The sequence below is a fragment of the Gossypium raimondii genome, chromosome 9 (assembly GCF_025698545.1).
Source record: "Gossypium raimondii isolate GPD5lz chromosome 9, ASM2569854v1, whole genome shotgun sequence".
Classification (NCBI taxonomy): domain Eukaryota; kingdom Viridiplantae; phylum Streptophyta; class Magnoliopsida; order Malvales; family Malvaceae; genus Gossypium; species Gossypium raimondii.
In genome coordinates this window covers 47,967,932-48,031,835 of record NC_068573.1, presented here as the reverse complement: position 1 = coordinate 48,031,835, position 63,904 = coordinate 47,967,932, and the positions used below count along the sequence as shown (strand labels likewise).

At 30.0% G+C, this 63,904-nt stretch overlaps 9 protein-coding genes across 11 annotated transcripts; 5 read left to right on the top strand and 4 right to left on the bottom strand.

The window, feature by feature from the left end:
* The first annotated feature begins 7,264 nt into the window (after positions 1-7,264).
* On the top strand, positions 7,265-10,938 carry LOC105800586 (uncharacterized). Its single transcript, XM_012631793.2, has 5 exons — positions 7,265-7,420; positions 7,785-10,088; positions 10,202-10,317; positions 10,423-10,535; positions 10,657-10,938. Exons 2-5 carry the CDS (start codon positions 7,798-7,800, stop codon positions 10,762-10,764), a joined length of 2,628 nt encoding a protein of 875 aa, XP_012487247.1. The 5' UTR covers positions 7,265-7,420; positions 7,785-7,797; the 3' UTR covers positions 10,765-10,938.
* Positions 10,939-11,109: 171 nt separating this feature from the next.
* LOC105800587 (GPN-loop GTPase QQT2) lies at positions 11,110-14,083 on the bottom strand. 2 transcript variants are annotated; one of them, XM_012631794.2, is made up of 7 exons: positions 13,920-14,083; positions 13,658-13,744; positions 13,403-13,517; positions 13,037-13,263; positions 12,114-12,404; positions 11,668-11,873; positions 11,110-11,586 (listed from the first exon to the last, which is right to left on the bottom strand). In XM_012631794.2, the coding sequence occupies exons 2-7, from the start codon at positions 13,742-13,744 to the stop codon at positions 11,304-11,306; spliced, it is 1,209 nt and encodes a 402-aa protein (XP_012487248.1). In that variant the 5' UTR covers positions 13,920-14,083; the 3' UTR covers positions 11,110-11,303. The 2 variants fall into 2 exon arrangements, with proteins under 2 accessions (XP_012487248.1, XP_052477434.1); XM_052621474.1 differs by having other exon boundaries at positions 13,890-14,008.
* Positions 14,084-17,981: 3,898 nt separating this feature from the next.
* LOC105800585 (calmodulin calcium-dependent NAD kinase) lies at positions 17,982-22,914 on the top strand. Of its 2 annotated transcripts, none has more exons than XM_012631791.2 (9): positions 17,982-18,135; positions 18,210-18,403; positions 18,482-18,718; positions 18,845-18,906; positions 20,297-20,518; positions 21,335-21,464; positions 21,563-21,885; positions 21,965-22,109; positions 22,466-22,914. In XM_012631791.2, the coding sequence occupies exons 1-9, from the start codon at positions 18,126-18,128 to the stop codon at positions 22,727-22,729; spliced, it is 1,587 nt and encodes a 528-aa protein (XP_012487245.1). In that variant the 5' UTR covers positions 17,982-18,125; the 3' UTR covers positions 22,730-22,914. The 2 variants fall into 2 exon arrangements, with proteins under 2 accessions (XP_012487245.1, XP_012487246.1); XM_012631792.2 differs by having other exon boundaries at positions 18,210-18,407; positions 18,495-18,718.
* A 900-nt stretch (positions 22,915-23,814) lies between these two features.
* On the top strand, positions 23,815-25,556 carry LOC105800583 (40S ribosomal protein S15-4). The gene is made up of 4 exons (XM_012631790.2): positions 23,815-23,971; positions 24,070-24,218; positions 24,330-24,387; positions 25,156-25,556. The coding sequence occupies exons 1-4, from the start codon at positions 23,969-23,971 to the stop codon at positions 25,402-25,404; spliced, it is 459 nt and encodes a 152-aa protein (XP_012487244.1). The 5' UTR covers positions 23,815-23,968; the 3' UTR covers positions 25,405-25,556.
* A 962-nt stretch (positions 25,557-26,518) lies between these two features.
* On the bottom strand, positions 26,519-29,143 carry LOC105797991 (transcription factor bHLH92). The gene is made up of 3 exons (XM_012627852.2): positions 28,818-29,143; positions 28,191-28,454; positions 26,519-26,922 (listed from the first exon to the last, which is right to left on the bottom strand). The coding sequence occupies exons 1-3, from the start codon at positions 29,118-29,120 to the stop codon at positions 26,827-26,829; spliced, it is 663 nt and encodes a 220-aa protein (XP_012483306.1). The 5' UTR covers positions 29,121-29,143; the 3' UTR covers positions 26,519-26,826.
* A 4,335-nt stretch (positions 29,144-33,478) lies between these two features.
* LOC105800582 (DNA-directed RNA polymerase V subunit 7) lies at positions 33,479-35,501 on the top strand. The gene is made up of 2 exons (XM_012631789.2): positions 33,479-33,690; positions 34,745-35,501. The coding sequence occupies exon 2, from the start codon at positions 34,747-34,749 to the stop codon at positions 35,296-35,298; it is 552 nt and encodes a 183-aa protein (XP_012487243.1). The 5' UTR covers positions 33,479-33,690; positions 34,745-34,746; the 3' UTR covers positions 35,299-35,501.
* Positions 35,502-37,637: 2,136 nt separating this feature from the next.
* LOC105800581 (PRA1 family protein D) lies at positions 37,638-38,584 on the top strand. The gene has a single exon (XM_012631788.2). It carries the CDS (start codon positions 37,734-37,736, stop codon positions 38,283-38,285), a length of 552 nt encoding a protein of 183 aa, XP_012487242.1. The 5' UTR covers positions 37,638-37,733; the 3' UTR covers positions 38,286-38,584.
* A 1,567-nt stretch (positions 38,585-40,151) lies between these two features.
* LOC105800580 (uncharacterized) lies at positions 40,152-43,447 on the bottom strand. Its single transcript, XM_012631787.2, has 2 exons — positions 42,549-43,447; positions 40,152-42,064 (listed from the first exon to the last, which is right to left on the bottom strand). Exons 1-2 carry the CDS (start codon positions 43,203-43,205, stop codon positions 40,406-40,408), a joined length of 2,316 nt encoding a protein of 771 aa, XP_012487241.1. The 5' UTR covers positions 43,206-43,447; the 3' UTR covers positions 40,152-40,405.
* Positions 43,448-46,007: 2,560 nt separating this feature from the next.
* On the bottom strand, positions 46,008-47,740 carry LOC105800579 (auxin-responsive protein IAA14). Its single transcript, XM_012631786.2, has 5 exons — positions 47,287-47,740; positions 46,991-47,208; positions 46,759-46,894; positions 46,470-46,531; positions 46,008-46,380 (listed from the first exon to the last, which is right to left on the bottom strand). Exons 1-5 carry the CDS (start codon positions 47,580-47,582, stop codon positions 46,343-46,345), a joined length of 750 nt encoding a protein of 249 aa, XP_012487240.1. The 5' UTR covers positions 47,583-47,740; the 3' UTR covers positions 46,008-46,342.
* Positions 47,741-63,904: the final 16,164 nt, after the last annotated feature.

Here is a 63,904-nt window from a genome sequence, read left to right as displayed (position 1 = left end):
CTTTTTTCTTTTTCTTTTTTCAATTTTAGAAAACAAAACAAACTTTATTTGTTTTGTTTTTTCCACAGCTAAAGCTTTTAAGAGGCCAACCTGTATTTTCTTTCTATTTAAGCTTGGAATCACACTATTTATGGCATTTTCCCTCATTCATACACCTCCTTCCTCTGGTGGGATGCAAAAATAATAAATAATAATAATAATACGACATAAATACGCTATATGCTTAAAATACATTTTGCATTACACATTTATAATTTTGACACGTTTAATAATTTAATTTATATTCATGTTTATACTACTAATAATACTAAAAACCAAACCTTGAAAACAAGAAAAGTAAATACAAATTATCATATATGTACGTGTATGTATGTATACATATATTTCCTTTTAAGTGGGAAAGGAAGTGAAATTATTTAAGAGCATCATGCATGTATTATAATTAGGAATTGATATGTTTGTATCCATGTGCTCCATAAATTTTATATATAATTCTTATTACTAATTATAACCTCAAATTGAAGGATAATACATGTTTAAGCACATTCTCTTAATTATTGTAACAACAATAATGTCAACCAATCATTAAGACTCAACCCACCTTCGATAATTTTACCGGAGAAAAGAGAGGTTATTATTATTTGATTAGATGTTAAAAGAAGTTATTGCTTTGACTCCAATAATTTTCCTTATTATTATTAATATCATTCAAAACTAGTAACAACCAAACCAATGGCTTTAATTTCTTCCACCAAACTTCATTTCATTTTCACCCCCTTTTTTGACAATCTCGTTCTTTCTATTTACAGTCCATCATTTTTCAAACAATTTTAGTTCAAATTTTCCTCTTTTTCCCCACTCCAACTAAATCATACTGAAAGATTAAACAGATGATCATATATTTCAAGTTTTCTATAGGTTATTCTGGTTTTGGTCTCTCTGCTCTTCTCAACTTTAAGATTTAGCCTTTTACTTTAATTAAACCAAATAAATAATATTGTTGATTATTCCAATTAAAATGCCAACATGAAATTTTTTTAAAACTAATGACATTATAAAAGTTTTAAAAAAAACATATTATATCAAATTAAAGTACAAGGATTAAATCTAAAATTTGAGCATAGTTAAAGAATCAAAATCAAATTTAACCCTTTTTTTCTATATAACCAATGACGCTGCTATTTTTGGGTATTAAACTAGTTTGAAAGCCAAACGCAGCCCTAGAAACAAGTTTAAACATGGAAGTTCAAAAAAGCAGATATGGAGGATAGAAAGTGGGATTCTATGTCATATGACCCACATCATCACCTACATATATATATATATACATATGTATGTACTAAAATAAAAATTCATTGCATGGCCAAATCAAATATCAAACCATCTTTCCCTGTTTCTGCCTCTGCCCTCTTTCTTTCTTTCTTTCTTTCTTTTCTTTCTAAGTCTTCAACAGTTGAGGGGAATGCTGTCTGGTTCGAGACCATTCATCCCGAAGGTCTTGGAAGACTCGGTTTCGAATGATCTCGGACCAGGCTTCATTCCCCCTAACTCCGGATATTATTACAATAAAGATCGTATTTTTAAGAATAGTTTCATGAATCGATAGAGTATGGGTTCGAAGTTCAAACCCTATTTTGTTATCGTTGTTGCATTCATGAAAACCTCAGGTTAGGGGTTAATGTTTTTCAAGGTTTCATTAAGCATTGAAATTCATCTTTTGTAATAATCATTGTATAGAATCTTAAGCAGGTATGTATATATATATTAGCTTTGATCCATTTTATCATATTAATGCTATTCTATATTTGCTTATTTAAAGCACATTTTTTAGGGAATTTTTTGTCTTCAATTATCCCTGCTGGAATCTTTGCTACGATATGATTTTTTTTTTATGAAGAATGCTTTCACATTTTCAAGCGATATTCTTCACATTGTTTTAAAGGTTAAAATCCATTGTTGGTCCCTATACTTCTACCAAATTTGAAATTTATCTGTACTTTAAAATTAAATTTTCAATCTTCTTACTTTTTCAATTTAAAGATTCTAGTTCAATCATAATCGTTGTTTATAGTTTCTGTCAAAATTTATCAACTTAATATATTTATTTTCAACAACCATATGCCACATTATATGATAATACCCTAATAAACATGCAAACTCGATAATTTTTGACGAGAAATATTAACAATGTTAATGATTCGATTATGATTTTCAAACCAAAAATATATAAGAAATTAAATTTTAAAATTTCAAATACAAGTAATATATCTCAAATTTTTTAACTAAAGTACAGGGATTAACAACATATTTTACCCTATTTTTAAAATTCATATAGATCATTGAAAGGAGCTTGCAATCAAGCAAGTTTGTCTTGAAATCAGTGCCCACCTATTTTGATTGAAAAAATTTAAGATTATCTGTTAAATGAAGCTTACCCTTTTTTGAAATATACTACCCATGCATTTAATTTTAGATCCCGAATATCATTATTAAGATCGTAAATATAATAAATATATCAAAATCAATAAATGTATCGTTATTTAAATTCCTAAAGTATTGTTCCAAATGCACCTTAAATTTGTTCATCTTTCTCTATTTTCACCAAATTCCTTGAAAAAAACACCTAGAAATTAGAAAAAGTTAAATTTCATCTTTTTTGGAGTTGAATTTTAATTTTAGTTTTTTTTTTTTGGTTTCTTTTTCTAAAATAGCTTTGCTTGTGGGGAGTTGCAAAGAATATAAACTTATAGAGTTGAAGGGGCAACTTTTACTTTATTAGTTGCATGAGAGGGAGATATTCCCCATCTTTGAATTTTCTCCCCTTTTTTCCTTCTTTTTTCACCTAAGACTGCCCCCATCAATCATAATCCATGTGGGTCGATTTCGAAAATAAGTGTCTGATCATATAGACATGTATTCGATATAAATATTTAATATTCAATCTTATATATTTAGATGAATATGTGTTTGGAGCTCGGATATAACCTAATAATTTACTACTATTGTTTGCAAGACAAATCAATTGTTCTCCTTTTAATTGAAACATCAGATATGAGACTGAAATTATTTGCAAAAAAAAAAAAATATATGTTTGAAGTTAGAAGGTTCATTTTCAAATCTTATAGATGTTCTTAAAACAATTCGTATCATGTATTATCTATCTATTTTAATTCAATCGGACTTAATTTTAATAATATCACTTAAAACAGTTATTTTTTAAAATATATTATATATATATATATATATATATCCCTTTTTTTATCTTTGTAATTTTGGAGATTGCAGTCAAACAAAAGAAGTTAAAAATGTAAGCGTATTTGGTCCAAGATAAAATTATAACATTTTGGAAAGATCGAAGCTTAAGAGTCTTAAATGGAATTCGTAATTTTTGGGGAGCATTAAAATGAAAACTGTATATTTAATCGCTAAAAGAGCTTACTTTTATTATATTAGGAGGGCCAAAATTTAAAAAAATTATTTTTCAAAAATGTCTCTATTTATCTTTGGCTACGCTATTATATAATCAAACCGATAATTGAACCTAAACCGAATTAGAAAGAATTTGAACAATGCCAATAAGATAGAACTTAAAAGAGATATAGATTTAAATTTTGGAATTAATGGACATAAAATATAAATAAATAAAATCTTATTGATTTAATAAATACTTTTTATTAAAAATTAAAAATACTTCAATATATTTACTTTTATTTTGTTTTTCTTCCTCTAGGTAAGGCTTTACTTGAAAGCGTGTTTAAGCTTTGAATTCATAGCATTATTTTCTTGACTTCAAAAAAAAAAACCTTAAAATATTGATATAGATAATGAGAAAATAGGTTTTTTTCAAAATTGCTAATGCTGATAGACAAATTTAACAAGTTGGCAAATTTAATTTAATATTTCTTAGCGTACCATTGATCATAATAATTATAAAATTTTTAAGATATTAATTTCAAGAAAGTCAAAGAAAACTAAAAATATTTTTAAAAATTCATATTAATTTTTTATTGCAATAATTTTTCAATTCACCTTAGATATCATTCAAAGTTCAAACTTCTTGAATGAATCTTAATTCATTGACATTATAACATTATTATCAACGTAAAAAGACGTGAATTTAAGTATATTGATGTACATGTATCTTCTTATTTAAGGATTAGGAGAGATTATTATTATAAATAAAATTAGAGAATATTATAATGTTTAATAACATTATCTATATTATTAATCGTATATAAGATTTTAAATACAGCAGACAAATCTAGGTTTAGCCTTTTCAAGGACACTGGCAAAGAAAAATAACTGAAATTATTATCATCCGTACAATTATGTAAGAAGTGACATCATATGATGCAACGTACTTATAATTAAGTAATCAATCCTAATTTAATTAATTAAGAGCAGTCAAAGAGGAGGAAACATCTTGAGTATGCATTATAACAAAAGTGATTCCTATGCTCGATAAAGTCATTTATTATATTTTTTAACTTTTTTCTTTTTCAAAATACAAGTTGTGATACCCAAATCTACACTTTTTAGCACTTTTTGGTTACGATTTGAAAATTATTTATAAAAGAAAATATATCTCTTTTTTTTTCATTATCAAATAGGGTTTATTTTCATGACAAAAATGCTTTAAAAGCTAAAATTGTTCAAACATCCAAACAAAATTGAAGTGTATGTCTGTACTCTCACGTAGTTTATTTTTATTAATTGTATAAATATAATGTTAATTCTTTTTTTACTGACGTGATACAATACAAATACTAAGAGAAATGTATTGTAAACATGTTACAATTATTCTAATTATATTTTTTAGATTTAATATTTGTAATTATAATTATAATTGTATTTTGTATATTTATAATAAAGTTTATTCTTTTTCTTAATTATTCTTATAAAAAAATTTTCCCATATTTTCATTACTTTGGGCCCTAAAATGGATTGGACAAAACAGTTTGGAGGTTAGGTGGCCCATTCAAAATGGCCTAAAGATAGAAATATAATTAAAATTTTTCAATAATTTATTAATTGATTTTGATGTTTTGAAATTTAAATGTTCAATATAGAAAAAGGAATTTTGAACTTTTAGTAAGGGTACACAAGTACAATTTGATAAATTTTTTAATGCATTATTTTAGTTTCTATCGTTTTTTTTCACTCTAATCCTTAACTTTTTTTACCCCAATCAATACATAAAAAATTATATTTTTTTTGTGACCAAAATGAAAGCGACCTTGAAGTTGAGTAACTAAAATGAAAGTGTAAATATGATATGATGTGTATAGTTAACCGCCGTTAGAAATTTAACGCTTAAGTGGCTAAAATGAAAGTACCTTAAAAGTTGAGTGACAAAATTGCAACAATTTCATTTTGAGTGACCAAAATGAAAACGTTCTAAAAGTTAGATGGCTAACTAGATAATTTACCTTTAAGACTATTTGAAATTAAATTTTAGAGATAATATAATTTTTATCTTGAATTTAGTAACTAGACAACTAGATTTATTATGATTACTGAACTCGAAAAATACAAATGCTTGATGACGGGACATTTCGAGATTGTCTCACATCATCACTTGAAAATTAAAAAATTTATATAAATTTCAGATGATGACGTGGTATAATCTTAAAGTGTCACATGCAATATTTTAATAAATAAAAATATTAAAGTAGTTTTTTTTAAAAGTCGATGAGACTTTAGAACAATTGGCAAACACTCAAGTTCTAAGATTAATTTTAAAAAATTAGACTAGTGGTCAAATCGGTCATATCGTTGGTTTTTGATTCAATTACTGATCCAATAATAATTAAATGACAATTCTATTTTTAATAAAATTATAAAATATATATTTAAAAGATTAGAAATCATTTTTATCTTAATTTCTAATCTTTTACTGGTCCTTAATGGAAACAGTTAAAATCTTATATGTATTGTTATACCGATTAATTTCTAATCCGATTTCAACAACTTTAGCCCTTGAATATGATACAAATTACACGTAATCTCTCTCTATAATTTTATGGTAATTTAAATTTCACAATTTTGTAATGTATTTAAATATCCAAATCCATACTATAAAAATGATATTTATTTGGGTGAATAATGCATGGTTGTTACGCTTCATGGTCCACAATGGCGGCGCTGGATACACACACAACCCCATAATTTACACCCACATCTTATGGATAGGCACAATTCCTGTTTGGATTTTATTATTTAATATTCTGTTTAATTTTTTTCCTTAAAATTTATAAATATAAATGAATTAAAAACAATAATAAAACCAATTCATACATGATAATAATATATGGTAAAATTGAAGATTCAGGTGCTCTCTCAAAATTTATTTATTTATTAAATTTTAATGTTTTTGTTTAAATAAAATGAATTTTTGAATTTAAAGAAATTTCTCATTATTCTCACCCTACATGGTAAAATTAATTAATTATTTATATATCAAAGTTTAAAAAAGATTGAAAATCAAATCAAAATGTATTAAGAATATAAAATTGAAATTTTAAATGATTTTATACTATTTTTAATTTTATGAATTAAATTGAATTTTCTATGCATCCTTGACCAGATAATTTTTAAAAATGAGTTCAATTGAATCAATTCGGTTTCTCTTCTTATTTTTGAATGATTTACTATTACAAATAATATATATATATATATATATATATATATATATATATATATCTAAATTTTGATAGATTCCTCTCAAAAAATTTGCAGCAATTTGATCCCTATAAATTTGAAAACAAGCAACTAAGGATAACTAGTCTCGACGTTATTGTTTTTGTCAATTGTAATTTTGATCAATATAATAACAAATTTAGCTCTCAAAGTTTAGATATTTTATCAATGTGATCAGGATTTAACAAAATTAACCTGCAATATTTGTGTAAATATGTAAATGTTAAGACTAAATTTGTTGATCTTTTAAAATCAAGACCAAATTGACAAAACATGTAAATATTTAAGGGTAAATTTGTTGTTATACTACTTAAAATTATGCACAATTGATGAAAGAGATTAACAATCTGACTAATTATCCTTAGTTGCTCATTTTTAAAATTGACAAGAATTAAATTGCTTGGGACCAATTTGTTCAATTTAGAAATTGAGAGAGACTGAAAAGGAGTTTTTACCAAAATAATAATGTGTGGCATGCCAGGAGTCCACGTGTCAACTTCTGAACCTCATACCCAAGAATCTTTCTAAAGAAAAGCTTGCGAACTAGCATGCCTCATCCATGGCGGCAGCCATCTTTTTTTTTTACTAAGTTTCATATTAACTTCCCCTTTTTAGAAATATTTTCCTTCTTTTACTTATCAATCTTTTTTTTTGAATAATTAGAACTTCATGAGAACATTATAAAAGGAATCTGCCAAAGGAATTTATATTTATGCAAGAGGTATGTGGATCGCCATTGATTAAAGCTTCATTTCTTATGGGTTTTTGCTGTAAATTTTTATTTCTTTCAACTATTTGTTGTTTCTGATGTAATTATCAGAATTTCATATGATTTTCTTGTTTAGTAGCAATATTAGAACGTATTTTATGTTACTTGAATTCGGATATGATAAGGATATGCTCGATTTTTTATGAACTTTTTCATATATTTAGAGTATTATATATTCCATAGTCATACTCGAGTATATGTTAGACATGGATATGATTGTTATATGTTTGATAATTTTGCTGATTAAGTTACCTTATCCATGGTGGTTCACTTGTTATGTTCTACATGAGATTAGATTCTATTCCTCCGATTTCAGGATCGCGGATCGAATGGATCATCAAACGAAATCGAACATGGAGAACGAGAAGAACGTAGAGCCGGTGACTGATTTACGACTGGCGCTGGGGTATTCGGGTCGCAGGATCGAGAGAAGGTCAAGCAATGATCTCGGTGCAGGTGCAGGTGCAAATGCAACTTCCAGGATCGGCATGACATTTGTGGCGACCGATCCCTTGTCCGAAATAGTTTGGTCTCCCCACAAAGGTCTCTGTCTCAAATGTACCGAATGCAGCTTTTTGGAGAATAAACGTTGCCTTGTCCAGGACACAGCAGGACCGAGCAATGCGGTTCGTTCGCTGCAAGAAATCGATACATCTGCAAGATCAATCGATGAAAAGCCTATAGATGAACAAAATATACATACATCGTCCTTGGCTTTCCCCATTCTGAATTCTAAAGTTTCTGATATAGACAATTTGGGAAACGACAAAACCGAGTTGTGTCATGAACTGCAGACCGATAATGGTAACTCTCCTATAGGAACTGCTGCCTTGGCAAATCTTGCTGAAAAGAATGATCCAAGAGATGTTGGTGATCGGACTCAGTTGTCCGGATCTCAAGAGAAAAATGTGGCATCCCCTGCTGAAAATGATATGCAGGGTGTAGGTGATAATGAATGTGTTGCAATGAGTAAAGTTTCAAGTTCGGAATCTGCTTTTGAAGTTGAAAAGATATCTCAGCTCAATAAGGAGATTTCCGCTAGTAAACATTCTCCGACTAATAGTGGAATCTGTAGATATAGAAGAAAAGGGAAGGAAAAGGCTTTATCTGATGGGGATGTTAAAGGAATGATTTCGAAAGATGACAGCCACGAGAGCGTCGAGAGTTCCAACAGCATAGGCGAAAAAAGGTGGGGCTTTGAGCAACAGTTGATTGTGGGGAGTAAAAGATTGAAAAAACACGATGGTTCCTTCATGAACTGGATATCCAACATGATGAAAGGGTTTCCGAAACCAAAAGACGAGACTCCATCTTTGCTTCTTACTACTACTGCTGCAAATACGAATCACTCACACAAGAGTCTCATCGAGAATCTTGATGCAGGCGATAAGATACAAAATCCGGGGCACGGAAATGCCGGTTTTCAATCTATTTTTCACTCGATATACTCTCCGAAGACTAAGGTTCAAGGAACAACACCACAAAGTGAAAATGATCAAGCCGGACTTGAGCTGACTAACAAGATTTGTAACGTCGATGCTACTCCAATCGCTTGTCACAGAGAAAACTTTAACTTCCTTAATGTGTTTAATGAAAGGTTCAAAGAACCGATTTGTGGCAGCAGAGTAGGCCCGCCGACTCGGCCAAAGATTGCATCGATTACTTCGTCTCTGAGTAACAGAAGTAGTGAGGCAAATATTGCCGTGGGTGTGGAGAAAGATAGAGGAAGCACTAGTTCTTCTTTAGGTAAACGTAAAATGAAAACCGAGAACATTGATTCAGACCCATCTTCTGAAGCAAAGACATTTTGTAACATTGGTTACAAAAGCAACCTTCAAGGGAGTTTGTGGATAACTCGGTTTACTCCCAAGGCTTCTAGCTCGTTATTTAACCGGGATACCGATGGTGCCGTTGAGTGCTTGAGTGACTGCATGAAACCTGATCTTTGCCCCCGAAATGATGTTAATGTTTCCAACAAGCCCGAAGAGGAGGCATCCACCGGTTTACGCTCCCTTAGATCGGAAGACTCACAGATGATAGCTTCTCATTTCGTTAGGAGATTAGATGTTCTCAAGCAGATCATGCCTTCCAGTATAACTGAGAATCGAATTTCATCGACTGTCACCTGTTTCTTTTGTGGAAGAGAAGGCCATCATTTGCAGAATTGTCCGGAGATAACCGATACTGAGATCGAACATCTTCTGAGGAATATGAAGTCATGTAATAGATACGAACGACTACCTTGTGTGTGTTTTAGATGCTTTGAACTCGGTCATTGGGCTATTGCCTGCCCTTCAGCATCAAGAGTTCAACATCACTCTGCATGTAGAGCCTCTTCTTTGGCTAGACTTGAAGAAAATACGGAACTTTTAGACAAAAACGGAGACGCAATTGCTGGAAATGCCACTCAGATTGATACCGGAAAAGGCCCAAGTACTCTTTATGAAATTATTGCAGACAAAATGAGATCAAACACAGATGTGAATAAGGAATATGTAAGTTTGAGTTACAAGGAAATCAAACATTGGGGTAATTTCACCAATCAACAGGTTTCGGACACACCAAAGGCGATCTTCAAAGCAGTGAGGATGCTTCGTTTGTCACGGACAGACGTCCTAAAGTAAGTGGAGCATCATTTTACATTCGTAAATTCATTTTAAAACCATGAAAAACTTGATTCTTAAGCATTCTTAAAAACTGATGTTTTGATTTTTAATGCTACATTGGTATCAGGTGGAAGATTATGGAACCATCGATCTTGCATCTCAAAGGTTTTTTCCTCCGATTGCGGCTCAGGAAATGGGAGGAAGGTTTAGGAGGAACTGGATATTATGTCGCCTGCATAACAGGTTTCGACACTACATCGTTAACAGTTTTATCATTGATTAATAGTGAATTATTTGCATGTTAAAATATTTTGATGTTACCATTTTTGTTTCTTGTTAAATTTCCAGAGGCAAACAGTCAGGGTGCACAACAAAGTTCCAACAGGTCCATTGTTGTTAATGTAGGGGGGATGAAATGCTCGGTCGATAGCCAATACATCTCCAACCACGACTTTCTCGAGGTAAAAACCAACCCGACTTGATTGTTTTAACCCCCTATTTGCTTGCTTGGAACAAAGACCGAAATTTACTAGCATGCATCTTGTCTACATTGTTGATGACATTAATTAAACGGTTTCGCAGGATGAGCTTACCGCATGGTTGCTCGCAACCACAAGGACTGGTGGAAAAATTCCATCAGAGGAAGAGTTGACAACGAAAGTGAAAGAGAGAAGAATGTTAGGGCTTTAGTCACTTTTTCAATATGCCATCAACACATGGTGTTCTTCAATCGTCTCATCTGATCCGATATTAGGTTTTTGCATAGAGGAAATGGATTTTTGTGAAAACCAAACAATTATACAAAATTTACCTTATGTAACACATTGGATTTTCTAGTCATTATGCTCTTTGAAAACAGAACAACTTACGGGGTACCTAGACAATTGAGCAAAAAGATAGATAATCGGTCGAATCGATATCCTCGTAACTTAAGTTGGTTTTTAATTAATTTCATTTAATTTTTTTCATTTCTTTCCACCACTACATCACATACCTGCAAGGTAAGCTTAAAACGAGCATCTACCGAGTCCTGTATGAACAAAAAATATAAACATTTTCATCCAAAAACATTTTGTTCTTAAGCACCCTACAATTTTCACCCAAAATAATGCATAGATCATGGATTGGGGTAGGTCATCCAAGAAGTTTAGTTTAAAGAGAATTTACTGACACAACAAATCCAGTTCAATTTCATCGTAGATGCTAGACTTGCCGGTGCTAAACAATTCCTAAAAGGAGAACCTGGCAATCTCTTCATCTTCATCCTCCCGGATAAGATCTTCATCCTCGTCGGTGAACCTGTCATAATCATCTTCATCTTCTGGTTCTTCCACTTCATCTTCAGGATCCATCATTGTATTTCTTCTTCCATCTTTGTCTTTCAAACCAGTACTCAAGACAACGGTTTCGCCTCTCGTTTGTTCCATATCCCTCCTCAACTTATCCATGCTCTCTTTCCGGCGTTCTTCCTCTAGGCGTTGTTTTTCTGCTCGTCTCTTGTCCAGATCAGCCCTACAAATTTTGGGTTATTACCATATAAACTTAAAAATACTCCGGATCAGAGTTCACAAAATTAAAAGAGGGAGGCTATACTTGTAAGTTTCCATGTATTCCTCGGCACAGGCTTCAATGGCTTTAAAGAATTCATTCATTCCAGCACCAGAAATCGCAGACACTCCAACCGATCGTAAATTCTTGTAAAATTCATCAAGAGAGAGCGAGAGGCTCTGAGTTAGAGTTGATGTGTACGTAGTATCTGAACTTATTGCCGCTTGAAATGTCTCGAAATCTTCCATCCACTGCACAGAATAATTTCAATAATAAAGGTAACTGCGCATTGTATATATTGCATGTCAACAAGAAAAAGCTGGAAACAGTAAAAATTTAAGAACCCCGAAAAAATGGTGTTCCACAGAAGTTCGATAACCAATAGAAGTGGTTGCAGATCAATCATGCAAACACAATGGAAGCACAATTGACAGATATTTATCTGAGTGCCAAACAAAACATTTGCATCTAATATGGAAAAATAAATATACCTCCAAAGCAAACTGATGTTGTGCAACATCAACCTTGTTGAATGCTAATACAAGAGGCAACCGTGTCTTGTAAAGTATGCTACAAGCATAAAGCATGTTGCTCATGAAGGTAACCGGACTTGATGAACGAGGTGTATCAACTACGTAAGTGACAACAGTAGGAAACGTTGAAGCAAATGCTTCTGTAATGATAGCTCCTGAAGCAGACCAAGTAAATATCTCAATCTGCCCGGGAGTATCCACAAGAACATAGTCGAGTTGATCTGCTCGCCTCTCAATTACCGATATAACCTGAGATTGGATATTTGCAGAAGTCGTATACATGACATGCCATATGAAAGGTACAAGCACATCAAGGAACAGAATAAAGAAGATAAAAACGGCTACAAATATCGATGCAACTCTACATGCACATGCATTGTAACCTATGATGTATATAAACTTTACAACAAAGCTAGCCATTATCTGGTTCAAACATTTTGATACAAAAAGGTTATTGTTGAGGGGAAGTCACTCTTCGGGCTGGTCTTGGACCCTCAAAGGAGATGTTGTTCCTGGGGCGTCTATGCTCGGTTTTAACCTCAGGTTTTGTCTCACAACACCAAGGAGAGCCCAAACGGGTTCAGGGAGCTTGTGAGAGCACCTCACCACCAAGGAAATGTTTAGCATTTGGCCTTGGAGGGGTTCGAACCCATGCCCTTAAAGGGCATTGGTGGGTAAGAACACCACCACTTGGCATAGTTACCCCGGGAACGATACCTCCATTGAGGGTCCAAGACCAGCCCAGAGAATGGCCTCCCTTCAAGAGTTATTTTAAAAGTAAATGTAATAGATGGAGACAACTCTTCCTAGCACAAAAAGTCTTTGCACTGTTTTAACGATTCATATCACAAAACCTAATGCATAAAGTTCAGAAGCTTTACCTCATCAAATTTGGTAGCAAATAAATTGAGTGATGTAAGGATTCCACCATTAGGTCCAAGATTGAATTGCTTCATAACTTCCTTGTATTTAACAGTATCTCTTATATCAATATTAGCACCAAATGGAAGGGTCATTACAGCAGGGTCAAGATTCATCACATAACCCCTAATATTCGAAGCTTGAGTATGGCAAACAAGCCTATGAAGCAACGTCGTTTTCCCACTCCCTAATCGAATCAAACGACATATTTCAACAGTCAAATTTACTCAAAACAACTTACAGGCAACCTGAATTTCATTTACAGATCAAATATGCAACATAAATTAAACATTAAAAGAACACCCAATTCAACTTTCTAAGTTTACCTGCCATTCCAACAACAATGATAATTACTGGTTTTTTCTTGAAGCCGGACGAAGATGACTCGATATTTAACTTGTCCATAATACCAGCAAGCTGCTCTTTTTCATCATCGCCTCCCTAACATAATGAAATCAAATAACACAACCAGATAACAAGAACTACCCAGAATTAAAATAATAGTAACTGACGTTCTTTTTTTAATTTTCAAATGTTTTGACTTGAAATTACTTCATTAAAGGATGAACCCGTTTAGGTACCTTTTTTTCCGAGGAATTCATTTGCATTGAACCGCCTTCTTCTGGGGTTTTAACACTTGGTTTTTCCGACTCGGAATCAATTTCCATCTTCGATAAAAAAAAAATTCAAGTTGTTTATGAATAAAAACGAAAACCAAGAGACAAAACGTTTTGAGTTACGATCAGAATAAGAACAAAGAAAATAAGAGTTAAGGGGAAAAAACCCAGAAAATAAACAGAGAAGAACAAGTGCCTGAAATTAAAAAAGGTGATGCAAGCCAACCTCGTTAGTGAAATTCTTCAAATGCTTTAAAATTTGGAGTTCAAGGGTTTCCACTTCCCGGTTTGTTAGGGAATTGGAGAAACAAGGGTTTTACGCATTTTATGTACACAGAAAATGGGTTAAGGCAATTTGGGGTCTCAGATATTTTTCATGAGCTTTATTCAAGGCCCATTATACAATAATTACTACTTAATTTTGAAACTTTTTAATGTGGTGTTTGTATTTGAAAAAAGAATACATATTTTAATATCTGAAAATAATTATGTAATTTTTTTTTGTGATTTATTCGGGTTTTAGGGTTCATCAGTGGCGGAGTTAGGGCTGGCAGGGCTCAGTCCCTTAAAATGAACAATTTTTCATTTAGATTTTTTTATAATTTATAAAATTTTAAATTAGTAATTGTAAAATTATACTTTAACCCTCCAGAATGATAAAATTTTGATTTAATCCTTTACAAATTATAAAGATATAGACTATTAAAATGGTAAAATTATATTTTTACTATTGTAAAATATCCAATTTAATTTTGACCCTCAAAATATTTTTTTTTATTCCGCCACTAGAGTTGATTTGATAAAAAATCATCATTAACTAACAATATTAATAAGAGATAATATGAATTTTTGCCCCTAAACTTATGAGGGATAATATGATTTTAGGTCCACTTTGGTGCTTGTACTCTTTTTAATCTGTTTTAGTACTTAAACTTGGCAACTAAATTTATTTTGGTCATTGAACTTGAAAAATATGAAAAGTTTGATGATGATGCACTTTAAGATTGTGCCCCATCACTTTAAAATTAAAATATATATATAAATTTTTAGGTGATGTCGTGGTATAATCTTAGAGTGTTATGTATAGTGTTCTAATAATCAAACCAATAGTTAAACCAGTTAAACCATTGGTTCTCGATTCAATTGGTTTGATCGATTCAACTGTTAGACCAACAATAATTTAATAAGTAATTAAAAAATTATTTTTTAAAAATAAAAAATTTATTAAACCGGTTCAACTTGTTTTTTGTTCCAGTTTTCAATTTTTATTGGTTTCGAGTAGTTTCCATTCAATCGATTCAACCCCTTTGTTTGGACCAGTATACCAGTTGATTCTCAAATTAATAGGTCCAACCAACCAATCTAATCATATTCTAAGAACACTGGTCTAGTTGCATGTTTTATGTACCAAAGTGAACCCTAAAAAAGTATAGGTACCAAAGTAAACTTAGTTGTCAAGTTTAATGGCCAAATTTTATATTGTCCCCATTAATAATGAGATATTATCAAATTAACCTTGAAACTCAAAATAATCACGACAATCATACTGAATTTATACTATTATTTAAGCTCTTCGCTGAGTCGGTTTAAAATAAGTAATATTATTCAAAGAATAAAAGGATTTTAGTCTTTTCACTTTAAAGAATAAATCAATAAAAACATGTGTATGATGGGATTTAAACCCAGCCAATTACATTAATAAAATCTTTAATTTACCATTTAGCTAAATTTTTTATATTTTTATACATTTTAATTCTATTGTGCATATTTTATTACGTTATCAATTATATATCTATATTATTGTATATTATTTTAAATAGATATTTATATTTTAAAATTGTGACTTCCATACGTATGTTTATTTGATACAAATTTGATGGCTTGTTTTTTAATTTTTAACTTGGGCTAAAAAATGTCATGCATGATTAAAAATATTTAAAAGGAAAATCAATATACATGGCTGTTTTTTTATCAAATAATAACAATTTTATTTACACATAAACGTCCAAATAGAAGCGGATTGGATATATGCCATTTTTTTATAATATATTATTATAATATTATTAAACTTATATCTAAGTGGTTGGAAAAATAATTATTATATTTAGTTATTTTGGATGGGCGATGCGTTCGTTTGTGTTTAGTGTAAAAATAATGGTGGTGGTGAGATTAGATATTATAGCGTGAGACAAAACGAAAACTAAACGTAGTGTAATGAAAGTAAATGTCCATTCAAAGGGACAAGTTTGTTAAATAATAAAATTTTGTTTTTGTTATAACCGGCGTGGCTGAAATTATTTTGTGATTTTTTAAACATATATTGTTTATAATTACAATTGTAATTTTTTTAAAAATTCTTAAATAAATCCTTAATTCTTAAATGCGTAAAATTCTCTACAACCATAAATTTATACATTTTATACATAAGTATTAATGTTTGGACATCCATTAGACAATAAGAATGATTTTCAACTTTAAATATGATGCAAGTCCAGGATTAAATCTTAAAAATAACAATTGAATATTTGTGGATGAAAATTAAAATTGATATCTTTAGTAAGTGCGCAGCAGCTCAAGTATCTTGTCTTTACTGCCATGGACACTAAAAATTCCATGATTTGCATACTTTATTCAATATTTCTTAAAAAGGAAAACATCTTTCAAGAAATAAATTAAATAAATACTTGATGATTTAATGACAATATGAAAAAATGCTCTTTTTTATCTCATCAAATTAAATTTATAATTTTTGTTTATTATCATGACAAGTGGTTTAAAATTTTCATAAGAGGGTTGATTTTAACGCATGTCTTTTTATTATTATTTTAAATAATTATCCTTTATTTTATTATCAAACTTAAACAATATATATTAAATTAATTGGTGATTTGGAATTAATTAATGTATATATATTGAATTAACTAACAACTTTCACATTTTAGCTTAACAACCTTTGTACATTGGATTCCATGGACCATAAAATGGAAATTCTAAGGTTGGTTGACCTTCATATTACAATGGTACAAGGTGTCACATTGCTAATGTAAGATTTATATTTCCTTCCTGAGATAATGGGATTCCCTTCAATGAAGATTCACTGTTTTCATTACCTCATTATTGATATTCCGGGAGTTTGATTTTGATATCAAATATTATTTCCATATTGTTTAGTTCACTCTATTAATAGAGAAATTATTTGATGGACTCTTTCCACAACATTATTTATAGTCTCTTTCCAATTATTTAATGACATTTTAGTCATTTTTTTTATGTTATTGATGCATAATTTTAGTAATTTCATTTACGCTAAACACTAAACTTTGAACCTAAATCATGATTCTCGAACTCTGAACCCGAAACCCATCTTGAACATTGAACCGTGAATCTTGAACCCCAAATTTGAATCATGAACCTTAAACTTCAAACTCAAACATTGATTTAGGGTTTAGGTTAAGAATTTAAGGTTCAAGATTCGGGATAAAAAATTACTGAAATATTATTAAATAATTAGAAAAGAACCATAAATAACATGATAGTAAAAGTCCATAGTAACATAGACACCACACTGAAAAAATATCAAACTCGGTTATCAAATGACAAATTAAACTTTTACTATATTTATTTAATTATTGTTAAATCAACCGATTAACACAAAGTGTAATTATTTGATACACCCCAATTAAATTTTTTAAATTCGTCAAATGAATTGTGACAGTTATATATAATTTTAATTTTTTATTACAACCTATAATACACTTGTGAAAAATCCAATAATTTAATGAGTTTGATGCTTTTGCTTTTTTATCTTTTCAGGGTAGGTTTGGATGGGAGATTGGGTGCGGTGTGGTGCGTTTAGCTTACTTTTTGTCTCATGCTACAGTATCGCTATAGTATCTAATCTCACCGCCATCGCTATTTTTACACTAATCGCAAATAAACACACCGCCTATCTAAATTCACCCTCAATCTTTATATTTTTAATTTCCTTTTCAGCAAAACCAGTGGAGTAACGATTTTATCCTTAAGTTCAATAATTATGTTTTTTACTCTCTCTACCTAACCATTTTGTCTTCTATCGACTAAACCCTTTCATCCCTAAAACTGAAATTAAATAACACAGGAACCCCAATTTAGACTTTTGACCAAAAAATTGAAACATTATACACTTTTTTTAGTTATCCAATTTTGTTTTACGAATTTTAATTTTATTTCAATATTTGTTCATAGTTTAATGCCAAAAGAAGTTGACTTGCATTTTTCCTCAACAAGTATAAAAACCTTCCCCCATCTACAAATCTCAACCGATCAAAGCCAAACACCCCCCCCCACCCAAAAAAAAAAAAAAACTTCATTTTCCCAGAAATTCCAAGTACTTTCCTGTTGCAATAATTTTTTTCTCACTACTTATTTTTCCCAATAGTTATCAACAATTATGATCCATGGTAAGATCAGCTAATTGTTACCTTATTATTTCTCTTTTTTAATTTCTGATACTGATTTTATTCCATATCACCAGATTATGGCCCTCCTAAAATCATCATCGTCCAATTCCTAGCTGCTTCGATCATCGGAGCTGCAGCAATCGCCGCCGCAAGTTACTTCCGACCGAAGAGAAATCCCGTTAAAGATCGTCATCGAAGTCTTCTTATTCCACTGCAACAGAGGACAGGTTCCGGCCGTTTTGGAAACCGGGAAAGATTCTCTCACTATGTTGGTATTAAATTTTAGCATTATTTTTCCCAAATAAACCCCTTTTTTTTATTGGGGAACTTTATTTTCTTAAACTAGGTTTTTGGCACAGCTAGGCAGCTTGGATTTGAAGATGCAAATGAGTGTCCGAAACTGTGCAAATTGGCTGAAAATTATCTGAAAAAACCCAAAGATTGTGAGGTTAAGATCTTTGAGTATTTTGCTGAAGAACCAGAAGCTGACATTTTATATGGAAAGTTGGTGGAGGAATTTGAGAGATGCATACTTAGCTATTTTGCTTTCCATTGGAGCCAAGCTCCTAATATGATTAGCCAGGTATAATATATATATATATATATATATATATGAACAAAATCTCTTAATCATAATAATCTTTGATTAGGGAATTTATTAATTAATTAGTGAATGATTTAATGAAAATTGTTTTGCATTTCATGTCAGGTTTTGGGTGTTGAATCTGAGAAGAAAACAAAGCTAAAGGACTTTGTCATGGCAGCTACAAGGTGATTCCGACGCTTTTTTATTATTAATTACCAAAATAAAAATTTATCATTTATTAATTTACAATTTTTTTAAATTTTTAAAAAAGTTAATATAATTTTTAGCCTTTAAATTTATAAATTAAGTCTATTTTAATTTTTATATATATTATTTTAGCACTTGAATTCAATAAATAGATTAACTCAAAAAAATATAAAAGTTTAATGATATAAGAACTTATGTCACTTTTATAACTTTATTTTTTTTATTTTTAAAATAATGGCTGGAGCAAAGTTAAAATATTATTTGAGGTCAAAATTGAATAAAAATTTAAGGGCCAACATGTAATTTTATTATTATATTAATTTATAATTTCTTAAAATTTAAAGGGATTATATATATATTTTGAATGCCAATGCCACTACATGCTACTCTTTGTCTCTAATGATTTGGAACAATTTTGAAGTGTCGCGTCATTAAATTCAAGAGAATTTAAATTTAAAGACTAAATTGGACTTACTTAACCAAAGTAAATAAAAATTATAAATATTAAAATTGATTTAATTGTTAAATTTATGGACTTTCTGAAAATAACTAAATGCACTCTTATAGTGCTAATTATATTTATATTATAATTTAAGTACATCAGAGAAATATTTTCAAACTTTTATTACATTAGTTTTTTTATATTTTAAAACATGTTTATATATGTATGTTTTTTTTGGTGAATTGTTTTATATTTTTATTTGCATTATGATAGTCCCACGATCTAGTATTATATTGTTTGGAGACGACTAATTTTGTGTTTTTCTTTTAATAGTCGAAATCTGGATCAATATAGCAATGCAAGTGGGTATTTTAAATTATTAATTAATAGTCTACAATAAATATTTAATTAATTTGAAAGGTATGCATTCACAATGTTTTGTTCATTTGGTCGTTTTGAAAGTTTCATTCGAAAAACATTATAATACTCTCTTTTTTAACATAAATTATTCCAATAATATAAATTTTATTTAAAAATGGATATAAAGCGAGATTTAATTTTGATCTTGACATTTTTCTTACATTGATTCTTGAATTTTTCACACTAATTCTAGATTTTGATAATTTTTTAATTTAGTTCCCAAATTTGGAATTCATTAAAATATAATAATATGACTTATGCAATAATATCACCTTAAAACTTTTTTAAAATACTTAAATTTTAAATATTTTTAAAACTTTAAGTGATGATTTGAGTGTGAGGATTAAATCAAGAAAGTTATTAAATTCCAAAATTATTATGGAGAAAATAAATTAAATTACTAAATTTAAATACTAAATATTGTTTTATCTAAAAAAGACTTACGGAGAATCGACTTTTATTAAAGATTAACAACAAATTATTTTGTTAATTTGGATTGATTATAGGCAAACGAGATTTGAGAGGGTGATAAAGGATTTGAAGGTGGCTAGGGTTTTCTCGACGTTGGTGGAGGAAATGAAGGCGATGGGACGTGTGGACGGCGAAGCAAAGTGTACGGACGTGATGGTGCCGGTGGCCCACAGCCGGCGGAGCCCCGTGCTGTTGCTTATGGGCGGTGGTATGGGGGCCGGCAAAAGCACCGTCCTCAAAGATATTATTCTCAAAGAGTAAGGCTAGCTCCATACCATTCCAAATTTTATTAATTATATAAAATATATAATTTATAAGTTAATATAATTATATTATCTTATACAAAATAAATCTATTTTCAATTTTGTAATGAAATATTATTATTTGAATTATACAGCATCAAATATATGCACGTATTATAAGTAATTAATAAAATAAATGCTAAATTAATCACTTATTTTGTAATTGTCTAAATTCACCTTAATTTTAAATTAATATAATTTATCGTCCTCTTTCTAACCTCCAAAGCAAATTTTGTATTGCAGTTTTTCTTTTATAATTTAGAAACAATTTTAATTAAAATGTAACAGTTAAATAATTTAAAATATATTTTAGACACTATTTATATTAAATAATTTTCAAAATTATATGAAAGTAAAAAAAATTATAATGAAATTCAATTTTTTTAATTTTAGTTTTATTCCTTCTTTTAGTATGTTATTTTTTTCACTACAGACAGTTCTCACCAATTTAGAAATGGGAGATTGACTCTTTTTGGAAAAGTCTTACAATGTTCCTATGAAGCTCATGTATTTTTCAATTGGTTAGTATTATTTCTAATCGGGTTGTCTCCCTATTTTACAAAAAACTTCAGTGCCTAAAGCGGTAAGTTGTCGCCTCTTTAGACAATCTCGGACACTTGGGCTTTTATCAGAGTCGAAAGACAAAATCCCTGGTGTCAATCAATTGAGGAGTTCATCACCTTCGAATGGAAAACATTTTGAAAACTTCTTCGAAAAGAGTCGTCCTCCATCGGCAATAATGGTTTCTGACAATTAAATTGGCATTTGCAGATCATTCTGGGCTGAAGCAGCAGCGAATGCTGTGGTTGTAGAGGCAGATGCATTCAAAGAAACAGATGTTATATTCAGAGCTCTCAGCTCTAGGGGCCACCACCATGATATACTTCCTACATCTGAACTTGTAAAGTTTATCCCCCACCTCCGCCATTGATAACTTTTTAAGCTCATCAATTCCCTATACAACAAACTACTTACATTTCAACTGTAAACTATAAATAGGTTCATCAATCCTCCACAGATGCTGCATCATCACTGCTAGTGACAGCATTGAATGAAGGGCGGGATGTGATAATGGATGGGACTTTATCATGGGAGCCTTTCGTCGAGCAAACCATCGCCATGGCTCGGAACGTTCACAAACACCGTTACCGGATGGGGGTCGGATACAAGGTAGACGAAGATGGCAAAATTACTGAGAATTACTGGGAACAGATAGAAGAGGAGGAAGAAAACGATGATCATCAAACACATAGGAAACCTTACAGAATTGAACTTGTTGGAGTTGTTTGTGATGCATATCTAGCTGTTGTTAGAGGTATAAGGTAAATGGCATTTGCCAGTTTGATTAATCTTCAGAATTAAGAATAAGGTTTTGTTTCTAATTTGGATTGAATTGTACAGGAGAGCTATAATGGTGAAAAGGGCAGTGAGAATAAATTCACAGCTAAAATCCCACAAAAGTTTTGCTAGTGCATTCCCAAGATATTGCCAATTTGTTGATAATGCCAGGCTTTATTGCACCAATGCTGTTAAAGGTCCTCCAAAGGTAAAAAGTCTTACTTATCAAACCCGGAGTTTAACTCGTTTCATTCATGACTTGGGATTCCGATCTCCAATAACCCCTTTTCCTTCTCCGTAATCATTGTTAAGCACAATTTAAATGATATTTTGTTAATGGGGATTTGAAAAAGTTAGTGGAACTTGGGGACCATGTGTATGGTACCATTCAACCTCCCACTTTAAGTTGTTGGTTCCATGGGACCGGGACCATATTGCAAATGGTCCAATGAAACTGGTCCTTTCTGCAAACCCCATGTCAACTAACTTAATTACTTTATTCCTTTTATTGCTTCATCTTTTCTGAGTAATGTGTGTGTATATATGTATGTATATAAACGACAGTTGATAGCTTGGAAAGATGGAGAAAACAAGCTGTTGATAGATCCAGATGACATAAAATGGTTGTCAAATGTGAGCAAGTTGAACCCAGGTGCAGACTGTGTAAATGAGCTTTATAACCAAGACCCTAGTCCAGTAGATGAGCCTGGTTCGGTCTGGAAAGACATTGTTTTGGACCCTTCAAGACCAACCATTCAATTTGAGCTAAAAGCTTCCATTCAAAGAATCGAAACAACGACGCTGACGACAACATCAATTGTAACATGAACACAAGTACATATAATCTAGCTTCATTGCAAAGAGTATGTTCAAGTTTTTTCAAAAAAATATTCATATCGCCATTGACAAAGCCTTCAATTTTGGTTTCAGATCAACTATCTCTCCAATGTATATCTTTCATGTAATATTCCAGGAAGGTTAATGATAACTTTTGGCTTTTCAGGTTTTTTTTTTTTTTGGAATTTTGGTGAAGATAACTTCAACTCTACTCGTTTTTAAGTAAAATGCAGGCACTTTAATATATTACTAAGTCGTATGGATGTACTTTTTGAAGATTGTGTTTGACACTATTTTCTAGGCTTGAAGAGTTTAGATTTGTACAAAATAAAAATTAAATTATGGGATTTTCAGAGTTTTATTTTTCAAGACTCTCTTCGATATTTAAGTTGATAGAAAAAGACGATAAAAATACAAAGGAGTAAGAAGTGATTTTGGCATAATAACAAGAAAGTGAAGTTAGAGACCGAAGAAAGTGTATATAGATATTTATATAGGGGTCTTCGATTGCCCTAAGATTGTTGCTTGCATGAGAGAGCATAGGGATCTAGGTGCTCGTACATGTGACTGGTGGTTGTCTTTGATAGTTGCAGCTTGCATGAGTGCATGGGGATTAAATTACCCATTGTATGTGATTGGTTAAAGTAGATATTTTGATGTAGACATCTTTGACAATTGCTGCTTATATGAGTACACCGAAATCAAATCGTGTATTGTATATGATTGAGTGAAAGATATATTTTTGGCCTGGCCATTTTATTAGTTTTGTGGTCTTACTTCTTTATTTATATAGAGTATTTTTATATTGTTATTGATGATTGAAAGTTACTTATTGTACCAAGTGTTACGTGTAACTTATATTATCATGAAATTAATAAAAAATCTCTCCTCACCTTATGGAAGTATGCCTCAAATCTACTTATACAACATATGTGACTAGATAAATATAACTTTTTTGCTGAATTGAATTAAATCGAATCATTATATTGGACCGTGTTAATTAGTATTAGACCAGGGAAAAAGGTCGAATTTGCCTCTAATCCAACTAAACCCAAATCAGGCCCATCGTAACGGCCCAAAGCTGGGACCTAAAGATCTGATTCTAGGGTTTTCACAGCCTATATATATAAGCAATTTATCAAAAGCCTCCTCTCATCTTCCACCTCCCACAATCGAAACCTTTAGGCGGCGACTACTACTCGAGCTTCATAACACACGAAGCTTTTAACTATGGTACTTACATTTGCTCCTTTCTTCTTCTTTTTCTTTATTAGTTTTATTTCTTTTCTCTTTTAACTATGGTACTTATATTTACCGGTAATTTTTTATAGGCGGATGTAGAGACGGAGGTTGCGGCGGCCGGTGTGCCCAAGAAGAGAACATTCAAGAAGTTTAGCTTCCGAGGTGTCGATTTGGATGCTCTCCTTGATATGTCCACTGATGAGCTTGTCAAGCTCTTCCCTGCTCGAGCTCGCAGAAGGTAATAACACAATATTCATTTTTTGCTAACATTTTCCTCCTCATTTTTAAATAAATAAATATGAAATGGGTTTTATTTTTTTATTGTTTCTTTTTTGTTATGTGATTGTAGGTTCCAGAGGGGTTTGAAGAGAAAGCCCATGGCTCTAATTAAGAAGCTTCGCAAGGCGGTAAGTTAATCTTTACTTTTTGCTCTTTAGTTCTTGCTTTTTAATCGATTATATCTATGGGATTTATGTTTAGATCTAAGGTTGATAGGTCCATGTTGAGTTACTGGAGTTTTCATTTTATTTTGGTAACTAGTTGTAGCCTTTTTCTCATTAATGTTTAAGCTAAAAGAAACATAGAATTAAAGAATTCTTTTATTGGCCTCATGAATCAAAATTTTATACTATTATTTATATATGAAGTGATTTTCATTGAAATGTATTTTATTGTAGATCTTACTAATTGAAGTTGATCTTTCCTTTCTTAGAAGAATGTTTTTGTAAATTGTTTGTACTTTTGTCTCATAACGTATTTCATTAACTTAATGATTATGTTAAAAATTATGCACCTTTAGTTTACTCGTACTTGAGCGTGACTTTCCGTAATAGGTATGCATCCTACACGGGTATTTTTATAAGTCATATCCATATATCCATGTGTTGCGCACAAGTTCCGAGTAACATAGCTGATGCGTATAACAATATAGTTTTGATTCAATGACGTACTTGTTCTTAGTTTATTCTCATATGCTCTGCGTTTTTCCCAATATCGATCTCTTTTTACATGTTTTAAGTCCAATTTTAGGGTTCAAGTCCTAGGTTGTTGATTTGTCATAATAAATCTATAGCTTAAGTGAATTTTATCAATGATTGAACAAACATTAGTGTTCGGTTGTTCTGCTAAGTTGACCATTTCACTCTTTTAACATTTGCTCTGATGCATTGGTTCAGAAAAGGGAGGCTCCACCTGGTGAGAAGCCGGAACCAGTTAGAACCCACCTGCGTAACATGATCATTGTACCCGAAATGATTGGAAGCATTATCGGTGTGTACAATGGCAAGACATTCAACCAAGTTGAAATCAAGCCTGAAATGATTAGCCATTACCTTGCTGAGTTTTCTATTTCGTACAAGCCAGTCAAGCACGGTAGACCAGGTATTGGTGCTACCCATTCTTCTAGGTTCATTCCTCTAAAATGAAGTCTTATCCTTGCAACTTTGGATGCTTTATTTGATGTTTGTATGAAGAGATATTTTATGTTGATCAAATTTTGATTGATGCACTATGACAATTTTTATATCGTTCCGAATGTTATATTAGATAATGCAACTTGTTTTGCTTTTGGAGTTGATTTGCATGTTCCATTTAACTTTTTATCTTAGTTGATGTTAATGATTTGTTTATTTGCCCGTTGTTGCTGTGTGAAAGCTTGGTGCCTTCTACTTAATCAATTTTAATCTCGAGTAGTGTTCGTATTTCATGATGTATTGTGTGCGGTGTCGAATCTGCCACATTGGGCATTTTCCGAAACCTTAACATGGTTTGACTACTTGAATTGTGGCAAACCTACGTATGTTCAGTTCGGACATCTCAGTACCCAAATTTCTAATTTGTAGTATTTCTTATTCAAGGTAAAATTATAGATGTGGTCCCTTAATAATGCCCGAATTAAAAGTCTAATTTTGATTTTTCTCTTAAAAACAACCTTGTGGATCATTATGCTAAGGTGATTTCTTTTTGGTTCCAAGGTGCATTCAGAAAAATTTTCATCTATAGGTTGATTGGGAATAATTAATCTTATACATTCATAAACTATATTGAATTTTATAATATGAATCGACCGGTTGGAACATTTTTATGTTGTGGTCCATAAATGAAATGATAAAATCAACAAAACATGGATTATTTCGGTTTATATGTTTTGTTTTTGGAAAGGAAAAAACAACCTTAATTTGTCTTTTGTTTTTCATCTTTTGCGTAAGTGCATTTAAATCCAAATTCGATATTGGGTGTAATATTTATTTGAAATAATATTTAATTAAAATTTAATAACGTTTAATATTAATTGTTTAAAGATTTTAGAGATGATATTTCACATATTAAAATAAATATTAATGAGTGACAATGTTTTTCTATTTTATTGAATCTTATAATATTAATGAATTTAAATATTATTTTAATGTTTTTATTTTATTTTATAGCATTATATTTAAATGTATATATTATTTCTCAATAGCATTTAAATTTTAAAGCAAAATATTTTTAAAATGACATTTTAGAACGGCCCCAAATTGAACACTTAATTGAACCATATACTCAAACCCTATGTTTTCACAATTGGGTCAAATAATATTGTATTAGAATTTAACAACTAATTTCATGAAATAAAATAGAAAACTTAAATGGGTAAAAAAACTGAAAATTAAAAGAATTTTAATTAAAAAAAATTACAAATATTGGAATCTAGTTATCAAATTGAGGCGAAAACAGTTCCACAATAGGAGCAAGTTCCCATTAACCCAATCTTATCATTCAAAATTGCGGAATTTTCCATGCACGAATTGGAGTGACGTGTGATATTGCGATGGGAGTGAGGTTAGAAAATAGGAGTTATTTGTGAATTAAAAAGGTGTGGGTCCATTCCGAGGTCCCTGAAGTTTCCTCCCAGTTTCTTGTAAGGTTCTATCTAAGGCCTTTTCTACTTTGGCAGCTTCACCCTGTCAACACACACATTGGACTAATTATCAGCATTACTGTTAAGTACTGAGACTGCATCTTAATATTTTTTGTTTAATTCCATATCTTTATGTTTTCTTTAACACAAGCTATATAACCGACCATATACATTTAAATATTTATTTATAGTATTATTACTAATGTAAACTCCTAAAAACTCAAGATAATTAGATTACTAAAAAGATCAAATTGAATAGTTGAATTATTATTTTGTAATATTTCATACTCGAGTGACTAGATAAAAAAGTACTAAAGTGATAATTAATATAATTTATCCTAATTAAAGAAATCAATCCATGTACATAAAAGATCCATGTTTTTCTATTATTATATTTTTGCAATATTTTCCAAGCAATCCTTTTTAATGTTAAATCACTTTATTAAGCTTGTATTTGATATTTAATCTTATAAATTTGATTTTAGACTTTTCTTACATCCCTTCAACACACTAAAAGGAAAAAAAGTTATTAATTACGATGCGTTGAAAACAATGTTTTTAGAAGAATCAGTGTAATAGTTAATGGTTTTAACTATTTAAAAAGTAAAGAATCCGAAATCGAAATAATAATTTCACAAAATTTCTATACTAAACATAACTTCACCTTATTAATTTAATTGCAACTCTTTAATATTCGCATTCAACAAAGTTAAAATTTTGATGTTGGTGATGCCACAATCTACACGTATTTTTATAAAAAAGTACATGAAAGTTAAATTTTAAAAAATTACAAAAGTTTGTAGTTATTTTTTAAAAAATCCACATCATGAATGAAGTACACATGTAAACTAAGGGGTTGGCAAGGACCCGATTTTTTAAAATAGAAAATTTTTATTTAGGTATTTTAAAATTTTTAAAATTTTAAATTAATAAATATAAAATTACACTTTAGGCCCTAAAATGATAAAATTTGATTTAATCCTTTAAAATTATAAAGGTATAGGGTATTAAAAATTTAAAATGGTGAAATTGCATATTTATTATCATAAAATTATAATTTAATTTCGACTTCTAAAAGTTTCCTGGCTTTACCCTATTTGTCACGCTGAATTGTCATATTTGTGCCATTAAAATTTCAATAACTTTTTCTTTCTAAAAAAACAATTAATTTAAAACTTACAAGTTAATGACCAAAGTAATCCCAAAAGAAAAAGAATTAGAGCTAAAGGGACAGAAAAAATAAACATTAGGAGCTAAATATGTTATTATACAAAAAAGAAGAAGAAGAAGAAGAAGAAGAAAAAAGCAAACCTGAGTTGGAAAAGCCAAGACAGCCAGGAATTGTTGAGGAGTGAAGTTGGATTGAATGATTGTGGGATTGGAATCCAATTCCTTCAAGCATTTCAAAGTCTCCAACATTGAATCAATCCCAGATGTTGGATTCTCTACTTTCAATCCTATCTTATTATTATGATTTGATTTCAATTCGTAATTTCTTCTCTCTAAATCTTTCTTCAGCCATTCCAGTTCTTGAACTCTTTTCGTTGCCGTTTGAACTATCGAATTCTTATCATTCTGCCATTTAAGAAAAATAACAATTTTATAAGACAAGGAATACCCATTTACACTGACTCAATTCTGCATCAACTACAAGTGTTGGCTTAAAGAAAATGAACGAGGAATACCCAGTGTTTTACCTTTTAAACCTAATTCCTACAATCATTTTAAAAATGGCTAAATTGTTATTAATTGTTAGAAACTTGTAAGGACTAAATTGTTCCACTCTTTTTGTGAGAAACTGATTTGCTTATTATTGAAATTGAGAGAAACAAAATGCTTAGCTCAGGACTGAAAATATACATTAGTTGAAGGACTAAATATACAAAGATTGCATCCTACAAGTATCGTTTCTAAATTTATCCAAACAAAAAAACCAACCTTAGTGCCAAGAGGAAGCATGGAATGCAAAGCGGAGTAGCTTCTCTTCTGCTTTTCTCTTCTTATTCTCTCATTCATCATATGACGGAAACACCTCTCTTTCTCGCCGTCTTTAGTTTCCACCGTCGCCGGCCAACTCTTCATCAAGAACCCAATCATCTTCTTATTCATGTTTTCTGAGTTTCCTCCATCGTTTCGACCCGGTTCGACTTGCCTGGGCGTGTTCGAATACGGAACGAAGGTCGGTTTAGTTTCGTACCAGAAGATTTCACCTTGTAGCAGTTGCTTTATCAACTCATCCATGGCGGGTTTTATTATTATTCTTCTTCTCTGTGTTGAAGTATGGATTTATATAGGTGTTGATTTGATTCCTATTTCGTGGTGAGGACTGGTTTCTTTTAAGACGTAATAAAAACGTGGTCAAAATATGTTCAATTTCATTAGTTTAACGTCTGTTTGTTGTTGGAGAAATAGACAATTTTTTCTTTGGTCAAAGTGTTAACACAAAGTTGTCAAAGGGTTTTGGTTAAAAATGGCGGGACAAGGTCATTGAACTTTTCAGTATTTGCAATTTTAGTCCTTCTACTGTTAATTTACTATTTGAAATATGTATTTTCGGTCTTGGGGTTAACTTCATTTTGTTAGTTCTGTCTACCGACAGAAAAAGGTTTTGGGGGAAAGAAGAGAGAGGAAATTTTGTTTTTAGTTCCTTTAAGAAAATGAAAAATTCAATACGACTTTCATTCTTTAAAGGAAATTATAATTCAATCCTGGCTCTTCAAAAATAGAAATTTAATCTTTTAGAAATTATAAAATTTTAAGTTCTCATTTTAGCCCCTCAAAAACTTTTCTTGTTTTGCCCCATATAACTTTACTTGGCTTATTTTTTTAGTCATGCGATGAGGTGGTATATACACATTGGGATTGTTTTTTTTTTGCACAGATATAAAAAGAGTATAATATTTGTCCAATTATATAAAAAAAACATAAGTGTATATGTCACATCATTACAGATTAAAAAAGTCATGTCAAATTATTTAATGAAATTAATAAAATAGTTGGCCTTGAGATTGAAATGATCAAATTGTCATAAAAGAATTAAATCTACAAAAAATGTATAATGTAGGGACCTTTTGTAGAATTTTACTAAAAAGATGCCAGTGCGACTAATATTTGTCTCTTAGTAGCCCACTAGAATTGGCCATCAAAGATTATTATATAAATATGATATGAATAGTTTAAATTTTTTATTAACATTAATTATTAATTGAAAATTATATAAATTTAGGATAAGCTGACCAAGCTTTGACTAATGATCCTCTTTGTTTGTTTGTATTTTTTTATGGAATTTGCCGAGTAAAATATAAATATAATCGACAGTCAGAAAATTGTTTTAAGAGAAAAAAAAAATTAAGGGCCAAATTATAAATTAATTCATTATATTAATTTTAAATTTTATAAAAATAAATAAATATTAATTTAGGTAGTGCTTAGAAAGTCACCTAGTAATTGAATTTGGGTGTAATTGCTTGTAATTATACAATTATGACATATTTAGATAATTATTGTAATTGGTGGGTTATACTGAGTGTAATTGGAACACCTTAATTATACTTTCTAATTATTATGAGGGATGAGAATTGGAGTAATTACACCCAAATTTAATCTTTAAAAATTATTTTTATACAAGTCCTAAAAATTATATTATAAATATGAACACGTATGAGTGTTTGGGATGCTTATGGAAAAAATTATATTATAAATCTTAAAATAATATATTATAAAAATAATTTGTGTATTTTATAAAGTTATAACAAAAATATTATTTAAATCCTAAAAAATTCTAAAGTTATGGTAAAAAATTATTTACATGTTATAAAAGTGTTATAATATATTTATTTAAAAAATTATGATCAATTATGGACATAACTTATTTATGTGCCCATACTATATATCATAAAAATAATATATTTATTCATAAAAAATGTTATAATTTTTATCATAATTTATTTATAAAAAATAACTTTCTTAAAGTTATGAAAAATATTATATTATCCAAGTGTTTACGAATATTTTGGACAATTTATAAAATTATTTTTATAAATATTATATGTTATAAATTCATATTTATAAATATTATATTATCTACAAAAGGATTTAACCTAGAGTCTTTTTCCAAATTAACCTTACATAAATTTTTATAATTAAAATTATAGATTAGTTGGACTGTGAACTCAAATATTATAAGGTTGATGCTAATTATGCAACTAAAAAGGTTTTTCTTGCACCGTATCGTAGGGTATAATACCATTTAAGAGAATGATATCAAGCACAAGCACCATACACATCTCACAAATTTTTTAATTTGAGATATTTGAGTCTTCAAAATATGACTGAGAAGACACTCATTGTTCTAAAAAAAACATTTCTCATATTAACAACATAACTTTAGTATAGCATAAAATCAATGTTGAATCTTCAATCACAAAATGAATTGAGATAATCCATACCTCGTAAGGTTTATGGAAGAAGATATTGATAATTTTAATGATTTGTGTTTAAATTCATATGATTATGAACTCACCAATGACCGACATATGATGATAATGAGCATATGTTAAATATTAAAGAGGAATAATACAACAAATATGCAATCGATAATCATACTATCAACTACTTTTTAAAATGATATATATGATGATTTTGATTTTAATTTTGTTACTTGTTTAGAAATACTTTTATCATGGTAATAATTTTGATACTAATCGATATTTTTAAAATATCAATTATATAACTGTGCAATTACAACTTATAGTGCCAAACATAACATGTAGAATTACAATAAAATTACACTTTGTTAACCAAACACATCTAAAATTTACAATTCTTTGTAATTACTATCCTAATAATTACACTCTAATTCAATTATCCTGTTTTATCCAAACCCTTAATTTCCTCTTAACTATAACTCACTAGTAGAGTCTTAATAATAAACTTATTATTATTTTCATAAATTTTATTTTATCACGCACGAATCATTTTCTCTATAATATTTATTTGTTTAATGGCAATGAATTATAAAATACAAAATATCATTCATTTTCAGCATTATACACATAAATCCAAATTTAAAAAAGAAAAATAGTTTGTAAAATACAATTCAACTTATAGTAGAAAGACTTCCGTGATACTTATACTCATTTAACTTGAGTAATAATTGATCCTAAATATGAAATAATCAAAATTAATAACGACCCAACTTTAAAAGCTAAAATCTCAAACTCAAAACAATTTCAACCTTTAATTAGTATAACCCGGAACTGAATTAAATGAAACAATCTAGAACTAGAGTTCGCAAACGAGCGGGTTTGGATTAGGCTTACTTTGGATTCGAACTTTCTCGAGCTTGGATTTTCTCAGGCTCGGGCCCTTTCGGACTCATATTTTTACAAATTCAAATAATTTTGAATTTTATAAGTTATAAATATTTTAATTTTGAATGTAATAATTTATTTTATATAAAATAATCAAAGTACTTATTATATGTAAAATTTATCATTTTATAACATTATATGAATTAACGAAAATATCTTTTATTGTTTATTATTATATTATATTGACAATTGAATAATTTTATATTTCTTTTAAATTTATAAACCTAATACTTATATTCTAAAATATTTATTCCAAAACCCAAACATAATATATTAAACTCAAACCCAAATAATATACTCGTTATTATCCAAACTCAAAATAGCCTAAATAGAACTCAAATGTCAAGTCCGAATAAAAAGAAATTAAACCCAATACCTAACTACAATTTGTAAATTCAAATTTTAATAATATTTCATATATTGTTAGTTATAATTATAAACATGTATTTTAATATACTAAATTACACATAACTATTGATACTGTATCTTTTATTATAATCTATAATATAATAGTAGGATATTATATATTGTATATTACATATTATTGTTTATTATGATACTAGTTGAAATATGATCTAAGTCTCTATACTTTTCATACATTTGAAAGTTAGACATTCTACTATATTATATAATGCTATATCATATCATATAATATATTAATAGTTTATATATACGCATAAATAATTAAACATTATAATATCATATAATATTATATATTTTATTATAATCTATATTACAATAATAATTATAGATGTATTAATATTATATTATGTATTAGCAATAATTATATAGTATAATTAAAGTTTAAATTTATAAATTTTAATAATTATTAATTTTAAATATTATTATACATATATATGTATAGTATTAAAATACTTTACATTAAATTAATGCTTTTCGAAAAATATTTCACTCTATATTTTAACATAAAAATTACTATTAATTGCTTTTCCTATTAATAAAATTTTAATATAAATATACAATACTTATAAATATATTTTAAAAATAAAAAATATTTATTTATTTATTTATATTTTAAGATAAAATCATATTAATTATTAATATTTATTCAATTATAAAGTTGTTTTTATATTAAATTTATCTGGAGTTGGGATTTATTATGAATTTGAAATTTGAAACTTTTTAAACTCTGAAATCAATATGGAGTAACTATGGGGCATAAATAAATTCAATTTAAAATGATTCAAAAACTTAAAATCGAATGTATCTGTACAATTTATTGCGGTCGGGTTTCAAAAATTCAACTAACCAAAACAAGTCGCCCAAAATAGTGCGCATTTTATCAAACCATAATTCAAAATATCTACGCTGCGCCCACCGTTTCGTTTTCTGATTTCGCAGAGAAAATAGTTGTTTGGCTAGGAGGAAAATAAGAAGAAAAAGAGAAAGAAAGCCTATTCACGATTTCAGCTAAGCAGGTTCTTTCCCTTTAAGCCTATTTTAATATTTTTCTTTTCCTGAAAAAATACCGTATTTTGTTTTTGCATCATCAATTGTCTTGTGGTTTATTATTTCGATAAACTTTGGGTGTTTTGTGTAACACTTGAAAGCAATTGTAATTGAACGAAGTATTTGGGGTTTTGGGTGTTTGATTGCTTTATTTGGTGCAATTGAGATAATTGATTTTTTTTTTTTGTAATTTGTTGTCCGGTTTAGCATGATGAGAATTCCTGTTTGAAATGTTTGATCTGAATCTATCTAATTTGCAGTGGCTTTTGTCAAATTGATTTGACTGCAACGTGAAAGTTAGATTTAAATGTTGTAAGGCAAATTTTAATGTATTTTGCACAAACAAGAGGTTGTAAATTGCTTAGTTTGATTGATGGAAGTATCTAATTCACTGTCTGAGAACAAAACTTGCACCAAATTTAACCTCTTGAGAACAAGAGGTTGAACTGTTTGTACTTTTGTAGCTTTTTCTTGATCGACCCAATCGGTCGAGGAAGTCTTCCGATCGGATGGCCTTAGGATCTCTAGTACTTTCAACTTCATGATTGTACTCCAGCCGGCTCCCTATTCATTGCTATGCATCGTTCCTTGGCAATTGCTAGTTCGATCCAGGAAACCTCAGAAAATGAATCTGCTAATGCAAGTTACGATTCAATCAAGAGGAAGAAACTTGTAATATCGTAGTAGCTCATGGTTAATTTGGTTGATTGATCTTTCAATATGCTAGTTTCAACAGTTATCGTTCTTTACATTTCTTCTTATCTGAAGAGGCAAATTCTATTTGCCGAGGTTCGAAGAGGAATCTGGCAATTGTAATGGGTGAATATAGATTTCCTTGTTCTTTTTCTTTTTAATCGATATCATCGACTGATTAGTTTTAGTTCGAACAGATCGTTACTATTTCTTGATGTTTTTGGTTTGTCATCGGATTTATTTATGTTTTTATTATTGATTTTTACGAGTGCATAATCTGTTGTGACACCTTTATATTGATTCTGCTTTTCTTTGTCTTTCTGATACAAGACATGTTTTTTGAAGTGGAATTGCAAAGGGATGTGAAGATAAATGCTACCAACTTGGATAAACCAGTTTCTCGGAGGTTCATACTGGCATGCCTACTCGACAACCTATTTAAGGAGAAAGCCAGCGAGGATCATGGTTACTTTCTAGCCGTAACTAGGTTGAAAAGCATAGGTAAAGGCAATGTAATGGATGAGTCAGGGAATACGGTTTTCACTGTAGTGTTTACTTGCCGGACATTCAAACCCTTCCCTGGAGAAGAATTGCAAGGAGTCGTACGCTACATATCTCAACACGGCGTGCTCTTGAAATGCGGACCCGTCAGCAATGCTTTTCTCTCGGCTTGGAAAATGTCAAAGTACCAATACATTCCCGGCAAGAAACCAGCCTTCTTAAACAATGAGCTTTCGAAGATTGAGAAAGGCGTCGTGGTTTGTTTCTTGGTGCTTGCTGTAAGATGGATAAATGCAAGTAGGGACTTTGAGATGCTTGCCAGTGTAGATGCTGATTCGCTTGGACCAGTTTCGTTGCCGGGTTCTGATGAATTGGAGCTGTGAATGAATCCTCATATAGCAAAATTCGTGTTTATATTCGTTGTTCATGTTTTTCTCCCCATTGATGAAGACATGATTTTGGGTAGTAGAAGCAGGTATTTGTATATATTTGTATACAAGCACAAAGTTACACTTTTCAAAATGCTTTCAAAATAGCAAAGATTATGAAAAATGAATGTGGAATAATAGTTGTATTTGGTTTTAAATATAATTTGTCTCATATATCTGTTTTTAAAGATACTTTTTATTTGATAATTTCTAATTGAAAACCTCACTAATTGATTTAATGATTTATTTTGTTAAATTTTATTTTGGTTAAATTACTAAAACAGTCATTTTGTTTACCTTAGGTTACGTTTTAGTTACTTATATTTGAAATGTTACGTTTTAGTCACTTACATTAACGTGTTGTAACATTTTAGTCATTGAGCCGTTAATGGTGTAGTGACAAGTTGCTATGATACGTTAAATCATCATTTCAAATAAAAATTTTAGGTTAAATTATACAATTGATCTCCATATTTTTTTTTTGTTTTGAGCAATTTAAATTTTTTTCTTTGTCTTTTGCTTCTCCATCTCTTTTAACATAGTTTTTTTTTAAAGTTTTTCATTTGTTAAAATTTTTTATGTTTATAGAAAAAGAAAAAGCGAAAGTTGAAATTAAAATAAAACTTGCTTCGCATATTCTTAATCCACAATTGTAAACCCTCATCATCCATCATCACTTTAACGAATCAAATTGGATCTCTCAATTACCTAGTCCACAAGCTCGCCTCACTTGAAGACCTCACCAATCGTGACTTATGGTAGTTCACCATCAACAAAGTTTCCCGAGCCCGTTCTCTTAATCTCCTAACCAACCCCCACGACCACCTTATTTATCTTACCTACAACATTCTCGCCCTCTCGAAACTATGTTGTTTCATAGATTCTTCAAACGAGTTCTACATTCTCAATTACTAAAACAACCTCCATTCGAAACTTACCATCAACTTTACTTAAACCAATTTGGTTCCATGCTCTCTTTCTCTCTTCAGTTCATCTATGCTTAGTTTCCAATCAAACTTGCTTGGGAATATCCAAGAAGGTTTAGATCAATTTTATCGTTAGCTTAATTTGTTTGTCAAAAAATGAAAGAAAAGGAAAAGAATAATCTACACGATTATGTAAAAGTTTGGAAACAGAAAAAAAAATTGTTTTGGATGTAAATAAATTAATTTATGTTTAGATTTGATTAAGAATATTGTTTTTATATTGATTAGTTAGATCCAATTTTAGTTTTAGATTTAGGATATATTAAAATTTGATTTGATTAAGAATGATTGATATTGAGTTTTGAGTGAAATTCAATTTAGTAATCATGCGAATGAAACAAAGACTTGATTTATTTGATGGATAAAGATTATGTTTCTTCAAGAAAGAAAATGAGAAGAGAGAAAATAAAAGGGAAGAAAAAAGAAAAATAAAGAAATAAAAAAAAAAAAATAAATTGTTCAAAAAATAAAAGTACATCAACTAGTTTTAACAAGTGGAAAATATATAGAAGCTACATTAAAAGAAATGGAGAAGTGAGGAATACATAGGAAAAAGAGAAGAGAATGGAAAAAAGGAGAAAAGTTCAAAGAACATAAAAGAAAAAAATTTCTTAAAATGGAAAAAATATAGGGATCAATTGTATAATTTAATCTAAAATTTTGTTTGAAATGATAATTTAATATGCCACGTTAGCTTATCTTTACACAATTAACTACAATTAACGCTCGGTAACAAAATGTTACAACATGATAACGTAAATGATTAAAACGTAACATTTCAAACAAAAATTATTAAAATGTAAATGCAAGGGATGTTTAAAACATTCAAATTTAGTTATCTGTTTGGATTAATTGGACTAATTATGACTTTTAGATTTATAAATGGAAAGTCAAATAAAATTGAACTCATTCTATTATTTTCAAACCAAATTCAATAAGAATAAAATTGAAAATGATCTAAAATTAATGTTGTTTAAATCGAATTGGATTAGATGATTGAACTAATTAAATTAAAAATTGGTTAGAGTATTAGTTTAGAGAGAGATTAGATTGGTTAACTCAAAATCATTCAAAATCTCAAAATTAGACTATAAAATTAATTAAATTGATTTTATCTAATTTTAATATTTTATAATTTATTTAATTAAATTCAACAACTAGTTGAACTGGATAATAGTAGTGGTACCAAATTGAAAATATTATTATTTTAATGAATTATTGATTTTGTTAAGTTATTTTATTTTAATTTTGAAGTTATTAAAAAAAGTCACTAAAAAATGGTTTAAAAGATAGCTTTGATATTTAAGAAGCTAAATTTGACCTTAAAATCTCAGAAAGCAAAGAAACCATTACTACAAGCAACCTCTCTTCGATTTTCTTTGTTTACTTGCTTTTGCCCAAGAAATGTCGTCGTTAATCTCCGGCATTAAGGGGACCACCCAATCCCTCACCGCACTCCGCCGTCCGTGGCGGGATTTCTTCGACATCTCGACCGTCGACCTCCCGTCTTCCACCTCCGACGCTACCACTCGAATTGCCCAAAATTTAACCCATTTCCGCCTTAATTACACCTTAATCCTCCTCTTAATCCTCTTCTTATCCCTAATCTACCATCCTCTTTCTCTCCTTACTTTCCTCGTTATCCTCCTCGCTTGGTTCTTCCTCTACTTCGCCCGCGATCGCGAGGAGCCTGTCGTGATCTTCGGTTTCTTTATCGACGACCGCATAGTTATCGCCGCGCTCTTCGGGTTGACCGTGGCAGGACTGGTTCTGACCGGCGTTTGGGTCAATGTCCTGGTGGCGCTGGCCGTCGGGGTTGGTTTCGTGATCTTGCATGCGGGGTTGAGGAGTACAGACGACTTAGTAATGGACGATTTGGAGTCGCCGTACGGACACGTGCTTGCTGGTGGGGATGACGAGCTTGATAGCCCTAGAGGAGATTACTCTGGTATTTGATTCTTGGGTTTCTTTTTTCCCCCTTCCTTTAGTTGACCATAGTACATTTGTGGAATTGTTATGCTCTGATTACTCTGGTGGGGATGACGAGCTTGATAGTCTCATTATTGACAATGAAAAAATATCCGAAATTACCGGGTCTCCCCGCCCCCCCCCCCCACCCACGAACTCTTGCATATTTTCAATATTCTTGAACTGTTATGCTCTGAAATTAGATTCAAATGAAAGTGGTTGCTGTTATTTTGGTTGAATTTGGAAAGAAGCAAAATTTAATGTAATGATAGTGTTAGGGTTCTTTATTTTACAGTGATTAGTTGCGATAGCATTCATTACATTTGCAACCTGAATCAATAACCCTATTAGTAATAGTACTATTAAGCTTGCTGGAAGTTGAGAATTGGGTACAAACCACAGAATGAGGATGTTATGACTTTTGTAATGCTGTGAAAGATGAACCTGTAAAGCATCTGTTTTGTTATTCTGAAATGTTGATTTCACCATTTTATGAAGATGGTATCTGACATTAGTATACTATACTGGTTCTGTGTGCCTCTTGGCTGCCTAGTTCATTGTATGATTTCAAGCTTTTAAGTTGTTCCAATGAAGCTTAAGAGATTGTCCTTGATTCTAGTTTCTTAGTCAATGGCACAAGTTGCACTAAACATTTCACTTATATTACTTCTCATTAATGCTGTAAAGTACTATGGAGGCTTCTAGGAGTCCGATTGTATTTTGCTCGTCTATTAAAATGATGGGCAAATTAGTCTCTATATATTATATTAAAGAGCAAATTGGTCTTTTTTGTTAAAATTTTTATCCATTTGTACTGTTAAAAACTGTCATGGTTGATGGAATAATCAGACAGTGACATGTGATGAGTCATATGTACTTCATGCTAATGTATCGAAACTAATTTTTAATAGTAGAAATGAATGAAATTTTTAACAAAAGTACCAGTTTACTTTTTAACGTAATGTACAGGACTAATTTGCCCATTACTTGAGTAGAGAAGGTAAAATGCAATCTGACTCCTAGCCTCCATGATATTTTTACCCATCACTGTTTATGGCATTTTCTACGCTCTATTGTAGCGTGGATTGCCTAAAGGGGTACCTTGAGTGATTGTCTGAAATGCTTGTATTTTTTCCTCTGTTACTCGAACATAGGTGTGATATGATCGAGTTAGAAATGAGTATGAGTTTGATATGTTTCAAGATTTTCATGTATTTAGCGGAGGATCATATTCCGGACATATGTTAGACATGATATTTAAAGAAAAATGAAATTCTATGTGATGATAGAGTTGTCCACAAAGAGATATCCATTTGTATGCTTAATTTAAGTTGCCCCGTCAATCAATTCGTTTTTTGGTTAGTTGTTGTACTCTACGAGAATTGTGAATTTAATCTTGTAGTTTAATATGGCCATGTTTACTCTTTGTATTTTTCAGATTTTAAAATTTTGGTCTTCACTAATCAATAACCGATAAATTCATTAAACTAAGTTTTGTTATTTTCAAAAGATGTGTCAAATATATTATCATATGTGTAATGTCATATTAATTTGTTATTTTCACATATTACTCACTAAAATTCAATTAATATATTAACGAAATTTCAAATTTTGAAAAATATTGAGACTTAAAATGATCCAATTGGATAATATAGATTGAATTTACAATTGTGCGATAATACGAACTAGCAATTGAAATTAACCAAATAAATTTAATTGTCATTGTTTGGGTTAGGACTAAAATTTCAAAATTTAAAAAGTAAAATTGCAATTGACTAGTTCAAAAATATAAACTAAAATTGATTAAACTAAAAGTATAAAGGCTAAATTTATCATTTTGTAAAATACAAAGACTAATAGTAGAATTTACCCTATGTTTTCATTGACTTTTTTTTTTTTGGTCACAGAATAACATTTTCATTAAAGAGTAAAATGCTAGTCTTGAGCATCCACAAAATCTTTGCTCAAAATATACAAAAAAATATACAATGAAAAATCACTTTGTTCCTAGTTGATTCAAAAGTTCGACCACTAGTTTACTAAAGAGATGCTTTAATCAAAATACATATGTAGCCCCAAAGAGATGGTGTATACAAAATCCCAGTAAATTAGCCCTGCACTGCAAGGGCTTGCAAATGATCTATGAAAACTTGTAAGCTCAAATCATCTGTAAATATAATGTCTGAACCATCCGTGTACGTCGAATCTTGAGTAACTGATGGGTTTAACTTGGCAAGAAGAAACCTTGCTTGACTGCTATGCTGGTCACATTTAATAAGCTTCGGTGGTGGAACTCGTCCCGCCACCAACTGACCTGCATCCAGTTCTGGTGCTTCGAACAACTTTCTTAGATTCCCATGGTTTGGGTCTTTATCGTAACCGAGCCTTCTCCATTGAGCAATCTTGGATCCATAATGAATAACCACGCAAAAGTACGAGTCAAAGAGTAAAATAACATCCGGGGATATAGAACGAATGTCTAAGAGAACAGGAACCGGAGGTCCATCGAAAGAATATTGTAGGAGTGTGGGTTGGATCATGACAATAGAATCCGTAACTCCTTCACGATTCAGCATCAGTCGAAAGAAAGCAGTCTCGTCGGGAGTGCTGTTAAAGACATCGAGAAATTGGGACCTTCTTAAATAGAATATGAATTGAGGGTAAAGTGAGAAGTTCGATGAAAGACGAAAAGACGAAGGATCTTCCTGTATATAGTCTCCGAACTTGGAAGCAAAATGAATAAGGTTATCATCCAACCATCTGATAACATCTCTAGCTTGACATGTTTCTGCTCGATGGATAGCAAGTCGGGCCATAACTGAAGTTGCTGCTTCCTGATCAAACCCGGCACGAATATCTGGTGACTGCTTTGCAACCCATCTTCTTGCAGCGGTTGTCACCCGTCTTCGAATTCCCATGTTCCCATCTCTATAGCGTGTTATGAACTGTACCAAGAACGCAGCGCCGGGTTGAGGTTTATGCTCGTAGTTTACTTGGAAGAAGAAAGCAATACATGTTTTACTAGTAAGTGTACCCAGCTTCCATATATATGTACCACCATCCCCGATCTCATTCTCGCTCACCAAATTATTTGTTTTCCGAAGAGAGATGCAGGGTCCAAGGGCTCCGCAGATTTTTACATCTTTAGTAGTCACTATCTCAATGGTTGCATCGAAATACATCTTCAAGTTCCCTGCTTCATCGCGACTAAATATATGACGCATGCATTTTCGGAATTGATCGGATTCAAAAGACTCCCCTAGAATCATAAACCCACCTGAACTCTCAACAGGAACTTTTAGCTCCGCTGCTCCAACTTGATCCAGAGAACAAGCGAACAAATCAAGAACAATGGATGAATCACAAAGTCTCTGCGATAATCTCTTATAAAAGTTGCTAGATTTCCAATAATACGGTGCCTGACCATTTATGAGATCCTTATGATTCCTAATAGCAATAGCACGATCTAAGTCAACAACAATTCCAGGGCCCCGAGTAGCAGGTCCGGAAGTGAAGACCATGATCCTGGCCCCTGTGTTAACCAAACATCCTTCCAAAAGTCCGAGTGCAGTAGATATTGCCACTCCAGTTGATCTCTGAGGCCGATGACCGGGTGTCACCTGCGCAAAGGAACGGATCTCCTCGATCGCAGATGTTATACTGAACTCACATTCAGATATCGGCAGTAGAAAACTCTGCTTTTGGATAACCAGACTCTTCCCAAGTTGCTGTAGCTTCTTACCACCGATTCCAAGAAACTTTTGTATCTGAAATGCATCCAAATCACACTACAACTTAAAGATGTACCAAAACAGAAAAAAAGCCGAGTGCCAGGGTAACAAGCTCGAGAAGTTTAGGTTATCTTTCACACATACACTCAGCTCCTCCTCTCTTAAACATAATCTAACTACTTAAACAGTCACCACTCTCATCTTTTCGATTAAAAGCAACCAAATAACAATACGAAGAACTAAAAATTCCCAATCTTTAACGGAAAAGAAATTTTTTTTCGTACTTTCTAAGCAACCAAACAGTCCTCACCATTGCTAACAAAATACATTCACTACCAACATACCAATACACTCGCACTTTCAATTTAGCATCCAAATTACAGTAAAATAATTGCAGAAGCTAACAATATATATAATTACTGATCACATTGCATGATTGATTACCATAACAAACGATTTGAGACTAGCATAAAAAAATTGGGTCTTTGAGCTTTTTGTTTTGTTTTTTGTTTTTAACTACCTGCTGGGAAGAAAGCTCGCGATCACCATGAAACACGACGACCCTCGAACACTCAGAAAACCCAAGGTCATACACATTCACCATTGCATCAAATGTAACCAAAGCAACCAACGCGCTCTCCGGCAACTGTTCCACCACGCGCAGCAACTCACTCTTAACCCCTCTCAACTCCTCTTCTTCCATACACACATCGATCACGAACACAAACGCCGGCCCTCTGCCCCATACTTCTCCGCCCATCGACGACGCCATCGACGACAACGAAGACGACGAAAGCGATGGCCCAATAGGTGTGGTAACGGGATTAACGGTCCTCGCGTATTCAACGGAGCTGTAATTGGGGAAGAGTTCGGCGGGGAGGTTGGATTCTTCGAGGGAAGAAGAGTAAGTTCGAGGGAAAGAGTTTTTGGAGAAGCAGAAAGAACAATACCAGACACGGCAGGTGTACTCGACGCGCGCGTACGGATTCAAAACGGCGCCGCACTTGGAACAAATGAGAGGGTCATAAGGGAGGATTGGGAGCCCCGAGAACTCCGTCAACGGCGTGCACATGACGGCGAGTGGGATCGTTAATGAGGAGGCGTCGGGTTTTGTTGTGGGCCATGAATGCCATGGCCATCGTAGGCCCTCGATTGCTTCTAGTTCGTTGAAATCCATCAGAAGGATTTAATTTTTACTTTTGATTTTGTAGCTTGGGTGAGAGAGATGGGGTTGGTTTGGATAAAGAGAAAGTGAGGGAAAGTGGGGGAAAGCTTTCGGGGAATTGATCGGAAGCTAATGTTGGCGGCCGGCCGATGATGTATTTTTCATCATTCATTTTTTTGGGGTTTTGGCTTTGGACTTAAGCAAGCTCTTTACTCAGACCCCCACTTTTTTTATTATTCATTTTTCTTCTTTATTACTATTTCTCCTCCTTTAAACTTTCAATTTCTATTTTCAAAATAAAATTCTTATTTATAGAAATGTATTATTTACTTCCGATTTTGGAAAATTGCAATATATTTTATTACTGCTTTTACTTTATTTAAAATCTTAGGCAGCTTAGTTTCGAAATAATTGACATCTAATATGATCAAGAATTTTCAAAAAAATATCTATATTTAGTTTGGAGTAGAGTCTTCAAGAATTTTTCAAGCCAAGTAACCCTTATATATTACTCTTTAAAAATTAAATTATTTTACAACCATTCAAATTAATATTTATATTTTTTGTAATTAAGTTTAATGAAATTATCTAAGCTTGAAACGAACTGAACAAACCACTCGGCATGTGAATAAGTCTAATTAAAAAATGCTAATTTATTCCCATTTGAGTCGAAATCGAAATTTCTACCGTCAGTAGTAATTATTAACTCCCTCGCCGTGAATGTGATAGTCAAATTTGGGTTCTAACTTTGAGTTTAGGTTGTTGGGCCGTTTGGTTTAAACAAACATCTCTTTGCTCTAGGTTATGATTTTTAGGTTTAGTAATTAGATTATTTTTAGGTTTAGTAATCCGATATCAATTCAGTTAGGAAAATTACAAAAAATGTTCTTCTACAATTAAAATAAGGTATATTATTCGAGGGTATTTTAATCTTTTTATTTTAAAAATATCAATAAAAATTTACTTGTAATTTTATTTGAACCCATGCTCTTTATATCAACAAAATATTAATCTTACCATTAAACTAAGACTATATTTCAATATAATATTTATGTTTTAATTGTATTATGCATACTTTATTACCTCCATCAATTGTATATCTATACTATTATTCAAGCTCCTGACTGAGTTGGTGTCATGAATCAACCGGGCACCAACTTGGTTAAGAAATTATAAAAATGTTCTTCCATAATTAAAATAAGTTATTATACATTTCATTATTTGTTGCATGTTATTTTTAAACAGCAGTTTGTGTTCTAAGTATGTAATTTCCATACGCAGATGCGCGTAATAGAATTTCTAATGCATTTTTATCCACTTTAATACCTAAATTTGATAACTAGGTTTATTCTATCCATTAAAATTGGATTTTATCAAAAGATTTGATGACGTAACACTTTGAGATTGTATCACATTATCACATTTTATACTTTCGTACCAAAATAAACTTGATTATTAAAATACAAAAATAGAGTTAATTGATAAATTAAAAGATGGAAAATAAGCCTAATTTTTATGTTCTATTTGGGACATTCGATTTAGGTGGGTTGTTGGAATTTGAATCTTAAAAGCAATTCTGTACAAGAGGTATGTGAAAAGTTATATAAAAGATAAGTTTAATATATTTGCTCTTTTAAAAGAGGGTTTGTTATTATTAAAGAGATTTCGTCTTTCATTTCTATTCACATTAGTCTATTGATCTAGTTCATGGTCTATTAGAAGTAGAAGACACTCTGGTGGGATCCTCACGGATAGAAAAAGATTGCAGTTAATAATCGAGTGACATAAGTTCACGTAACAAAATTCATTTTAAAAGTATACGAGAAAACAAATTATGCATAATATATATTATATTTATGTTACATAATTTATGTTTATATGATTTGGAAAAAAATATACTAAATGTACACAAATTGCCCAATCTACTACAGCTGCAAATATGGATAGCATTTGTTGAGTCATTGAGGGTTTTTCGGTGAACGAAACTTCTCAAGGTTCCAAGAATCTAATAATAATAATAATAATAATAATAATAAGACATTTTTTATTTAAGATTATAAAATATATAAATATTAATAATTTTTAAATTATTCTTAAATAGTAAAATGAGCACAACCGAATCCGACTCAATTCATAAACCCATAGAGTAATTAAAACCATCTCTAAAGCGCAATTAGCTCAGCTTGTAGGACTATCTTGCGGCACTAATAAGAGAAAAAGGTATCAATTTTTTTTTTAAATCTCATTAAAACTTTAAAAAATTTAATTAATTGAACAGTAATTTGGTTGACTGAATTAACAGATCTGCTAATGTCCCTGAATCATTGAATATTACTGTTTGTTACAGTTAAAAGGAATGACTGAAATACAGAAGCTGTATTTTTGCTGCTCTTCCACATTGCATGAGTTAGTACATAGCATGGCCAATTTGCATATATTATATATCAAAGATATTGAACATGAGATTACATCACAATGCCAGATCCAAAAAATATATATAAAATTAAAGATAAATGGAACCATGAGGAACAGGTTTATAAAAATAAACCCAAAATGTTGGTGATCCCCATAGAATTCAATTAATATAATAAAGCATAAACTAATGGCAATGAATGAATGCCCCCAACAGCTTCCACATGGTCATGTTCCCCATCTCTCTTGGGGGTCCTCAATTTCTAATATTTTATTTATAATTAAAAAAACCCCATTATTAATACAAGAACAATATATATATGGAATTATACATGATATGAAGAATCTTTTTGATTTGGGAAGGGAAAAAAAAGTACCATTAGCATTAAAACTGAGTGGGGGTAGAAGAAAAAGGAATAATAATTATAAAAACACACACACACACATAAACAATAAGCTATGACAACAAAGACAATAGCAAAAAAAAAGAAAAAAAAACACATGGTGAAATTATTAAAAACAAAGCCCCCATCATCAGCAACAAAACAAGCCAGCAATATATAAGGTTAAGTTTATTGCTTCTTGTACATTACAAAGATGTCCCCATGATTCTTCTTTTTGCATATCTATATATACCAAATATATATATATATATATATAAACATTAAAAAAACATAAAACACATCCCAATAAGAAGGCTCCCTCCTAGCCTTTTGCTCAATTCCAGGATCTTGTTTTTAGGCTCTGCTCTTGCATTTCTCCATTGCTCTTGGTGCTGAAAATATAATATATAGTTTTTTTTATGTCATTAAAAGTGGCTGTAATATATGATACAAAACGTAAATTAGTGAATAGAAAACATACCGAGACCAATTGCTTCTGATCCTTTCATTATGCGTAAGCGTTTGCATGAGTCAACAAACATCCTGTTTGAGAAATTAAGCAAAGGATTAAAATATGTTGATGATCGAGATGGATGGCTTGTAATGAAGGCTAGCACGTATTTAGGCAAAGGTACTTAGTTGATTTATTTTAATAAACTTATAATCTTTTAGGGTTTTATATATTTTTTTTACTTTGGGGGAAAAGCGAACTTCAATACGCTAAATTGAATTAGGGAATTAGGGTATTTATAGTATATATAAGAACTTACTGCCATGGGACATCACCAACTAGCATCCAATCTCCATCTTTATCTTCATAACTTGGCACATAATCAGAACTGTTAAGAAGATCCATCAACTTGCTTTCGTTCATGAAATCTATCATTCCTTGAGGTCCATAATTACCTTTTTAAAAAAAACCCAAAACCAAATAAATCTCAACATTCATGTACATAAAAATAATCACACATGCATATGATGAAAAATTACATGTTTACTTACCCATAGTGAAAGAGCTAAACATCTTAGCCAAGGCATCGGATAACTCTTGGTAACTCTTATACATCTTCAAATCAACTTTTCTCAGATATGGTGCACCATCCATACTCACTTTCACCAAAGCTGCACCACTATTCCCACTTTCTTCACTGCTGTTCTTCTGGTTAGCCATTATGTTCTTCCTATATGATCGAACTGGTGGCCAACCCACCACTTGTGCCCTGTAAAACAAAAGACCCATGTTAAAAAAGAACCCTAAACAAAAACTGGGTTTGGTCGGTCTTATAATTATGACTTACTTGGCAGGAGGTTTTGCAGGATCTTTGGCAGAACCTGATTTTTCCTTAGAACCATTGTCATCAAGGTTCTTGTTTAGATCCATGGTAGATTCTTTGGATTGAAGATTAAGCTTCAAATCAACAGTCTCAGAGAAGCCTCTCTTGCCATTAGTCTTTGGGGAAGAAGAACTTTCCGTTTCATTACCTGCAGCAACAACAGCGATTCCACCGGGCAAACCAAGACACAGTTCGGTCTCTTTGAAGTTCAAATCATGGTCAGTTCCAAGCATGTTAGCCATTTTTCGACCAACTTCCATTGAAACAAAACAACTTGCTTCGACCCTTTTCTTTGATCTATCTTTAGATCCTATTTGTATAGCTTTGGCTTCAGTTTCTCCTTGTTCTTTGATCTGTTTGGTTTGGTTTGGTTATGGTATTATGTGAAAATTGGGGGGGGGGGGGGAGACAAAGAGAAAGAACGAAACCCCTCAATAATATAAACTGTGGGGGCGAAGCTCGTATGGCTGCATGTGTATGTCACATCAAATTCATGATCAATGGTTTATCAACACGTGGAACGAGATGGGACGTTGGATCTTCAATACTCCCCCACACAAAAAACCGACTTCCATTGATGAACGTGATTCGATTCTTGAAGGGAAGGCTTGTAAATTGGTCAACTATGTTATCACATGCAAATGTATATGTATTTCGAAGAAATAAACACAAATATTTATTTTATAAATTATAACATCAAATTTAAATTTCTAAATTAGTTTAAATTCAATTTAAACGGTTTTAATCCAGTTTTTACCAGGATTGATTTTTTATCCACTCATTCCTTCTTCGATTTTCAATTCAAATCGATATTATCCAATTCTAATAATAATATATCTGTTATTAAATCTCTTTAAAATTATAAAATTATGACTTAATATAATGATAAAATTATTTTTAAATTCTTAAAGTTTATAACTAAATTTAGCCCTAAATTTTTTATTAAAGTTCAAATCTAAATAACAGCCTACCTCATTCACACAATGCTTCAATTTCTTTTGGAGGGACATCATGCTTCAATTTTTATTTAATAGGAGAGTATGAATTGATATTATATATATATTTATTTAAAATGCATACAATTATCATCAAACAAAAAATCGATAAATATTCCTATTAATTATTCATATACAAATTAAAATAAATTTAAATAGTTGATTGATCCTTAATTTAATTGGTATGAACATTTTTGCTAATATAAGAGGATGTGGGTTCGAGTCGCTTAAAGCACATTATCTTCTTAATTATGAGTTGGGGAGTAACTATGAGCACTTCTAGATATATATTATGTCAAAAGAGCTTTGATATATGGTAATTGTTCTATCTCTTTTTTATTATTAAAAACTATTAATAATTTATCAATACTAATCCATATAATAATAATTTAAAACATTAATGATTATATATATATAAAAGTTATAAATATTTACTCATTAATTTTGAAAACCATTATGAAAATTGAATCTTGTAGGCATAAGGAGAAGCAGCAAAAACTTAAAAATTCAATGCATATGAAAGTTTATTTTATTTTTATTTTCAAGCACATATTTATTAGTTGGGTGTTGGGAGGAGCATATGATTATGCACCACCCTATTCTCATATTATATATTAATTGTATATGAAATTAAAAATGATAACATATTATTATATAGTTAACATACTTCTAAGAACCTTCCAATTATGCACATTCTCACATGAACCAATAATTCATCTCATGCAATTCAACAGATACCATATTTATCTATCTTATAAAGCGGAAGTATGTCTACAAAAATATAAAATAAATGGTTTTGTCTCCAATTTTAACCTAAAGTCTTTTTATTCTTTTTTTTCCTACTTACCAATTCTCTTAAAAAAGTTTTTGACTTAAAGAACAGAAAATAAAATAAATATATTGATGACTGCATTTGCAAGGCAACTTAATTTAACCGACACTTGCCCACCCCTACAATTAATGCCACATGCATTTCTAAAAACAATTAAATCCTCAAATTTTTGGGTATTGTTCATAAAAGTTTTCCATTTAATCATATAAAAATATATAAATGAAGTTTGTGTAAAAGATTTTCATAAATAATGTATACATACATATATATATATATGTATATATGAATAGAAATAGTTACATGTGAACATCAAGTGCTTGTAAAGGTCGTAGAAGGGCATGGTGGTGACTTAGAGACAGGTCACATCCCCTAAGAGAAGGAAACATCCCTAACCCAAGCTGTACCCTTGCCATGTCAACATCCCCATCCCCATTCATTTTGGATCCTTTCTTCCTAACTTGCCTCTATCATTTTCATATCATATCGATATATACATATATATGATCATTATCATATACATTGTCCATTTATGGTTTAGATTATTAAAGTGATACATGATCTACTTACACGCCATATTGTTTGACTGAAATTTCCATGGCTAATAACTATTTTTGGAAGAGAAAATAGAAAGATGGTAAGTGGGAAAATATACCCTTTCCAATTTTCATCATTTGGACATTGGTAAAGTCATTATCATATAATAATACAAAGAAGCTTCTTTCTACATTCTCCTTTTAAAGTTTTTTTAAAAAAAAAAACAAAATTTATATTATTATTAAAAATTGGTTGAGTTAGTCTTACCTATCAACTGAGTTCCAATTCAATTGTGAAATTATAAAAAATATATTATTTTATAAATAAATAAATATTATTTTGAGAGTATTAATGTGTATGATGAGATTTTAACAATTTTTGTATTCATACGACGAGTATATCATTAATTATCTGCTCAAGAAAGTGACACTCTATCTTTGGATATACACGTATATTTACAATGCAATAAAATAGGCTTTTTAGAGAATATTGGGGGAGTTGTCCAAATGTAAAAAACTAAGATCTATATTTGTCATGTGGTTGGTTTTGTTGCCACAAAAAATGCCATGGATGACCGTAAAGAGAGGGGAGAGTACAAAATATCAATATTGTTTTTTCCTCTCAAAAGTGATTTTCATATGCTTATCTACTTATATCTGCCTTCATATAGGGGTGCATGCTAAGCTAGTTATATTTGTAGATATTTTCCAAAATTTTAATTGATGCTTATATTTTAAGCTCAATTGACATTCATATTTGGTTTAATTTGAAGGATAAAAGAAATCTCTTATAGATTCTAATTAAACTAAATGATAATATATATTCCCCATATATATACATATTGAATTTAGGGTTTGATCCAATTTCCATGTATCTGTGTTCGGAATCTCCAGTCTCAACCTAATTCACTTATAATAAAATTTAAAACGTATTAAAAAGTTATTATGGTGGATTTTATCTAAGACCGTTCCCAATTTGACCCCTGAAAATATCGATCCACCCTTTTATAGGATTAAGCTAGAATTCAACAAGTTTAGATTATTATTATGTCGACCTTTATTTATTTATTTAACTTTAGATATAATCTTTCCTAACGACGTAGACATGTCACATTGACCGTCCATAACCTAATTAAACATATTAATCATGACCACTAATCTAGTTTATTAATTTATGGACCTACAAAAACGTAAATATATATGCATCAATGCGAATCTCCTTCACAATACTATTATTCCAAATGTTGGTGGTATATGGGACAGTCGACACCATGGTGGGGGCTGACCAACCCACTCTTTCCTTTCTAATGTCTAAACCTCATAATAATATATATTAAAAAATTATTTGTTTTAATTATAAAATTTAAATATTAAAATATTTCACTAACAATACATTAATTTGATTTTTTTTTTTTATAATGTGAAAGATTTTCAAGTCAAAGATTAGTTTTATTTCGTTTTAAAAAAATCTGAAGTCCGTAATTTAATGTGATTGTCTGGAAATCAAAAGAGTGATTTACTTAATCTTCAACTAAAACCAAAGAGGATTACCGAATCAGTTTAGTGGGTGACAAAAAGATCATTAAGCTTTTGTGTTTTTAAAAGGAGATAGGTAGGTGAATCAAATCCTTTTTTCTTACTTATACCCAAAAAGATATCCAACTTTTGTTATTGTTTTATTAAAAATAGTAAAAATATATAATTTTATCTTAATATTTATAATATTCCAATAATTAAATTTAAATATAATATTTTAAAATTTTAATTTATTTAATTTCAAGCTAGGTCAACCCGGCTCAAGTCAATCCAGGCTAACTGGAGTAAAATGTGTAAAAAACTTTTATTTGAGCACATTCGAGAATTTTAACCCTTACATGAACGACCCCTTAAATGTTTGATTTCAATTTGCTCATTTAACATTATAATCTCAAGAATTTGATCATCCGATTTGTCTGATTTAGAACTAAAATCCAATTGATAATACCGTTAATTGACTTTCATTAAATTAATGCAAGTTTAATCAAACCTTTTAATAGTAAAATGTCACATGTTCAAATTAACTTAATGAAAGTTCATTGATAATGTTACCAATTAAGCTTTAATTTTTAAGTCATACAAGCAGAATTAATGCTAAAAATTCCTCTAATTAAAAATAAGAAGGCTAAACTTTAAATTTTCAAACAATATAGGGATTAGTTGCCTAATTAAACATTTATTAAGCATATATATGTTTTGATATAATGTCTAGAACTACTCATAACCTTTTCTCAACTCTTAAATAGGAGGATAAGCACACTTTAGCGCACTCGAACCCATATTTTCCTACACTAACAACAATGCCGATGCTAATTGAGCTAACTCAATTAACATTTATTAAACATACTTATATCATAAAAAATATATTTGGTACAAATATATTTTTTATTTCTTGAGATTCATATTTTTATATATATACTCAAATCCCCATAAGTTAAGACTACAATGGAAATAACAAAATTGATAATGATAAAAGTGCAATCGAGTCTATTCAAATTTAAATTAGGGTAATTTAAGCTTGTTTTGAAATTTGGAGTTTGATATTCAAGTTGACTCGAGTTTGATTAAGTTCATTTATTAATTTTTGTATTCAAGTTTGAATTCAAGTTAATTAAGCTGATTTGTTCTTAAACGAGTAAAAATATAAGGCTTAATGCATAATTTAGTACCGAGTTTGACTTTTCTTTCTAACATGATACCTAAGTTATTTTTGATTCAATGTGATACATTCTGGTACTGAAGATAATGATATTAATTTTTAGTATTTAATTCAGATTTTAGAGTTGATTTGATGAAAATTCATATTTAGCAATTAATATTAGCATTAACTTTTATCAAATCAGTCCTAATACCCAAGTTAAATTACATTCATCGATTGTATTTGACAAATTAAGCTTAAAAATAAAAAAATTGTAATTAACACTAAATTTATTCTATTAAAAAATCATGAAAACTTCAAACTTGATAATCTAAGCAATTAACTTTATCAAATCAACCTTAAAACCTAATTAAATACTAAAAAGTTAACATTATTACATTTAGATATCGAAATATATAAAATTTGTCAAAAATCGCACGAATTAGACCAAAATTAACACATGTATCACATTAGAAAAAGTGTCAAACTCGAACACTAAATAATATATTAAACAAAAACAAAATTTCATAACATAAAAATAGATTAAAATAAAAAGCCTGCGAGCATTTGAATTGAGAACTCGAAATCCACAAAATCAATAACTCTAACCCACCTTGATAAGTAATGAATTAAATACAAATTTTTTTAATAAGCTTGAATAATTAGGAGTACTCAGTGTTTTACTTGACACCCTTTGATTAAACTATGAGAGGGAGATTAGTTTGGTTGAAGTAGATCATGAAGGAATAGTTGCACCAAATCGATCTCATATCAAATGAATAATCTGTTCTATTATGGAGAATTCAATGGAAGAAAACGCCATGAACACCCTGAAATAAAGGAAGAAAAGAACGACTTATATAGTGAACAACTACGGAGCTGAAACAATCTTTGTTTGGATATCAATGGTGTTCAGCGGTTTCACTTTCAATGCTTTTAATCAAGGGCTCCATCACGCATTCAAACATAAAGGAAACCGGTCCAGTATTCGGTTTATTTAGCAGGGATAGAATACAATTTATTTGAAGTGAAATTCTTTTTTTGGTAAATCACTAAATTATTAGTCAACTTTGAAAAGTTGTAAAATGATTATTAAACTATTCGAAGGTTTTTATTTAAGTTATTGAGCGGTTAAGTTTTTTTTTTTTAAAAGTCCGGCTAATGATCTCTAAGCGACAATTCGACAATCGGTACGGTGGATCAATACCCTTCGGCGAGTGAAAGAATATACCTTAGATTCAAATCAATCTGACAATCAATGATAGATATCGAAGAAAAAGGCTGTTTGAATTTTGGTTTGCAGATTCATTACGTTCAAAGCTATTTCATGAAAAAAAGACTGAACTGTAGAAGAAAAGAGAAATGAAAGCTTTCAATTGGTGTAGGCGGTGCGAATAAAAAAGACCATACAACATCGATTTTAATAGCTTAGTGACTTAAATGAAAACTTTCGAATAGTTCAATAACTTTTTTTAAAATTGAGTGACAAAAACATAAACTTACTAATAATTTAATGATTTTTTTGAAAATCTTAAATAGATACAGAATTTTCTTTTCGTTTTTCTCAACAAATTTGGTTAATTTTAGTGAAAACACGTATACTAATTTGAAAATGAATGAAAAATAGGGATTTCCTGTATAACAAATATCTTACCAGCTCATCAACATTGGATTTTGAATGGATGTAATTTTCACATTCATTAGCATCAATTTTTTTCAAGCATAAAACCTGGCTTGTGCTGTTTCTAATAATAATAATAATAATAATAGAAATTAATTATGAGCTTTAAATAAATTTCATCATATATTCCAAACATAATTATACACATTACCTGGCATGGATTATGGCTCCCCAAATCCATTGCATGTTCAATTATAAGGTGATTGGAGCTGCCCATCTTATCCATATTCTTAAATATCCATGTTAAACATATTTGAATACAACAATGAAGTATTTATACTAATATTTTTTAAGCATTCTTATTGGACATAATGTATCTTCTTTTTTTTTTTGAATATTGACATAATGTATCTTCTATTTGTCAGAGAGGGGGCAGAATAAAGTCTCCAAAATAGGGTGGCAGAAGCTATCTTAGCCCAATTCACTGTTGTAGCTAAGGTCCAGTATCAGAGAAAATTTTAATTGGGCCGCTAAGGACCCTCTCAAGTTTGCTTGAATTTGAGTAGCGGAAGGAACTGTTGAATGCTTCGGATATTCGGAAAACCTTTTTCTTAACCTGAAATTTACTTCAGAAAATGAAGAGCAGAAGTAGATGATATGAGTTGTAATTAGAGACAAGTTAGGAGTTTGAAAATAAGACATGAGTAGATGTAAAGAGTAATGAAGGTAGGACAAAAGGTCCCATGAAGATGGATCATGTTGTCGGGAAGGGACCCTTTTTGATTCAACCATGAACGGTCATGGATGCTTCGACGTGGCTTCACCACCGTCTGTCACTTTCTTCCTTTTACTTCAGTATTTTCAACTTTTCTTTTTCGAATTTGCTTGTAAAAATCATATATCCATCCATCTTTAAGGTACAAAAATCCATTCAATTTTCATATCTACTTTATATCAAAAATTGAAACCACTTTATTCTCAAAATAGAATCACAAATTATGATTCTCATTTTGATAACATTTTAATTACAATTTTGAAGCTATTAAAGGTATATTAATAAAGTTTTTCAATTATTAAAATTGTTAATTGAAATGTTAGATCTTATATGACATAATATAAAAAAAATACATATTTCAGAAATGGGACAGACAAAGCCCTGAACTCCCTAAAATAGAAAATTATTCTTTTAGCTCTTAAAGTTTTTTAAAATTTTAAGTAAGTAAATAGTAAAATTATAATTTGTCCCTAAAAATGATAGAATCTTGATTTAACCCTTCTAAAACTATAAAGATATATGTCAATACAATGGTGAAATTAAATTTTAATTCTTATAAAATATATAACTCAATCTCCCCCTCCCCGAAAAATTTCTAGCTTCCCTAAAAATGGAAGATTTAAAATCTTGATTTTGAGTTTTCTCAAACTTTTATCTAATACATAATTTATGTTTTCTATTTTACTTTATTTTTAGTTTTTACTTTTAAAATTATGTAGCAATGTTTTAATTTCATTTTAAATTATACTACACAAGATTTGATGTATCATTTAACAGTTAAATAATATTTTTAAAATGAAAGTACTTGATTAATATAACATCGATAATTTGAAGATATTATTAGAATATTTTGAAATTTAGAGACCAATAATGTGAAATGTTTGATTAAATTAACTCAAATACCCACAAGGCCAATCAGGTTATGGAAATATTCCACGTGTACATCCCAATCAAGCTTGTCATTATTAATTGTCAACTCCTAGTCCAGACTAATTTAAATCGGTTGGGTCTTAATTAGGTAATGATAAAATAAGAAGTTTTTCAAAATAAAAAAAAAAAAAAGGTTAATTTTGATTTATGATTTATCAATAAAAGATATATTTGTATTTAAAATTTAATTACAACAATTTTGTTATTTCAACCCATAATTACTATCAAAATTTAAAAATTTTAATATTAATAAATATTTTTTGGATCAAAACAAAGGTTTTCACCGCTGATAGCGGTGACTAATTCTCTCGTTGCACTCCATAAAATGTGTTTCATTCTCATGGATCTATGGACGAGAAATGAACCTTTAACTTCATAATTAAAATGATGATACTATCAAATCATAACTCTTAGCATATAAACAGTACATCAAACAAGATTTGACATTGCCAAAATCCTACCAAGCATCCTATCATTGCTTGCCGATCAAGGATAATGAGAATGAGCATATTGCATTCTTGGACTCCAAGTTAGCTTCCATTTTTTTCACCTCACTATTACTTTCTTGAATTTTCTTTTGAACATGTTTCAAAATGCTAACTATGATGTTCCATAACTGATCTTCCTCTTCCAGATCAATTGAAAATCCAAACCAACATTACCAACAATCCAACTCCATTTCAAAAGACCCAAAACAATTTTATGAATATTATTATTGGCACCATGTTCATTTATATGATCAATTTTTGATAAACCTTAATTGGATTGAAGCAAGAGCCATGCTTGAAGGCTTACCCATAGCATGGGAAAAAGGTTACAGGCAGCTAAAATTAGAATGCAATAATGCGCTTCTAGTGGAGTCTCTACTGGAGGGCGGCGCTGCCAATAGTAGTCTAGTTGAATTACGATTAATCAGTAGCTTATTCAAATGAGATTGGAAGATTAAAGATTTCGCCAGAGAGTTCAGAATGCTGATGTAATACAAGAAGTTTTGCTGCTTGATAGTGATGCCTTTACACGAGTTTAATTAATTTTTGATGTAATTGTTTAATGTTATTTTTCTACCAATTTTTTTTCTTGTATTTCAATTTTGTTTTAAATCATAACTTATAATCCTGTCATTGAACTAAATAATTAAATCATCAAACAAATTCAACTAAAACTAATTCATCCACATACGTGATTTATAAAAGGTTAAAAGTATTTTTTCCTCATAAAAGAAAGAAAGAAATGCATTCACTTTAATTCTTCTGCCATTGATATTAGATGGAAACAATTAAAAGGCATGTATCATTGATGATTATTATTGTTATTGTTATTTTAAATGATATGGAAAGAAAATGGGTCTTCTTTTATCTCAGTTGCAGTACTGATACAAGGGAAAACAAAAAAGGTTCTCTTTATAAGTTCTTTATAATGATACAATGGGGGCGGATTTATTTTGAAAAGCTTCTGAGTATAGTTTGTTCTTAGCAGATAAATCTCTCAACATGTTAGTATTATTTCCAGTCAAGTCAAGATTTTATTTCTCGATTTTTTTGAGAACTCGAATTAAAGACGAGATTCACACGCTTCATCGAATTGGATTGTAATTCCATTGATTTCGGAATAAACGGCACTTTGAAGATTTTTTTAAAAAGAGTCATCCTCTCCTTGACAATTGATAAAATTCGATTATAATTTATCAAAAAAATAGTAATTTTAAACTTTAAATTCATTAAATATTATATTGCTTATTTAGTATAATAAACTCTTGAATAACTACACATAAGCAAACTTCCTTCTTGTAAAACCATATCAAAAGATTTAGGTCAAGTTCATGTATGAACTTGGATTTCAGCAAAGAACTTGTAATTTCAAATCAAGTCAAATTTACAATGAAACTAGACTCATTTGTTTCACAAGTTATAATCATGCATGCACGCGTGCATGTGCAAAATTCAGTTCACCAGAACATAAAAGACCAAACTCAAACTTATCCCCTCCCATGTCTCCGCTGCTATCAGCATATCCATTTGTTTTTTTGCACAACATCCTGACCTCAAAGCACTGCCACTTCATCTCATTATTTGTTCAAATTTCGCATAATTTCATGTATATGCATTGGATTTTCTTTCCTATTTTGCAACCGGACAAATTAATTAACACTTACAAATTTGATTATGCAGTTCAAAAACTTTTTAGAGACTACTACATTATAAATCAATAAGTATAATCTTTTATTTAACTCACTCACTAAATCTTTCTCGTGAAAATAATTTACTTTGTGACAAATAATAAGTTATCTCTTAAATTGGTTTATGTTAGTTAAATTTAATTACGTTGAATTTCTTTAAAAGAGTTGTTTTTAACATTTTTTAACTAAATCTATTCTTTATGTTACTCCAATTTTAGATATTCTATATATCTAATATATATTATTTATGTTCGTAAAACAATTAATTCGCACCAAAAATAAGGAAAAAAATTTAAAACCATATCATTGATTAAAACTCACTTTCAATGACATTATCTAGACATGTACACCACAACATGAGGAACTGAAAAAGGTGGTAGGTAGGGTGGATGGGAGGATACACATTGTTAAAACACACGCGGTTTTGTCCAACTAACGTATATTTATGTACATTATAAAATAGATATAATATTATATTTAGTCTTTAATGTTTACATTTTTTAACATTTGAACCTTATTTTTTAGTTAAATTTTATTCATTATATTTTAAAAAGAGTTAAATTTGAGCATTAACCTTCGAAAGAGTCAAATTGATGTTTTTAACAGAAATACTGACTAAAATATTAAATTTTAAAATATGACAGCAAGTATAGCAATCAAAATGAACTCCATGCTATTTTTTTAATTTTTAAAATATTTTTAGTGTGTCATATAAGATAAACAGTCTCGTATCATTAATGTTTTAATCATTATTTCTGTTAAAGAAAAAAAGTTTGACTCTATTTAAAAAGTTAACAATCAAATTTAACTAAAAAAAATATAGGTTAAATTAACAAAAAAAAAATATTGAGAGCTAAATTTAACATTATGCCTATAATATGTGAAAAATTATGCATGTCGCAGCAGAAGAATTGGATGGACCCTAATTTGTCCCTTTGAAAGTCGGTCCTTACCTAAAGCAAGTGAATGAATCCCTATGGATTTAATGCAATGGAAAGGTGTCCTCCAATTATGGGAACCCCTCAAATTTGTCTAGGTCAGTACCCTTCATTTTTAAGGGTGTGGGGGTTCCTTCATCAGGGTTCTGTTCTGGCACTTTGATCTTGTTTGGGAACATTGATTTTTTTTTTTGAGATTTTCTACAATAATATTTATTATATCTGTAATAATAATAAACAGAATACAATTAAAAATCCATTTCTAATTGCAATTAAAATGGATGCAAAGAACAAAGAAACAGCCCAAAAGTTTTGATAACCTTTTAAAGGGGCCAACTTGTTTGTGTTGAAGACGACGACGACAACAACATATATCCAGCAATCAAATTGTCGAATATGATTAAAGAATTAATATAACTATAAATTGAAATAATTCTACTTATAATTTTTTTCTCTACACATAAAAGAAAAAGAAGCTACATTGTACTTTCGAAAGCACATCCCATTAACTTGCTTGCATACTTCTTATGTGCAAAAGAATGTGTTATTGTCTCATGAGTTTTTTCTAACTTCAGTTAATTAACTTCATTTTGGTATTTGAATTTGGCAATTAGATTCATTTTAATTTTTGAACTTGGTAAATAAAAAAAAGTTTGATGATATGACATGATCTTTGAGTGCTACATCATTAAAATTTTATAGAATTCAAGTTAAAGGATCAAAATGGACTTAATTGCCAATTTTAGGTAATAAAATAGAAAAAAAAAATTGGCATCAAAGTGAACTTAATTACCAAGTTCAAAGATTAAAAGTTATATTAACTTTTTTTAAGTTCCACTAATATAACAAGTACAAGACAAAAGGCAAGTTAATATGGAAAAAAAGTTGGAAATCGAACAAAACCTACACAAGGCATGCACGTACATGACTAGAGGGAGATTCATACATCGGAATTTCAAATGGTGAGACTCAAGCCCAAACTTTCAGAATCTGATAACTCAACCTGTAACAGCCCAATTTTCAATAGTGCCAGAATAGTGATTTGAGATCACTAAATCCGATGAAAAAGTTAGAAAAATTTATTAATTAATAATTATAAGTTAAGCGTGATTTTAAAAATACTTTTGAATTAGTGAATTATCGGGTCTCCGTCTTGGTAAAACGGAATCGTAAAATAATTATTAAAAATATTTGTAGAATTAGTTATATCACCAATTGGATTTTAGTTAAGTGAATTTAGTTAAATTAAAGTTAATTGAGTATTAGGACTAAATTGAATTAAGTGTGAAAGTTAATTATAAAATAAAAAAGGTGAAAGGACTAAACTAATAATTAAACCATAAAAATGACAAGTGTAATAAATATATGTATACATTTGTAATTAATATATATACATACTTATTAATTAAGTAAAAGATATTTATTTATTATATTATTAATTAAATAAAAGAAATAAAAGATAGAAAAGAGAATAGAAACAGAATAGCAAAACGAAAACGGGGAGAAAGGAAAGAAAAGAAAAAGGGAAGGAAAGAAAGAAAATTTGGGATTTCAAGGTTTAAGGTTTGATCGGTAAGTCAATTTAGTTCCTATTCTTATAATTTTGATGTTTTGGAATTCTAGAACAAAATACTACTTGATTTAAGTTGAAATTTTGAAAGTTAGTAAATTTTAGATGTTGTTCATGTTGAATTAATTGAAGAATTAGGGATTAAATTGATAAAATTTCAAGTTAGAATAGAGAAATGAATTAAATTGTAAAATAAATTATAGGTTTTGAATTAATAGGACTAAATTGAGAGAATTTCGAAATTAAGAATTTATGGTGAAATTAGAGAGTTAAATTAGTTTAAAGTGGGAACGGAATGAAAATATGAAATTAGTTTTGAGAATAAAAGTTAGTCTCGGTTTAGGGACTAAATTGGAATTTAGGCAAATATGAGTAAAAATTTAAATATTTAATATGAGATTGAATGGTGTTGTATTGATGATTTTTAATTGTTTTAATTCCGTAGCTAGCGTCATACCGGAATTCTCGACTAAAAAGGGGAAAAATATAGTCAACATTGAATAGCTCGGAATTCCTAGTTTGTATTTTTATAATCCGAATCTAATTATTAATTATTGTATTTTGATTAAATGTTATAGTAAGTGATTGAGGTGAGAATTATTGTGTTTTACAATTGAAATGGATTGTCTTGATATGTGATGAAATTATATTGGTTGAATTGAATTGGAATATATATTATGAATATATATGTGTGTAAATGTGAAATTGTGCAAATATGATAATTGGATTATTTTTATATGTATAAAATTCATTTTTAATGCCCAAGTAGACGGAATTTAGAACTACTAGAATATTAGTGGCATGCCATTAAGGAACTTTAGCGCGCTTTCTGATTATTAGCACGTTAGTGCTCTCTGATTACTAGCACGTCAGTGCTTTCTCTGCTTAGCACATTTGTGTTTCTCAGATAGCACTTCAAAGTTCTCTTCATTAGTGCATAACAATGCACCTCTGTATTTGTTTCAGATATCCGTGTGTTCTATAAAATCTACTTTGAGCTAAGAATAAGAATATGAGATAGTAAACTGAAAATAGAATGTGAAATATGTTGTAAATACATGGAATACACGAGTTATATACTCATAAATTGAATGTGGAAAGCTATTATATATAGCAAATGATGATAATTGAGTATCGTATGGTTTTAAATGTTTAATTGTGCTTGACATTTTATTATACATATTTTATTGTTTTATTTTTAAATATTTAGATTATAGAAATACCACTGAGTTTTTACTCAGCGTACGGTTTTATTTTCCATGCGCAGGTTAAGTACTTAAGTTTGATCGCTGATTCAACATCCAAGAACGATCCCGAACTCAAATATGGTGATGTTTATTTCTTTGTGTCGGCATGTACCTAGAGTGTCTAAATATTAGTTATTTTGTGGTTTGATTGTAAATGAAGTTATAAAATCTATTTTGGAGAGTTTATAATTTGGATTAAAATGATGCTTTGATGACTTGTTTTGATGATATAAAATGTTTGAGATTTCTGTCTGTTTGATTTGTAATCTCCGGTAATACTTTGTAACCCGGGTCCGGCGAGGGATACGGGTTGGAGTGTTACACAACCTTTACCAACAATGCCAATACCTCATTGGTTTGACCCTATATGATAGGCATCAAGAGCAGTAGGAGGGGGTGTAAAAATTACATTTTTTACCTTTTAAAATGTATAAAATTATATATTAGTGAAGACAAAATTACACTTTTAACTTCCAAATAAAATTTTAATATAGTTGTCGAAACTATTTTTTATATTTCGAAAAAAAGGATGATTTTGAAAATAGAAATGGGGAGTCGCCACCGATCTTTTATTAAGGTGTGACCGGTTCACCATTAAAAATAATTTTAGATTTGCGAATTTTGAGAAAACAAGTTCGGGAGTCGGTTACGCACGAGGAAGGATTAGCACCCTCGTAACGCCCAAAATTGGTACCGATTTGATTGTTCAATGTTTTATTGTCAAATTTTTGAAAATATTTTTAAAAATACGATCCTTGATGAGAAAACTTGGATGAACTAGCTTGAATGATAAGACCACTTATTTCGAAGAAATAAGTTATCACACCCAGTGAGTTAGGGTGTTACAATTCTATCTTCGAAATTAAATGTGTTCCTTTTTTTTTATGAAAATCATGAGTTTAAAGAAGGTTACTTGATCGTTTAAGTCAATCGAGAAATCAGAATCTAGTGAGTTAGGATTCAATTTCTCGAAATTCTTAAAACTCAAATATTGCCTTTATTTTTGAAAATCGAGACAATAAAATGCCACATCCAGTAAGTTAGGATCCAACATCTTGAAATCTTAAGAGTTTTATTTTAACAATTGTATGGTTTTAATAAAATGGGTACTTGATGATATAAACTCATTAAGAAGAATTGAAGCCCAGTAAGTTAGGGCGCAATTCTCTCGAGAGCTCATAAACACCAAGCCCCTTTTAGGAATTTTGAAATAAGATGATTATAATGCTTTTGTAAAACATTATTTTTTAAACAAATATGGTATAATTGAACACCAATGTACAATGTAATAGGATAACTCGCAATCTAATCATACACAAAAATATTAAGCAAACAATAGATAAATTCAAACAAGAATAGCAACAATAATTTTAAGCACATTAAGCAAATACCAATATTAACAATTGAAAATTAAAATAACTAATAATCAATTTCAAAAGACACATTAAGGTAAAAATATATCATCTCAACAATGATTTGAAAAAGTAACAATACATTTGAGTCTGGAGTAGATTTAAAAGAAAATTAAGAATGATGTTAAATAAAATAACTTTATTTGAATGAATTTTGAAGTGAACATTATAAAATGTACAAGCATGGAACTAGAATAAATATTTCATAAGCATATTGTAAATAATAATATAATACATTGGAATGAATACAATATTGGAATATTTTGAATAAGTAGATTACATAGAAATTGGTTTAAAGGAATATAACTTGAAATCATTGATAGATTATACACATTAAATTATTATAAAAATAATATTATATAATAGGAACACATGATAAAATATTGATGTATCGTAATGAAACAATGTTATAATAATAATATAGCAAATCTAAAAACAAATCTAAAATACTAAAACAAAGAATTTGATTTACAAATAAAAATAAATAAACAAAATTGAATGTCCTTTTTACAAAAAAATTTAAAATCATGAAATATACTAATAATAAATATGAAAAGAGGTAAGTAAAAGATATAAAAAACAAAAGAATACTAGAAAATACTAAAAAATTTATAAAATTAAAGAAAATACTAAATTAATAGTGAACATAACAAAAAAAAAGATTTAAATTAAAATCAAGATTTTTGAAGGTTTATATTTGCAATCGATTCAAAACACAGGGACTAAAAAAGAAATTAGACGCACAGATCTGGAAACTCAATTCTCACCAGTGAAAACGACGCCGCCTAACCATGGATCTAAATGAAAATAAGGTTAAATATGCAATACAAATTAAGAAAAATGGAAAGAAATCTGATTGAAACTGAGGAAAACATAAAG

Coding starts and splice junctions, on each gene's coding strand:
- LOC105800586 (XM_012631793.2), top strand. CDS start 7,798: ATGGATCATCAAACGAAATCGAACATGGAGAACGAGAAGAACGTAGAG. Junction 10,089..10,201: donor TCACGGACAGACGTCCTAAA/GTAAGTGGAGCA, acceptor CATTGGTATCAG/GTGGAAGATTATGGAACCAT. Junction 10,318..10,422: donor TTATGTCGCCTGCATAACAG/GTTTCGACACTA, acceptor TTAAATTTCCAG/AGGCAAACAGTCAGGGTGCA.
- LOC105800587 (XM_012631794.2), bottom strand. CDS start 13,744: ATGGAAATTGATTCCGAGTCGGAAAAACCAAGTGTTAAAACCCCAGAA. Junction 13,518..13,657: donor TGAATTCCTCGGAAAAAAAG/GTACCTAAACGG, acceptor TCATTATGTTAG/GGAGGCGATGATGAAAAAGA. Junction 13,264..13,402: donor CATTGTTGTTGGAATGGCAG/GTAAACTTAGAA, acceptor TGATTCGATTAG/GGAGTGGGAAAACGACGTTG.
- LOC105800585 (XM_012631791.2), top strand. Junction 18,719..18,844: donor CTCCTAATATGATTAGCCAG/GTATAATATATA, acceptor ATTTCATGTCAG/GTTTTGGGTGTTGAATCTGA. Junction 22,110..22,465: donor CTGTTAAAGGTCCTCCAAAG/GTAAAAAGTCTT, acceptor TATAAACGACAG/TTGATAGCTTGGAAAGATGG.
- LOC105800583 (XM_012631790.2), top strand. Junction 24,219..24,329: donor CCTGCTCGAGCTCGCAGAAG/GTAATAACACAA, acceptor ATGTGATTGTAG/GTTCCAGAGGGGTTTGAAGA. Junction 24,388..25,155: donor TTAAGAAGCTTCGCAAGGCG/GTAAGTTAATCT, acceptor GCATTGGTTCAG/AAAAGGGAGGCTCCACCTGG.
- LOC105797991 (XM_012627852.2), bottom strand. CDS start 29,120: ATGGATGAGTTGATAAAGCAACTGCTACAAGGTGAAATCTTCTGGTAC. Junction 28,455..28,817: donor TGCTTCCTCTTGGCACTAAG/GTTGGTTTTTTT, acceptor CTTAAATGGCAG/AATGATAAGAATTCGATAGT. Junction 26,923..28,190: donor TCTTGGCTTTTCCAACTCAG/GTTTGCTTTTTT, acceptor GTGTGTTGACAG/GGTGAAGCTGCCAAAGTAGA.
- LOC105800582 (XM_012631789.2), top strand. CDS start 34,747: ATGTTTTTTGAAGTGGAATTGCAAAGGGATGTGAAGATAAATGCTACC.
- LOC105800581 (XM_012631788.2), top strand. CDS start 37,734: ATGTCGTCGTTAATCTCCGGCATTAAGGGGACCACCCAATCCCTCACC.
- LOC105800580 (XM_012631787.2), bottom strand. CDS start 43,205: ATGGATTTCAACGAACTAGAAGCAATCGAGGGCCTACGATGGCCATGG. Junction 42,065..42,548: donor GCGAGCTTTCTTCCCAGCAG/GTAGTTAAAAAC, acceptor GATGCATTTCAG/ATACAAAAGTTTCTTGGAAT.
- LOC105800579 (XM_012631786.2), bottom strand. CDS start 47,582: ATGGAAGTTGGTCGAAAAATGGCTAACATGCTTGGAACTGACCATGAT. Junction 46,532..46,758: donor GTTGGTGATGTCCCATGGCA/GTAAGTTCTTAT, acceptor TTTCTCAAACAG/GATGTTTGTTGACTCATGCA. Junction 46,381..46,469: donor ATCAGAAGCAATTGGTCTCG/GTATGTTTTCTA, acceptor TTATATTTTCAG/CACCAAGAGCAATGGAGAAA.